Source organism: Plectrocnemia conspersa, unplaced genomic scaffold (assembly GCF_051122295.1).
Source record: "Plectrocnemia conspersa isolate PC_06_02 unplaced genomic scaffold, ASM5112229v1 ptg000009l, whole genome shotgun sequence".
Taxonomy (NCBI): Eukaryota; Metazoa; Arthropoda; class Insecta; order Trichoptera; family Polycentropodidae; genus Plectrocnemia; species Plectrocnemia conspersa.
Genome location: NW_028277173.1, coordinates 20,040,164 through 20,112,252, shown reverse-complemented (window position 1 = coordinate 20,112,252; position 72,089 = coordinate 20,040,164). Strand labels below are relative to the sequence as shown.

General features: G+C 25.9%; 3 protein-coding genes across 3 annotated transcripts; all 3 read right to left on the bottom strand.

The window, feature by feature from the left end:
* Positions 1-11,009: 11,009 nt before the first annotated feature.
* Osi14 (DUF1676 domain-containing protein Osi14) lies at positions 11,010-13,367 on the bottom strand. The gene is made up of 4 exons (XM_088193501.1): positions 12,878-13,367; positions 12,551-12,750; positions 11,870-12,078; positions 11,010-11,810 (listed from the first exon to the last, which is right to left on the bottom strand). The coding sequence occupies exons 1-4, from the start codon at positions 13,126-13,128 to the stop codon at positions 11,646-11,648; spliced, it is 825 nt and encodes a 274-aa protein (XP_088049627.1). The 5' UTR covers positions 13,129-13,367; the 3' UTR covers positions 11,010-11,645.
* Positions 13,368-30,145: 16,778 nt separating this feature from the next.
* LOC148232181 (uncharacterized) lies at positions 30,146-35,603 on the bottom strand. The gene is made up of 2 exons (XM_088193287.1): positions 35,264-35,603; positions 30,146-30,534 (listed from the first exon to the last, which is right to left on the bottom strand). Exons 1-2 carry the CDS (start codon positions 35,583-35,585, stop codon positions 30,308-30,310), a joined length of 549 nt encoding a protein of 182 aa, XP_088049413.1. The 5' UTR covers positions 35,586-35,603; the 3' UTR covers positions 30,146-30,307.
* A 9,613-nt stretch (positions 35,604-45,216) lies between these two features.
* On the bottom strand, positions 45,217-49,096 carry LOC148232180 (uncharacterized). Its single transcript, XM_088193504.1, has 3 exons — positions 48,433-49,096; positions 48,235-48,362; positions 45,217-46,127 (listed from the first exon to the last, which is right to left on the bottom strand). Exons 1-3 carry the CDS (start codon positions 48,848-48,850, stop codon positions 45,930-45,932), a joined length of 744 nt encoding a protein of 247 aa, XP_088049630.1. The 5' UTR covers positions 48,851-49,096; the 3' UTR covers positions 45,217-45,929.
* Positions 49,097-72,089: the final 22,993 nt, after the last annotated feature.

The window sequence follows — 72,089 nt, the reverse complement described above, 5'->3', positions numbered from 1 at the left end:
GTCAATCCTGAAAATTGATTAATAAGCATAGATTTTATTAATAAAAATATTAATTCTAACAACTAGAAATCTACATTTTGCAATCATGCTAAGAAAAAGAGTGCCAGTGCCTTTTTAGTTATTTATGAAAAATACATGTGCTAAATTAAAAGTGTTTTGAAATTACCAATACAAATAATACATATATTTTTAATAAAATTATGAACTGACCTCGAACCAACCAACCATATCATGTAATTTATAAATGTCTTCTATATGTGGATTAATCTCTTCTGAAATTTTATTTATTTTTAAAATTATTTTATAGCTATTAAAATATTTAAGTTGACCTCAGAAAAAAATTAATCTATTTTATTGATTTTATGCTGTTTAATATTTCTGTTATACATAAATTTTACTAAAGTTTCTCTTAATTTTAAAATATTAAAAATGATTTATCACCTGATAAAAATAAGGAAAATAATCCGGCGAATACCCCCTTGATTGATACCAAAGCCAATGCGGACACAATCATCGGCAAAAAGATGATTAATTTCAATTTCAGAGCGATGAGTAGCGGTACAATGAGCTTCTTCAATTTACTACTGCGAGCTTCTGAAATAAAAATAAAAATAAAAATAAAAATTATTTATCACAAAAAATAAGATCATGGTTCAGAAACCAGCTCAACGCTGGTTACAAAAATAAAATAAATCAATTGCGCTGATTGCACGTAGATGTCGGTGGAACTTCTTCAACAGTGAAGAACTCGTTACACTACAGATGACAGCACTTGCATCGAGTTGAGCATTTTATTTTATTTGTAACTATAATAAACGTTGTAAAAATATCCCTCATTGTTAAATTAACGTTGGTGCAAATAGTTTTTATTTTTATTTAAGTAACGGAAAAATCATATATAAAAATGACCTACTAATATATCCTATGTAAATGACGGATTCCAATAGAAGGAAACCCCGATTCGGTGAATAAAATTATAATTCGCATTCATATATTGCAAAAAAAAAAACAAGAAATTTATTTTCTACAACGGATTGTCCTAATAATCCAAATATGTGTTGATTTTCACGTTGTGTTTTATAATAAAGATGTAGTAATTTATAATTAATCGATAATATGAAACGAATTATTTTTCCTTCATTTATCAAATTTGTTTATTTTATAATATATTGCTGTCATTGTCATCAGTGATAAAATATATATTTTTTTGTAATTAGCGTGTAAGTAAATATTATTTTTATATTATAAATGCATTTAATTAATTATACATATATAGTTTTAATCAAAACCTATTATAAATACTTGATGATTAATTTATTGCGTAATAAAAAAAAAGTAATAATTCACAAGTAGTATATAATAGCATTTTTTAAATATAATATGGACGTACTACACATTTATTTTAATTTTCCGATATATTTTTAAGAATATATATATATATTTAATAACGAATTGCTAAATTATTTAAATTATTAGGTTATTAAAGTAATATTAAAATATTTTGTAATTTAAATAAAATAAAAATTATATCAACATATTTTTAGCAAATTCAAAAAAAACATTAAACATAAATTTAATTTATAATAGAATCAAAAGTATAGAAAATATCATAAATATTTATATTTCTCTTATACATAAGATTTGTATTTTTAATAGTTTTAATGTAATATAATAATTTAATTACTATTTTTATTATTTTAACTATTTTATATTTTAGGGGAGGTTTTATTATGAAAAAATTATTAATATTGTATTCTTAGTAATTGAAGTATATTTATGATAAATTACATATGATTTTAATTTTATTACAAATAATAAATTGCTGTTGGAATGAATTGGAATTAATTACTTTAGAAGTAAAAGGGATAAAAAAATCTTACATCAATTAAGAAAAGCTAAGATAATACTTTTATTCATAAAACAAACATTACGAAAATACAACTTATTGATTTACTAATCTGGCTAAAATTACTTTAAAATGTCACTTTACATTCACCATTCTGCAACATTTACTTTAAAATTATATCTTCTACAAAATAAAATTTGTCAAAAAATATTATTTTATTTCTTATTTAAACATTATGAAAATAAAACATCGATGGGCTGAAGAGTAAATTAGTAACTCCATTTTTGGTTAAAAATTACCTAACAATGTAACTTTGCTCTCAGTATTGTAATAAATTTTTTATAAACTTCTTGTACATAAAAAGCGTCTTAAGAAAATCTAATATGAAAAAAAAATTAACACAGTATTTCAATCTTTAATAAAAAAATATATCAACGTATCAAATAATATGGCAATTGAGACTAAATTGTCTAGCTCCATATGTAACTATGTCACTTTGCATTAACCATTCTGCTATAAAATTATACCTTCTATAAAATAAAAGGAATCATGAAAAATGTCTCAAGATAATAAAAAGCAGAAGATAATATTTTAATCCATAATGAAAACCTTATGAGAATACAACATATCGATAGCTTCAATAGTAAATTGGTTAACCAAAATTTTAGGTGTTATGACTTAATAATGCCACTTTTCTTTCACTATTAATATACAAAATCGTAATAAAAAGATCTATTATAAAATTTGACAACCCCATTGTCACAAAAAGTATATTTTTTTGTAAACCTGTCCGATAAGAAAGTGTATTTAGATTGATTAAATATGTATTTTACAACAGAATGTACAAATAAACCGGATTAATTTAAAATGATATTATTTTAATGAATGAACTACACGGTCTATGTATATTCCAAAAGGTCTATGTTCCTCCACATATATTGATAATACTACTTGCACGTAAATTTGTTCTTGCTTTAAGCCAGACCTTCTGATCCATCGAGCTGCTTAGCAAAATCAATCGAGCTAGTAAGCCGAGCCCACAAAGTCTAAAAGGTAAAAATAATGAATGCTGCAGTAAGAGATAGCAACGTGCTACCTAAGAAGGATGGAATAATAGCATAAACAAATATTTAGAGAATCTTTAAATAAATAGCAACCCAAAACCATCATTTAATGTAGTTGTGGATTAAGAAAGGCTATTGTAGAATAGGCAAGATTTGTAGTTTTGAGAAAGAACAGAAAAAAAATAAGAAAAATAGTGAAAAATATTTATGTTTTGAAAATCATATCGCCGGCATCGACCGACCGCTACAACAGTCATCATCAGTCCGTGAGAGCAGACTGTCTGTTGTAACGGTAAAGACGTTTTTTTATAGGCTCGTGTGGTGAGCTTGAAGAGTGGAACAAGGTGAGCCAGCAGCTCGAAACCAGTGTCAAGGCGGGGGAAACCCACTTACCCGCGAACCGAATGAAAAGACCGGTTTCACGGTTGTACTACATTCACCGGTACGTTGACACCGGTCACGACCGACAAATATTTTTACACAATTTCCTTACAGATAGTGAAGATTTTCACACCCAAAACTGTGCGCGTTTTCACACGTAAACTGTAATTGGGAGTTAATGTATATGATAAAACCCCTTTCTCCAGAATTATTAGTATTTTGAAGGTCGATAGTGAAGGAAAGAACTGTATTCAGATTAGTCAGCTAGTATTTTTCATTTTATTTTTTGTAGCGTTAAAAAAAATATATTTTTATATGTTGTGTTCTATAAAAATTATACTTGAAATGAGCTTTTTTTAAAGCTACATTTTTGTCATTGCATCAATCGTTTATGGAATATCGCAAAGGTAAACAAAATTTTAACATTTTTAAATAGCTAAACAGCTTCCATGCCCATTTAAATGGTTATAGTTTTTTTTTTAGTTGTTTTTGAGATTCATGCATTATTTTTTTAGAAAATATTAGTGAAAATAACTGCTTTTCATTTTTCTTTGGCAAGTTTAAATAATATCTGAAAAATCTAGATATTTTCAGTACATTTTAAATACAATCATTTTTTTCTGTAAAAGCAATAATGAAAGAGTATAAATATTAAAAATATTATTTGTTAGTACTTTTAAAAATATTCGTTATTAAACAATAAAAAAACACTATTATATTTTTTTAAATTAAATGAACACTAAAAGACTTTTCTTTAGCTTATATTATTTTTTGGCAATAATATTTATATGCTATCTAAAAGCGATGATTTTTACAGTACTTTTTATATATAGTTGTCGTATCTATTATTTTACTGCTTTACTTTTTATACTCTTATAGTTTATAAGAGTAGGAAAATCAAAAATTACATTTACTCGTTGCCAAACAATACAAAAACTCGCATATATTTCTAAGAATGTAATCAACTCTAGAATACTAAGTATTTTTTATTTTTAACAATAACAGTTCATGCAATTTAAAAATCCTAAATTTTGCAATAGTCTGTCATGTTTATTATTGCAGTGCATAAAACCTAATTAAAATGTTTTTTTCTTTAAAGGTACATATACACACAATACATACAAAATTATGAAAAATTTGTGACCATGGTTGGAGCATTACAGTCGAAATATAGAAAAGTAAGAATAAATCGCGATGAATCTGTAATTGCAACCGTGATTATTAATTTTTCGTAATTTTGATGATGAATCCCGAGATTCTAGTAATACAAAAATATATAAAATACATTTCGTTTTTTCTAGTTTTTTTACTAAATAAAGTTGCTAATCATCTAGATTTTAAATTATATATTTTAATATATAAATTTTACTGTGAAAATAAAATACAATACGTTATTCATACTATATAAAATTTAAAGCTGGTAAATATCTCTTATTGGTTTTATTAAAATTATAAAAAAAACATTACTTGAATTTTTAATAAAATATTTTTATACATTAGGAACTTTAGAGCAATTTAATATTAATCATTTTTACTAGTTTATCACATTACAGCCGAATTGAATTAGGATATTTAATGATGCTATTCAAAATAAAAATTATGGATAGCCTTTTTAATTAACAAAATATCTTAAAATTTTCTTCATTGAAAATAGAATTTTTAATATTACTATATCTTAATTTAATTTGTTTGATATGGTAAAAACAGGTGCTTATTTTATATCTTATAAATATTTAGCAAATTTTAAAGGTACTGGTATTAAAATATCATATTTTTAATAACAATTATTATTATAACCATGTAATAAAAAATAAAAATAAAGAATATTTTCTAGTTTTTAATTTATTTTCACTATAAAAAAAAATAAGTGTGTATTTAGAATTCTAGGATGCAAAAGAATAGCTTACATTAAAACATGCATTTAAATGTAAAAATCATATTTATCTAATTGTATAAAAAAAATCACATGTATCTTAAAATAAATGCATAAAATATGACTGAGGTTTGTAGGTTGAATATCTAAATAAAACTCGTAAGTGGGACAAAAATTGTGGGTTATAAAAAAAGTTGTACATCCACTAACAGGACATTTAATATAAATCGTAATTTACATATTAGTTTATTATTATAAAATGAACTTTTTTAGACCAATTTTTTTTTTAAAAGCAAAATAAAGCAAATAATTATATTTTATTTTTTATTTTATTATTAGGAATTAATTTAATCCTATTATTTCTCGTTGCTATACGCTCTTAACCGATACATTGTGATCGTTTTTAAAACTGGTTCTTGAACATTTCCATGAGTGCTGGTCGAGAAAGTGTTCCATTCCACGCTAGTTTGTTTTTTAACAGCGGTTCTATTTTTTAAATAAAAAATATTTTTAATAATAATTTTAAAAAAATCATCAAGCCATCATACTTTTCTATTAAAATTCTATTTTCTAAAAGTGCAGGTTTTATGGCAATATAATTTAGTTGTTGCAAATTATTGTGTATTGTTATGTATATGTTTAGCATATTATGTATTTTGTGATCATTATTTAATTAATTTTATGTTTATTTCCATATCTAAAAAATATGGTTTGCCAATCTATAATTTTATTCTGACTATAAAAAATTATGCTATTTCTGACAGTTTGATGATATAATAACTTAATATAAGTTTTCATAGATTTCATCTAATAAGATTTTAATCTGAACCGCCGCAAACAAACACCGACATGGCCTACAGGTGTTCGAATAGCATAATAATAAGGATGTGAGAGAGCCAAGCCAACTTTCTATGGCCTAGACATTCCTACGACTTTCTTCGGCAGCGAGTGAACACGTCAAACTTGTCCCAGATTCAACATCCACGTCCGTGTACCCACAAAATGGGTCAAAGTAAAAATCAACCATCACGTCCACGCTTACACACACGTATAAACATACACATAAAAAAACTTATTCATATAGAATATGTATATAAAGAAAAAATCTGGGCGTTTTTTGTAAAAAAATAAATCGTAATTATGCTTGAGGAGATGAAATCTCTGTCGACCCGGATTATACACATAGTATATTTATTCTCAGACCCTGACCGCGAAGCGTATATAAGCTGGTGGCTGCGCTTTCGGATTTCATTTCGCTAATAGATGCTATAGAAACTGCACTGGATTGCTCTGATAAAATTATATAAAGCTTATAAATATGTTTTTACAATTTTTTTAATTTTCTATTTATAATTTAAATAAAATAATATACAAATATTTAAATTTTTTGTATGCAATTATTTTAATAACGCAAAGGTCTAATTATATATAAATTTATATAGACAAATATCTTCTCTTTTTAATTTATGAACAAATTTAATATTTAAATTTAAGTTTACTATTTAGATAAATCTTAAAATTTGATATATAAATTAATTTTATTTTTGCTTATATTTCTACTATATGTTATTATCTTTATTGTCTATGTTTATTTATTATATACATTTTTATTAATGCATTTACAGTAATTAAATCAGCAAACAATAATAATAAAAAAATATTAAAACAGTAATTATTTTTCTACTAAATTGCGTACTAAAAAACTATATAAATAATCATGAAATAATATTAAACTAATTCGTCTCGTTTGTATATACAAATGATTTAAATTTTACAGTTTTCCTGTTTTAAGATATATGACTTAATATATATACTAAGATTGGGTTCCTCGATTTTTACAATAAAATAAGATATGTTTTATTATATATGCATACATACACATGTACATATATTATGTAAAAATCAATTAATTTTCAATTTGATATTAATGTCGTTTTGAAAAAAACATTTGCTCTGACAATATACCTGGAAATATAATCGCTTTAGTATTCTTAAATTATTAAATATATTGATACAATAGATAATAAATTAAATGAAATTTACGCTTTAATGACAATCTTTATATACCTTAAAAAGTGAAATTTACAAATTTGTACAAAGATGTAATGATTCTATTTTTTGCTATTAATTTACATTTGCTGCTAAAACTAATGCGTAGCTATTTTATTTATGTTTATAAGAATAAACTGATTTTTTGTAAATAAAAATTAACCTAATTTTTATCACGTGTAAATATTTTTGTGTTAATTTTTGATTTTTAAACTAATTTTGCAATTGCACGATTTGCATATTTAATATTAACGTGAGATTTTAATCAACGATTAAAATTAAATCGATCATCATTAACTTGATTTAACTAACTAAATAAGAAGGTAAATGAATACTTTAATATTATATAATTAATTGCACTAGAGTTATTAAAATTTCTAACTTCTTAATACTCTTGGTTTTTATATAAAGCAAAACATAATAGATATTTGTAAGGGAAAAATAATAATTTTTACATAAGTGAATAAACTTTATATGTAAGAATATTATAATATAGTAATAATAGCTTAATTTGTAACTATAAAATATAACTTGCAATGTTTCTTTAAGATGCTTTTGAATTTAAATAAATTAAATTAATATGATTAGAAATATATTTTATTGAAATGAAAAAATAATGATTTAAATTGTATTTCCTAATTTTACCATAACCGTATAAAATAAAATTGCTATTAAACAGCAAATTTTATTGTATTTAATGATTATCATACACATTTTATTAAATTATCTTTTAAAATTTTAGCTAATTTGCTAAGTGATGATAATGGCTTAAATATAGATTTTCCTCTGTATTAAATTTAAGCAAATCAATATTAAAATAATAAATTTTAATCATTTTAATCAAATAATAATAATGAAAAATATTTATTTATCATATTGCAAAGTTAAATTTTGTGCACACAGATGTCTATAGTTTATTGATGCTGTGCGGCGTGACTAAATAATAAAATCATTGCCAATTTTACTCACTATGCCGAGCAAACGAGAGATGGCACGATAGAGCTGTTTGAACAAATATTATCTAGAAATAATATTATAAATACCTTCATAGCTCCTCGGTGACATTCCACTGTTGGGTTGATAGACCAAATCGTGTGTGATTACATATTTTCTCAGTCTCTCCAACACGCCTTCTTCTGCTTTTCTCTCTAAATTTACGGGACCTTGATCCAAAGTCTTGATTACTTCCAATCCTCCGAATAACGGAACAGATTCTTCATTGTCTATCCTTTCAATTATAGTATCCAATTGCTTGTCCACACATTTAATATCTTTGCCACACTCCTTTTCGATATCCAGTTCTGAACATGATATGGCGCTGATGAAGCACAATACGAAAAAGGTATTGAATGCAAAGAAATGCATATTGGACGCGATCCAAGCTTTTTGATCTATCGTCCTTCAAACACGAATGTCAATTGAACTGGAACTATAAAATACACGATTATTTAACTGGTCGGAATGGGTACAAGAAAGGAAGGTATCGGAAATCGAAACCCAGGACGAGTCATACATAATTCATCGGTGGGTGCGTGATGAAAATTTTGTTTGCGTTGTTCAGCTGAGAATTTGTGGCGAAATTTGCAGCAATTAGATCAAGCCAAACGGATAACTGTATATGGTTTATATTGAAAGTATACCACTAATATTAAAATGCCTATAAACAGAGGCGTATCTAAGATACTTTATGCCCCTTTTTAAAAAATAAATTTTGAGAATATCAATACATGTTTTAAAAAATATTTAAAAAATGTTATTATTTAATTATATTTCCAAGTTATACTGATATTAAAAGTTAAAAAAATAAATTAATAATATAAATTGAAGCTTTTTTTGTATGACGTTTTTGTCGGTAATATTTTATAGTTTTATCTATGCGTGTGTTAGCATGTTAAAGTAATTATGAAAAATAATTTTAAATAAACCCTTACATAAACCTTTTTCTTTTAATTAAATCGTCATATTTAATTATAAAAACTATTTATATGTAATCAATTTAATTTTATATATATTTTCTGTAATTACTTTTCATTAAACAGTTACTATAAATGTTTGTCAAAAAATATTTAATAAGAAGAAAAAATAATATTAGACAAACATATTTTTAAAATGGTCCAGAGATTTTTGCCTCAAAAATGATTATTTCTGTTAAATAGATTTAATCAAAATAATTGTGTTTTATAAATATCATTGATGTCATATATCGTATTTTTATTATTGCATAAGAAATCATAGCATTTAATTAATTTTTATATTAAATATAACACAAAAAATCTTATAAATTTGTTATTTTTTAGTGAGTTAATTAATACACATTTGTTAATTTGTTATTATACACCTGGGAGTAAGTTAATTTTATGTATTTTTCCATACTTATTTTTGTGGCTATTTATTTATTATTATTTTATATTGAATTTAAAGTAAATTATTTTAAAAAAAATCAAGGACTCTTAACGTATTATTGTTTTGGTTTATTATACTACTTTTTTGTAATATAATAAAGCAAATATGTTTTAATAAAATTTATTTTAATACTATTATAAAATTTGGTCAATCCATTTTACATATTTTTTATATATTATTTGACTCTTCCTGATTTTTAAATAAATTCAGAGGCTCCTTATATTTTTTACAAAAATAATATAAAATATTTTTTATTACATTTATTTATTTCGTTGTTTTAAATTTATTACTATTATTTTCTATGGAAATCATTTACATTAAATCAAATATAAAAAATATTTATAAATATTTTTTTAGTTATATGTACGCATATGTAAATAGGTAATTATATGGGGTACCTCAAAACAATGAAAGATCAACTACCGTACACGTACGGCGAAAGCTCAAAGAGTTAATAAATATTTCATTCAACGAATACATAAACGTAAATTAGATTATTAATTCATTGTTAAAAATGTTGATATAAATAAATAATCAGTAACAAGTTATTAAAACGATCTGAAATATTTTTAATATATGGTTTGATATTATTTATAAATGGTCAGTAACTTTGTTTTTAGCGGCTAGTAACTTTTTGTAAAATGATATTTGCGTTTAATTAGTGACAGCAAATATAGTTTTATTAGATTTATATCATATTAATAAATTTAATGCATATGATTTCATTATACAAATATTTTACTGAGCAATTTTAAAATACATAATCTCCTACAATACATTCTCTAGTAAGATACAACATTCGGTAACATATAATTACTTATTTAATTATTTTTTTTACATATCTTATAAAAAATAAGACTTAATTATTGAACATTTATTTAAAAGACTAAAATCAAACAAAGTTACTGACAATACAGACCATATTTTATTATTTTATAAGTAAATCTTATATAGTTGAATTTTGTAACAAAAGTCTTTTTAATTGATGCATTAAAAATAAAATAAAATTAAGACATCTAAACTATTATGTATGTATTATATTACAGTATTGTTAGTTTTAAATACTGATTTAATTAAGTTTAGTGTGAGAATTCATATTAGATTTCAACGCACGTGTATTATTTTAAGCTAGTAGTATTTAGTTTAAACTATATATATATATATATTTAATACACACTTTCTTTAAGAGAATTTTGCTATCAATATTCATTAAATAGTTACCAAAAAGTGTGTCAAAACTTTGGTTGTGACGAGAGTGTTAATAATAACTAAACTCGGTCGAGTGTCGTATATATTAAATTACAAGGATCCGCCTGGATTATTCATTCAGGATACCGTTTTCAATGGTTTATTTTAAGTTGATACGGTAATTGAAAGAATTAAAACATAAAAATACTTCCAAAAAATTTATTACATATTGATCAATACATAATTAAAAAATATTTTGAACTTTCAACTTATGATTTTACGTATAAATATAAGTTCACATTATCATCATCAATATATATATATACCTGCGATGTTATAGAAATTATAAATGGCACGAACAAATAAAATGAAAATAATACTGGCACAAATAAAAAATAAAACTTTGGTCTTTTAGACTCGTAAAAAATAAAATAAAATAATAAATATAAAAATCTGGTTTAGATGAAAATTTTTCGGAAAAAACTCATAACTTATCTATTCTAACAAATAAATTATTTTTTTATGACACGCTTCTATTATATTATACATGCATTGTGAAGGGTGATTTTTCGATGTATTTAACAAAACCCGCATTTAACAACGTTACAATAAATATTAATAAATTATTATTATACTAGATACTTATTATGTATGAAAATCGTACGTTTGTAACATTATAAATAAATATAAGTCAAAGTAATCTTATATAGTGACTCAGCGGTCATCAGTCAGTCAGTTAATGACGAATTTCTTCAAAATCCATCATTGTTGTTAAGTAATGGCGTTCGTCTTTATGTTATATAATAATGTTTTTTTTCGTATATCGTTTCGTCGCGATTGTCTATTGTTTCTGGCCAGCATAAGCCATCTCTTGCGCTTCGGTTTGGATGGATCTGGCATAGGGGTATCCAGCAGCGGATGATGCAGCATTGCTCCAAGTGTTAGCAGCTCCTCCAGTGGTCCACTGACCGGTCGTGGCAGCTCCGGGGTTGGACCATCCAGAGCTCTGTAATTGAATAACACGTTATGCAATAGTTCTAATATATATTTTAGAGGCAAACTAACCTTAGTTGGGATAATTCCGCCAGCACCTCCGCTTCCGAGAAGTTTCTGGAATCCAAGGATAGAAGCGAGCACTAAAGCCAATTTGGATACGATGAGCGCTTTTGTGACCAAGAGAGCCAATCCACCTCCAAAGATTGTGAGGAAGGCCAATACTTTAACGGCAACGCCCAACAAGATCGGGCCCAACATCTTCTTCAACTTTCCACGAGCTGTAAATAACGATTAATTAAAATTTAGAAAAGAATGTCGTTTAGGGCTTCAGCCTCCTACCATTAAAAAAACAGGTTTATTTTTCTAGGGCAAAGGGCTGCTTGATATGTAAGCCGTTAAAATAATTTAAATGGTAATGCATCAAACGTTTAGTGGTAAATAAACAATAAGCCTGAGAGAAAGTCGATCGATATTACCATGCGGTTATTTGCATGAAAATTGATAAACATAAGACGCGTCGCAAAAAATTGTCGCTCTTGATGTATTGAAGAGCATTTGAGAAATTACTACCACTTTAGTCACGCTTTTCTAATTTGAGAACCGTATGTTAATGCGAGAGTGCCATAACGTACCGCGAAGATCTTTTGACACTCGGATTTGACCTTGTTTCGTTAGGATAAATTGACTTTTACTGTAGTGAAGATTTGATTTATTTTTAATATTATGTGTATTATATTATATATTATTTACCTTCGCTGAAAGCTCTGGCAGCAGATGAGAGTTCCTCAGGAGCCACTTTGACTTGGAGGCTGTGAGATTGAAGGAAGTCGAAGAAGGAATCTTTCAAAATGTCCAAGGCTCTGGCGCTTCTTTCGCGTGGTTCAGCTGGCAATTGGCTTGTGATTTCGTTTTCAGATTCCAATGATTTTCCGCTGCGGGTCGATCCATCACTATAAATTATTAATAGCTGATTATTATGCATCGCATATAATACACTAGTGAAAGTTATGATCAAACGAACATTATAAGGCGAGCCTTATTATCTCACACTGTATAACACTGTATGTATGTACATACCTGTTCAACATAATTCCGTCCACAATCTGGATATTCTTCATCCTGGAAGCCCTGTTGAGGGCCATCGCGCCTTTGATTCCCAAACACGTGGTGATATCCTCGTCACTCGTAAAACACGAACTCATCATCCTGCCCATTCTCTCCCATGTTCCCGGCTGTTCAATCTCGTTCGATTCGACACTTTGGAACTCCCCGGGAGCCGCGAGGGCCAATCCCAAAACGCACACAACGAAGAAAGCACTTTTGTACATGGTTGATAATGTGTGATGACTAAGCTGCGACCGGTCCAGGTGTTATTGGTGTAAAGAGTCAAAGGCAAATGATATGACGAGAGCTTGATCCACCCTATTTATATTTGGTTGTGTCTTTGGTCTCCACTCCTACTCGACGCCGGTGAATAATCAACAATACACATACACGCATTAGCATTTTGACGACGACGGAGAAAGAGAAGAGGGAGAAAGAAAAGAAAAAATACATGTATCCGCCTAGTGAGTAAATACACGCGTTTACTATAAAGGCAAACATGGAAAGTTATCCGACTCGTGTTAATCATATCCGTAATCAAAAAGACTGAATATATCGGACAGGCGGATTCGCCGCGTTGAAAAGTAAAATTCAACGGGTCAGGACTGGGGTCAGATTTTGAATGATATTTCGCAATGTTGCATAAAGATTCATCATAGTGTGGTATAATATTAAGATATGTTATGTTATTATTGGAACGTGAGCCGTACATTGAAAATGCATTCATTGCGTTGATATACATTACCGATAATAAGTACATTTGATTGAATTGTAATATATCAAATATTAAATTAATTTTTCTAAGAATGCTTAATAAAACGAGATGGTAGTACATCGAATTATCCCAATGTAATTTATTATTGATTAAAATCAGTAAATATAAATAATCTATAATTTTTTTTAAATCTATACATATTGAATAGGTAGTAAGCGTAAGAAAATTTGTCAAAACACACTATTGTTAAATTTGTAAGTGTATAAATTTTGTAGAATACTGAGATGAATTATCAATACAAGTAAAATTGTTAATCAAGTTTTAAACTATTTAATTACACTGTACAAAAATTATATATTAAAATTAAGGATAGTTTTAGTTGAATTTCATTGAAAAAATCCTTAATAATCATTTTTATTTTATTTATATGCTTGATTTAGCTAGATTATAATTTATAACAAATATAAATCTCCACTAATCTCCAGAATCAGTGACGATTAGTGGCATACATTTATTCTACGTAGCTCTACGTTTCTAGTTAAGTAAATAGCTTTTACCTTTATATTATGTATTTTTTTATTAATCTTTGTAAAGTAAAAAATGGTTATAAACTAGCAACTTGAATTTAAATGTATTTTTTTGTATTATAATAAACATTTTTATAAAATAAATACATACATAAAATTAACTTTTAACTTAGTTTAAGGCTTAGTTTCTTGGTTTATTTTAGCCAATTTATTTTTTGTGGCTAATTTTGCTTCTCTTATGTTATATTTTTAATCAAAAATATGCTTTAAATAAATTTTAATTTAATAAATCTATCAAAAAAAATATGTTTCAAATATAGTTTTTTATCAATAAAATAATAGCAAAACATACAAAAAATATATATAAATTTAAATATCTGTTTAGATCAATTTCATAAAAGTCATTTATCACCATTGAACTAAGTACCTTATTTTTTATAATAAGTTACGTTCATATTACATAAATTCAAAACGGGCATACGTATTTTTAATAGAATGTAGTGTAAGAAAAGTTGAAAACTCAACTGGGCAATTGCACTAATGTAAAAATTATGCAGAATTTCTAAGCTGTATTTGTAGAATTTCCATTTAAATCATATATTTAGCATTGATTTTTAAATCATTTTTTTAATCATTTCCTTGAAAGGTAAAGAATCAATTTATCTTTGTATAATTTTATATGATTTCTAAAATCCATTTAAAGACAAAGTGAAACCGAAAAGACTAGATGACGTTTCGATTTTGTTTTTGTTATGATGTGTTTTTGGAAGTGTGTATCATAAAACTTTGTATCGATGCTAAATAAAAATAAACGAAATATCTTAGTCAATAAATCTCACTATGTAATTAGTGGTTTTGTGCCATATTATTAATATGATAAGCTTATTATTTATGTACATATAAATATTCTTAAGAACTTATTATGTATAAAATTGTGTTTAAGTCAAAGTTTCTCATATATGAAATCATTTAAATGTAAAATAATTCACTATTTTCTCATATGTTTTATATTATTCAGGAACATATATATTACACAATTTATTAAAATTATCTTCACACACCCTATCCATATATAGCTACATAAATACCTAAATACCTTCCCATGTATAAATTCCAGTATTGAGAAGCGTTAGGTAAAATTTTTGGTCGATCTTATAGGCCGGTTACGCCACTTTCTATTTGAGTTCTAACATATTAAACGAAAAGCGTAGTTATCGAAATGACACAAACCATAAATTATAATACAACGTCTTAATACAATGCATCGTAATACAAATATTCAAAAAATTTTAACAACATCAAGAAGCATCATTTAATTAGACTCTCCAACCAGAAAAAACGGTGTCACCTTACCGATTCAAGAAAAAAAAAATACGCTATACAAATAGAAAGCACAACTAACATGTCATACAACTATTATTAAAATATTTGCCTACACTGATTCTGTCTTTATGTGAAAAACTGAAAACAGTAAGATGTAAGTTATGTTTTAATATTTATATGTGTATAATATAGCATTATTTGCGTATTGATTTATGAATGAATCCAAAACACCGTAACTTTCATTCCATTGAACGAGCGGAGAAAATTTAAATTTACTTTGCGAATAATGACAATGGTAAGATGCGCAAATGCTTAAATAAATTCAAAGAATGTGTGTACATATGACTCCATGTGTTAAAAACGAAAAGTAAAATTTAGGTCGAGAATTTATTATTAAGCAAATTTCATACTTTTGAGTCATTTAATATATCTTATGTACTTAGATGAATATCTAATAGTTTAATAACGTTATTTCCAAAGAAGTTTTACTCTCCATTTAATATAAAAAATAGATAATCATCATAAATGATTTTAAGCGACTATTTCGCGTAACAATTTTCTATCGTCTTGTAAACGAACAAACAAAAAGTTTCTCTATGCAAGTTCTTTATCGTCACAGTTTGAGCATACGTTAATAAAATACGTTAAAAGCGTAGAGCAAACAGATTGTTTAAAAATATTTGGTATGCGAATTTGTATTAATATATAAATTTATGTAAATTTAATATCTATACTAGTTTTTCATAAACGATAATTGTTTAAATTATAATATTAAATCATATTATTTTATATTGTTAAGTAACAAACTTTCCTTTTTAGTAGTTTATATAAATTCATAGACTTAAAAAAATAATAATCGTTTAAATATACATACTTATCTTTTACGTATGTTTAATATTTATGATATCAAAATACACTATATAAATCAGATGAGCTGGTTGCTATTTACAATCTTGAGACGTAAAATATGTTCTTCTTAAACAATTCGCTATTTAAAATAAAGTATCTCAAATAGCTAGTAATTTATTTAATGAATGTTTCGAAATACGAGCAATTTTTATTATTCAATTTTGCTTTAATAAACGAGCCATATCTTGCAATACGAACTATTCGTATTACGTCACTTTCCCCCCAACTAAGATGATTCTTCTTGTAGTAAAGACATACTCTTTGTAAAATTTGCTGTGTTGATTATCGATAATGACCTTACCTATTTTCCAGAATTAACCGATGACTTACTAAAGAAATTTGATTCCATTAAGATTTTTTCCTCTCAACACCACTCTATTACTCCAGCCCGTAGATAATCATTTAAAAATCTTTACACCAAATTACAATTTTAATAATGCTTCGAATTGACCAAAAAAACAAATTTGACCCCCAGAGAGTTTTGTAATATTATTTTTTATATCGGGGTTACCAAGAAAAAATGTGACTTATTACCTTGACGGGTTTGCTCATGAACGGGAGCTTCCAATAATACATGAGATTGTATCCTTGGGAAAGAAGATGTAACTAGAGGTGAATAAAGATGATATTCAAGAGTTGGTGGAGATAAATAGCCAGAAGTTAACCGAAGTACTAATAGTTTTCAATCGCGAGCAACAGCACTAAGCTGCAGAAAAGATCTTAAAATGGAATTAGGGATTAGAAAGACGGTGCAAAATTAAAAAAAAAGCAGCATCTAAGTATATCTGTAGCAATGGAAGCCATGAATCTATTCAATGACAATAATAACTGTTGTTACAGCATCAAATGAATGCAATATTTTTATTTCCCATAATAATGTTTCTCTAATAAAAAATATGTTTATTGTTGATTTTTTAAGATATTCTGATAATATATAGATACTATTTTACATCTGATACTATAAATTATTGAAAAAAATATCGCTATTATTTTCAATTCGTACTTTACAATACAAAAACATTTACTTAAAATAGCAATACATTTTTAAAATAAAATATGTCTATATAATATTGCATAAATTTTATTCAAAAGAAATAAATTATTTTATTAGGAAATTTAAGATTTCCAAGATTGAATATATATATTTTTACTTAAACGTATGCATACATTTTTTTTTCGTATGCATGCAAGACGAATCGTGTTCACTTTCGTTTCCGTCCAAAATCTCGTCTCTTCTTTGTTGACGCTTTCAAGGTATACAATTTCAACAGCGACATCGTGAACACCGTGTGCCAGCCGAAGTCAAAAGCAAAAGCGTCAAATCTTTGTTCTTGCAATTGTCACATTCTTGTCGGATAATTCACACTTCCTGCGGTGTACCACGAGCACCTACTTTCCATCGCACACATGGATGACAAGGGCACACATCCGGATCTCGTTTTCACACATTTAATTTTCAAGTTTAAGAACAATTTTATCAAAAAAAGATGACGATTTTATTACTAACGAAATAGAAAGCGCGATCTACTGCTATGTTTGTCCCAAAAAACACAGATTTGTACCTAGTAATATTTTTTTTAAGTATATTAATTAATTTTGAATATTATTAGAAACAAAGTTCCGTTTGCTAAGAATACCATGCATGGTAATTATTTAATTTCATGGTTGAATATCTAATCGTGCAATGTTCCATGTAATAATTAAATCTAGCGTGTAATCGGTGTAAAAAGTAATAACTTGTGAGGAGTTTTTATTAAGCAATTAAGTTTTGTGTATAATATCAAACTCTTTATTTTATAATTAATCAAAGTTACATAAACAACGAAAGATTGAGTGACTATTTGATTACTGTTTTATTATTCAATAATAATACATATATTAAACATGAAAGTCAAATTTCCAGTTAATATTTCACATTTATTATTTTACCAAAAGAGATTGAATAATTAATAAATTTAAATATTGAGAAAGGAATTAATTTAATAAAACACACATTTTTGAAACAATACGATATTAAATAATTTTAATAAATAGTATTTATTAAAATTATTTAATTTATAATAGGGTCAACTTGTAAACTACTTTTTTTAAACATTGTTACATTTTAAAAATATGTAAAAAGTATATACACTGAATGCAAAGGTTTTTTTTTTACAAAAATGTTGTATTTAAGGCTCATATTTTTTTAAATTTTAATGTTAAAATTAAAAATATTTTAATTTAAAAAAATCTAGAATTAAAGAAGAAAGCCATTAAATTATTTAATATCCACATTTCACTCTCTATCTCATTTCCTGATGATTTTATTTAAAAAATATATGTGAAATACAAATATATAATAATATGTCTTTGCAAATATGCATTATAAGTATCCAATTAAAATAAAATGTAAAATAAAATAATCCAAGTTATACAAGAGTCCACAAATGCGAGCATGACTCGGTTTAGTGTAAATCGGTCTCTTTCAGAGGCATTTCATCCTTTTAGATGGGTTCTTTGGAATCATTTTAATATTGTGTCATACATGCGAATTAATGTTAAAATATTTAAATACAAAAATCTACAAAAATGATAAGTAGTAATAATAAAATTGCGATATTGTAATTTGATGGTAAAACAGAAAATAATCTACAGTCAAATTTTAAAACGAATTTAGGGCAAGAACATGTTTTTGCTTTAAATTTAATAATTATTTAGCTTAACATATTTTTGACGTAAATTATATTTATGATTCACCAGAAAAGTGCTTCTGATATTTAAATTACTTTCTCGTTGTTCATTTTGTAACGGATAATATAAAAATAATTTATTACTTAGAAAATAGTTTTTTAGGCAATTTTTTCCTTTTTATTTTAATTTTAATTTTCTTTTTTATTAAAAAAGAAAATTAAAATTAAAAGAATATGTTTTTAATAATATAATATTTAAGTTATTTTTTGTTGTAGTTTGTTCTATAGCACCGAATTGTGCTATTCAATTAATATTAAAATTAAGGCTTATAAGAGATGAGTTGAAAACGAATTGTATAGCATCAGAATCCACTTGAAAGTATATAATGCTTTTGGCGTGGGACTGTTAAAGAACGTATAGTGAATCCAAACATGTTGTGCTGGGGACGAGAGCATTAATGAATAACGAAATCGTAGGCGTCCTTTTTCAGATATACCGAAATAACTGATGACGTCAGTGAAATTTAAACCATGCATAACGATCTAAGTGACTTACTAGTTACACTAGATCACTTAAAAAGCAAAACAATCGCCTTTTTTAAGTGTCTGCGATTAATTTATGAAACATAACTTTATGGTTATGTGCGTAAAAAACGAATCTGCATGACGTTATGACAAAAATGAATCCTGAAACATTTCGCTAAACAGAAATACATTAAAAAAATTAAAGTGTCCGTTTGGTAGTATGTGCTCGGTGTAATCCACTAGATTTTTGTGAATCCTTGCAAAGCTAATACAGCTGAGACTTATTGTCAAGAAAAACGACATCTGGTCTCAGCATTAATCGATCCAAAAGGTCCGATTCTCTTGCAGGTCAACGCGCACAATTGTTCAAACAGTCTTGTGTACGACAGGGCGTATTTAATAAAATATATTATTCTAATTAATACTCATTGGTTGAAAAAACTTGAAAGTGCTGATTCTGCAGGATGTTTTATAGACACTATAAAGTTATTCAATTTTGGAGAGGGAAAAAAATCCTGGGGCCTGTTTTCCTTGAGGAGCCCGACTATATAGCAAGAATATATTTATGAAAATGTAAAAACCGACCTCAAGTAATGAATCGAACTAATACTATCTCGATGGAAGCGTTCCCACTGCACGATTTTATTGCTTTTGACGTAGATTTTTGACTTCTGAGAAAAAATAATTGTTTTTTGCGCTCTCTTATTCGGTTTAAATGTGCTTTATTCGATTCTCACTCGTAATATTGTTATAAAAAGTCTTATTATAGACACTTGATAATCGAGGGTTTTCACCGTGAGGGCACGATTTTATTGCTTTTGACCTGGACTGGAAATTCACTACATGGCAACACTGAGCAGCAAAGAAAACATGACTTATTATCAATAAAATATTATGAGTATTTTTTTTAATATTTTTTTATTTTTATCTAATTAAAATATTTCGCATCAAATATGATTTCAGAAAATATGTCGCAACAGTGGTTAATTTATATATTTATTTTTAGCATAGTATGGGTTAACTCGTATATATTATTATTTATTCAAGAAATTAAATTACTATGTTAAATAATATATAAAATGCTATTTTTATTATGAGGCCAGGAATCATTGTTTTCCCAGGACCCGGGTTTGTTCTCGGCGGCCCTGTAATGTGTATTATATATTTAATTTATTTTTCGAGACCTGTGACCGATTAACTGCTTCACTATTTGTTTTTCAATTAGCGTTCAGATGTTAGCTGTAAACCAAATACCAAGCAACAATTGCTTTGGCGACATGTAAAATTGCCAGAAATTAACATAAAATAAAGTTCCTGACCCGTCATCGTATTCATTGTATTGTAGTCGAGATGAATTATTAATTGAGACAAATATTGTGTGTTAATGAAAGTCGGAGTGACACGAATACCGCGTACATTACTGTTGAACCGTTAACCCGATCCGATGATCTATCCCATTGTCCTAATGAGCGATTAAGGCGTAGAGATCTCGCACGCGAAAAAAATCGCGAATAATCGTTGGTGACGAGGCAGCCTCCACAATCGGTGTCAATCAACTCGACTGTCCCAGAAAATATTCGGTTTAAATAAATAAATCGTATTTCGGGTCATGCCTTATGTGTACTGTACGCAGAGATGAGAAATGCGAGAAAATGTATTTTTTTCTCGAAAAACATAAATATAAATGTAATTTGTTCGCGATTTGTTACAGTGATTTTTATGCAGATAAAAGAAAAAAGAGTACATCTTTTCTTTATAAATTCGTGTTATTAATGTATTTTATAAATCATAAAACATAATTTTAGTAAGTAGATTTACCTAAGACGTAATCTGATGTAATACCATTTCTTCCGCTTTGGCCCAGTTTCAATAATGGTTAGGTCAAGTGTATCGTTATACCGGTCAGTATATAGCGATGAAGTAACAAGTATAACAGTTTTTTGTGTACTAAAAAAACATTGTTATGCATTGTATTAATAAGCGATACTATATTTTTTTAAAAGATGCAAATTATTGCTTTAAAGCAGTACTTTTTTGTAAGAAAAAAAGTACCTGTTTTTTTAATATAATATATTCAGTACTTAACATAGATTTATAAAAAATATTTTTAATTTAATTTAAGGCAAATGTTCATAGTATATTCCAAAGTTTTTTCCAATGGCCGAATGTCATATGCTGTCGTAATTTGTCTTCAACGAAGCTCTTGTTTAATTTATCTGCGAAAACCCGCGTTCACTCGAATAAATGAAAATGGTATTCAAAGTCCGTATTAAGTTCAAAAGTTTTTCGAGAATGTATTCACGGAATTCACAAATCATTTCTCTTTCATTTAGTTGCAGTCTGAGCTTCTTATTTTCACTTCTCTAAATGTCAGTTGAGTATTTACATCTTCAGGCCAATGTTTTTTGTTCAAGTACGCAAGTCCAATAGGCCAACTGATCGTATTCTTTTCGATTGACTCTTCTAAGTTTGTATAAAATATACTTAAGTCAATGGTAGGGTCCTATCTTGAATCCTTTTCGTAAAATAAAATTGTAAGAAAGCAGCAGCAACAGCGCATTTATAATATGTTTTTTTATTTTCTCATTGTCCTTGTACAGATCCTGTAGGCTCAAACTTAATTCTGATATTTTTTAAAGAGCGTCACATATCAATCTTAGCTCCTAGATATTTTAAGTGCATTTATCATAGGATAACTTCTTCACAATGATACACAACGGATTAAAAAATATTTCACTCACACATCTAGTACATAAAATTCTTCCAATTTTCAGTGGCTCAGTAACAAGTATTTTTGCACATAGATGCAACTGACTACTATTCTTTGCCAAAGCATTGTATGTGACTTAAAGTTGAGCAATAAATGATTTGAATCTATTTATATCTAAAGTTTCCTTTACAGAATCCCCTACTGTAGTAATAGTCTGTGATAGGCACAATTAGAATATAATAGAAGAAAAACGTTCAATCAGAAATTTAGTTACTTAACTTTTACATCCTAATATCGCACGCCAGAGAAACCGAATATTTTTTTAAAATAACATTTCGTTGAAATTAGGTGCCGGAACGCCTTACCAGTTAGTTCTGAAATTAAAAAAAGCATAATTTTATAATATATAAATCGAGCTTATATCACTTAGATGTGAAGCTGTTTTTTTATATATAAATATGCTATTTTACAAACTGTATACTTTGTAAAAAATAAGGGGATGCGATATACAAAAAATGTGAAACGTTAGAGAAACGTTAAGGGTTTAATGAAATTTAAATAATGACATAACTGTGGTTAAACAGATAATTAAAAAACATAATTTGAAGATTTTGTATCATAAGGTAACAGCGATATTTAATATTAAGAACATACATACGTCAAGATAATCGCCCTTATATATGCATTAAAATATTTTTAAATACCCCTTTAGTTACGTTAAAATAACGTGTCAATAAAAAATAATTATAATTCTTTATCAATATAAGAAATTAGCATTGAAGAACATAACTTTTTAAAACTGCTCTCTAATGATGTTTTGATGTTTTTGTAAATCCATATATTTTTTTTAATTATTGTATCGTAGAACTATTTATAATTATTATATTTTAATAATAATTCTTGACTTAAGATTATTTTGTATTTTATTTGTAAGATTTATTGCTTATATTGTAAAGTAAGGAAAAAGTTTTTATTATTATTTTACTAATAATAATAAAAATAATAAATGATTATATACTTTCACAAATAAACATAAGTATGTAATACTATGCTTTCCATTATTATTGTTATGCCATTATAATAATAATACATATGTATCTATATAATTGTATTCTATTGAAATCCTTTTCGTGCGTACCTTGTATTCTGTATATACTGTAAATGTTTTTTCTTGTCTTTAAGTATATAGAAATCATCAACATATTTACGGGTTTTGAATAAATAAAGCAAATTAGTAATATTATCAATAGAAATGTACTCTTCGTATTTTTTTATCCTTAATCTTAAATACTCAATTCGTTAAGGCCTTTAATTAATAAAATGATGTCCGTAGTGATTATTATTAACGATAATTTAAAAACGTGGGAGTGACCCATGTTAGCAGTCAAGTAGGTCACAGTATTTAAGCCATATTTTACTATTTAACTTTTGGGTTTGAATATGAACATGAGCATAATTTATATTTTATTTCTAAAAAAACCTTTCATATGTTGAATAGGAAACACGTTACCTACGCACCGTCGGAAGGTCTAGGTCGGTTAATAACTTTGTAACTGATTCCAGTTACCTCATAGGCGTTTCGTAAGTAGGGTAACCAGATAATAATATGTTATGTTCTCAGAATCCCATTCAGTATTTGGGACATTCAAATTTGTAAAGATAAATCAACGACAGTACTACAAGTCTGAGATTATCATTATATGATACTTTTGAACATATAAATATAATCTAGATGAAATTATATTTAAAACTGTAAATAATTCATAAGATGACGTTTTAAATACTATAATATCTGTGTCGCTGAATTTTATATATAAAATGAAAAGTACGATAGATTAAAATATGGTTTATTATAAGTTATAGTTTATGATATAAATATAGTAATAAATAATTGAGCCTTATGTATGTCTAATTATATTAATAATAAGCTGCATATGGATTATAAGAGTCGTCTGTTTTTTCTTCTAAATATTCTGTGTGTGGAAAATTATTTATTTTATCGTGTATCGGTACTCTTACTACTTCGATTTTAGTGACGTCGTCTCTTTTCTCGCTTTTATATTGAGGTTCCAAGATTTTTTTCAGTCCCAATATAGATGCCATTATAGTAGCTACCATGCCGAGGAAAATACCTTCAAAATAAAAAATTGTTTAGAGACATCTTGCAGTATTTTTAACAATATTTACGTCGAGGTTTAAAACTTTGATATTGTAAAATATACCTTTAGCTGATAAGAAAGTGATTATTTTTAAAATCAGAGGTAAAATTATAGCCTTTGCCGTCAGTAGACCCACAAGGGCCGGCACTAGATATTTCTTCTTCCCGAAACCATGGCCGCCTTTGTGTTTGTGTCCGCACTTTTTATGGCCATGCTTTTCGTAGTGATCGTCATGGTGATCATGGTGATGATCATCGTGACCATGCCCATGGCCATGAGAGTGAGATTCGTGCTTTCGATCGACTGACACATTTCGTACTAGAACAAATCAATTGCACAATAAAACATCAATCGCCAGAGTTTAAGATTCAATTACGATATAAACAAACGCACTTGGTTCTCTTTCGATGACGACTTTATTTTTACCACTTATTGTCTTAACCGGATTACTATTGAGTCTGGTATCATTTCTTTTTATAAAATAATTAGGAATAAACTGAAAATTTTGCTCTTTAGCCGGTTCAGCAAAGTTAAAAATCCGTGTATAATTCACTGGTTGTTGCGGATATAAAACATTGTTCTCGTAATAATATGAACCGTTTATCAAAGTCGGCATATTAACACTATGTACTAACACATTTTTAAATCACCACTGACGCACTGGTTGCCTTAGTTCAAAAGCAAATGGTCTATACTAGTCAGATGCATGAGCTTTTATATCGTTTATTAATAATTGACGTCGTCGAGGTTAAAAGCGTAAAATTGACGAGTTGACTGTTTAATTAGTGACGAAAGTCATGACTTTGTGTCCTGTTGTTTATGATTGACACATAACGTTTGACATTGTTTTCCATCGAGTCGAAATAATCAGGGCAATGTATGTAAGGCGCTCGTGAATTTTACGCGAACATTATCTGTATATTATTAAAAAAGCAGTTTAGTATAATTGTTTATTTTTTTAAAGCTGTTAAATAAAATAATATTTATAATGAAAGCAAGATGATTATATATAGCCTCCATACAAACACATACATAATTATGTGTTTATATAGTGTTACCAATCGATTCAACATGAACTATTTTATATTTTCACACAGTAATTTAAAATTATACATTTTTTTAATATAATTTACTATAATAATACATCAGATATATAATGATTGCTTATTTTTACATTTTCAATCGCTAATATCGTATATTCTCAAACATAGTATATATGTTACAGTTAATGAGTACTAGCATTAACTAACAGTAAAATTGTATTTGTTAAAAAACGGATGATCTAGTAAGCGTTATTATATATGTGTCATATTACAATATTCAAAAATTATTTAAGGAAACCCAAACCTAACCTGATAAAAGTTAACTAAAAATATGTTTTGTTTCAGAAATTCAATTAGATCAAGCTAGGTTAAGTTTTAACACCAAATGAACGTTTAACAATAGTTAAAGTGAGTCACATATACATTTTAGAGCAGCATTAGCAGTACTTTATTACGTTATTTTCACAACCGAGACAATAAAAAAAAAATCAACTGAAGCAAAAATATACAACACAATAATAACTACACGTTTATTTTCTTAAATAATTACATTATTTTTTAATACGTCATGTGTATTTTTTATTTATTATATGTATAGATATTATTGTTAAATATATTATTTGTATCGTTATATTTCCAATAATTGATATTATTTATGTGTATAAAAAAAATTATTTTCGTTATTATTTATATATCTAAAAAATATATAATAGCAAAAAGTTTTCTCCGAGCGGTGGTTGAAAAGCTGGCGCAGGGGTGATGTCCGTGGAAGATCAAAATAGAGAATGATCTCGTATAGATAAGTCCCTCTCGGGATGTGAGCGCCTATGACAGTATGATGTCCGCGGGCGGCGGGCGTCTGATGGTCTCTTTGAGTGTCTTCGAGTGGCTACTTGTGACTGCCCTCTCCTCATTTGAGTCAAAAGTTGAGTATCCAAGGCTGCAAAGCTTGCTAACCAATTACAATCATGCAGAGATCATCTGGCCAAAAGATGTACTAGTTTCTTAGAACAGCGAAATGGATATACGCCTGTAGAAAGCGACGTTGGCTTGATGGGGATGGTCCAAGATCGTTTGCATGGCAACAAGAATCTTGTGGATCCGGTGATTTATTATATTCGTGACCGTTTCGCAACAAGGAAATATTCTCTCAATGACGGAAAATATTTACAGTAGAAACACTTGCGTGCTATTTTTTCTGGTTGTAACGAGGGTTTTGTGTGGGCCATCCTTTGCGCTATTGTGTTGTTTCCTTGTTGATAAATAAAAGTTTTTAGAATGAGGCCCTTTCAAATGTAGGCATCTGTGTGTGGTCGCCACAAAGTATTATTTTATATCACAAAATGATATGGATAAATTATACATTTTTTTCAGATATAAAAAGTAATGTTTGCTTTTTTTCAAAAAAGAGTTTTTAAGTAACAAACACAAAATATTTTGTCCTTAAAATTGGCTTTCTTATTTTTTGTAACCAAAAAGAACTTGAAATTGAACTTTAGTTAAAATTTTCATTACGTTACAAGTAAAAATTTGCACATATAAATCATAAATAAATACGGTTTTTACTGTAACTTTTTAATTTAAATATTAAAGATAATTTATTACTTAAAATTAAATTTTTGATATTTATCGCTGAAAAGGTCTGTTAGTGTCTTTGTATATATTTGTCCATGTGATCTAATCATCTGCAATTTGCATACGATGTGCCATGACGTATTTTACAATGTAGCAGTTCTTATTGTAGAACACGTAATTTTTTGTGTGCAAGTGGCAATTAACAGTACAATACAGTCTAGTCGCTTTTAAACAAGATAGAAGCTGATGCTTGCATAAGAGTTTGAATGTTTATTTAGTAGATTATATATCCACAATGGTAATAGTTGTATAGTTATCATGTTTTTAAGGAGGTCTGAGAAGCGGATGTTGATGTTGATGCAGTCAATTTGTCGATTTACTTAAAAAATGAATAATAAAAACCATTAGTTTTTAATTGTGGCAATATCAAATGTATTATAATATTTAACTTAAAATAAAATATCCAAAATAGTAATGCTGTACGATAAATTATTTACCAAAAAATAAAATATTTTATTCATGGAAGCTTTTATTTTTTTTACTTTATTTACCTGCGATGTATGTTATTATTTATTTGTTTGTAAAATTTTACTGTCAACATCATTATCGGCAAATTAATTAAAGATAAGCTTTATGTTGTTTATTAAAAAAATGCGTTTTATTAAATCTCAATCTAGATTATTTTGCATTTTTATTAAAACTATTTGTTGATTATTTTTTTTTAAGAAACATTTTAGCATGAGTTACATACTATTTAATTCGATTTAAATAGTTAAAATACATATTATTATTATCTTAAGCAAAATACTATTACGTATTGCCAGGCAAATGGTGAATGACACAAAACCCATAATAGTGCATGTATCTATATTTAAATTGGCAGCTTATTGATTTTTTTTGTTGATAATACCTGACAGATATTGTTGTTCTATGTTTATTAATTTTGAGATAATATGTGTCAGCTTTTTTTTTAAAAATGTATTGTGGTGTATTTATTGAATTATTAAAATATATGGCGTGGCCAATAAATCGATTGGTACAGTACTTACAAAAAAATATTTTAAGACACTGATGCTTTAGTAGGCATGATGCACATGTAGGCCACCCCCGGCTCGCGGGCCAGATTCGGCACATGGCGCATTTTGATCCGGCCCGTGGACGTGTGGAGTTTCGATTAAATTGAATTTGATAAATTACTAAACATCTAATGTGTCTGCGTTTTATCAAAGTATTTTTTTCAATATACCTAGATAAATGATATCATAGGTAGACAGTAAATTTATCAGTTCATTGCTTGCGTAAATTTTTAATTTAAATAAATGTATTTATTTTATCACATATAGCAGCTTTTAATTGCGCATAATATTTTATTTGCACTATTTTTCTTAGTAATTACTAACCAATACAATATAAAACAGAAACTTTAACCCTTTTTATTAAGTCAAATTTTTTTTTCGGTGATTTCGTATTAAGAAAATTGTAATTTGAAATATAATTTATTTTCAATGTAAATTAAAAAATGTTCTTAAGTTGAAACTTGTTGTACCAAATAAAATCATAAAATCTGTTTTGCAGTTGAAGGTTTAATAATTTGATAATTAAATAAGACCTAAATATTGTATATATTAATATAATTATTAAAGCTCAAACATTATATAAACTAATATTTTATTATTAAAAGTTTAAGGTACATACGTGCTTAATCATTATATTTGTAATGCTTTTTATTTAAATTGTTTACTTATTTAAATTTACACTTTTTATTTTAAAGTTAATAAAAACACAAACTAATTTTTAATATACAATTATCTATTGTCGAAACTTTATACTATAAAGTATTGACTATAGATCCCTATGAAGTTTATAGGGACAATAATATAATAACAGATTTCTTAAAATTAATATTATTTTCGTCAATGTATTTAAAATTCTATAATAAATACTGTAACTTTACAACTCACCTATTTTAAATTATTATTAAATATTACTATACTTACAATTTTTTGAGTTTCTTTGTTGTATTTACTATAAATAAATAGTTAGTATTTCAATATTGTTATTATGTAAAAATATACATTTGATGAGAAATACTATTTATCCACCTGGACATATTTTAAACCGATAACTATTTTAGGTTTAACTTACTTAAATATTTATTTAATGCTTGATTTGTACTGTAATTTTTATATATTATTTATTAAGAAAACATTAAAAATTTAACTATCAAGCTAATTATTTAATAAGTACTCAATTAAATACATTTTGTTGTGGTGTTATTTTTATTTTTTACTTTACCATTATTTTTATTTGAGTCCACTGATATGGAAAAATCACTAGAGTGTGTCAACAAAAATATAAACACAATGCCACAAAAAGCTTTTAATAATAAGCTTTTACGATTTACTAACAGTCGTCATTTACTAAAAACGTAATTGTTTATTTTTCACACGATTTTCTATACAAAGATTTAGTGTTGCGAATTATTTTTATAATATAATCTTAGTAACCTATTGTAGTGTCATGCCATCATCATTATTAAGACAGTCATTACCGTAAACGCTAAGAATCTCATGTTTGTAGAAAAGAAAATAATACAAATAAAAAGTAAGGCCTGAATAGCATTAAACTATCTCTAAAGACAATATTTACAAATACTATTTTACTGATAAACTACACATTGTGTGATACTGTTAATGTAGAAGTTTTTTTCAAATAAAAGTAGACAGTATTAAATATGTTTTATTAATATTTTTTAATAAACACTACAATTTTATTAGATTAATAATAAAACATCCTACACATACATACATACATATATGTACATACGTCATGTCATGGCAAATGAAAGTATTATTAAAATGATTATTATTTTAATATGTTTTAATATGAAATAAATAATACATATGTTTATATATATTTACATTATTTAATATATTAAATATACATACATATTTTATGAGGTAGTGTAATAAACTTCTTTTTTACATTTTTATTTATATGAAATACTTCAGCTAAACCTATAATAGAACGCAAAACTTTATTAACAGATACATAATGTTGAATAAAAAAATAAATAAAATCTGAAATTAATGCATTCATATCATATGGTTTATTGACTATTTTACTAATATAATAAATATTAATTTATTTATTTTAATACTTACAACCATTTTGGTTTCATTTATTGTTTCAGTCACTAGGTTAATTTTTTCACCGTTGTCTTATAAATTAACATGATAATTCATTTTTTAGTGACCACCAATCCTTAAGCCCATTGTTGCAGCAAATAAAGCGAAGAAAAATCCTGCCAATCCCGTCGATCCCGCCAAAAGGACCAATCCTCCCATCATGAGGGGAATCAGAGTAAAAAACTTCAACTTATATGCAATCAGAAGTGGTAACATGTACTTCTTGTACTTCTTCAATCTTCCTCTCGCCTCATTCACTGCGGTTTTATCCGCTTCATTGCCAACATCTGTGAAAAAAGGTTAATCGTTTTATTTTTATGCATTTGGTTCGATTACAATTGAATTATATGGTAATTGAACAATCGCGGACTAGTAACCACATAAATTATCAAGTTGAGAAGGTTTTTATTTATGTGACTGCAAATTTCGTGGTTAAAAAATCATTTGTTTTGAATCTGTGCAAATATAAAATACGGATGACAGATTTTTATATGCTAAAATCAGCTTCTTAAGTAGATTAGATCGCAAATAAAACGGTCTGGTGACTGGTAATAAAAATTTATGACCCGACTTTATACTTTTAATGTAACAAGAATATTAAAAAAGAGCCAAAGGCGATTTTTAGTTCAGAATAAAGACATAAGATATAATTTTATTACTGGTATAAATTTTCATTAAAAAAATTTAAACTTTCAAGGAAAAAATATATATATTTATTTAATTATAAAAATATAAACTTATAATTTATAATTCTGAAATAAACTTATTTTCATATTAAAGTACTAAATTTGTTTTACATATAAATGCATTATTAACTATTAATATATATTTTATTGCAATTTACAAGATGTTTAAAAAAATGTATTGTATAATTCATCAATAAATTGTCTATACAAAAATAAATTTCAGTTTTCTTTATTTTTAATCAATATATTTTTTTTTACTACATAATATTAGCTTGTACTCTTTTCAGAGCATTTTATATTTATATTTATAATTTTTTTATGCCTTGTTTCCTATAAAGATGTCTATTAAAATATTTATGTATAACGTCTTATATTAAGAATTATTAAAAAAAACTCCAAAGATATTATCTATATTCGTAAAATATGATTCAAACGTGCTGGAAAAATATATTTTAATATTTATTATTATGTACTAATTATTTTAGGCAAAATCTTAACTTTAAAAATGAAATACTTTAAGACTAAAGGTTATAAGTATTTCGTCTGAAATTTAAGAAAAGAATTAATAATTTATAATACATTACTAGCAAATTAAATTTTGTTTTAATATTTTTGCAACAAAAATAAAATTTAAAACTAAAATTAACCGCTGTTTATATAAATCACGTATTTTTAGAAAATATTTAAAAAAATTTTAATTACAAAAATTATTTAAAAATGACAATACAAACACAAATTATACTAAATTTCAAATAGTCATTATAGCAAATATACATTTTTTGCCAAAAAAATAATGAAGAGAGAAGCATAGAATATTTAAAACTGAGTTTAAAGTTTGCTTTAAATGAGAGTAACATACTAGGTATAATAGTTTCGAACACTATACTCATTTATAATACAAATAAATATGTATTTGCAGTACTTAGTTAAAAAAATATAAGTGTTGATATTTATATTATGTTTCAATAAAAATAAAAATTCAAGAACTTCAACGTATTATTTATTTGCGTATAAAGAAAGCATGATTTTTGTACAAAATTGTAAGTTTAATATTAAAAACTTTTAAAACTACACCTCTATCTGAATATGTATGTTTAAAACCATTAAATTATGTATAATAATACATCTCTTTTAAATAGTTCCATATGTTCCAATAAACATTTTTTGCTCAATGATTGAATATATGTATAATATGTTATAAACTAAACTGTTTATTAACCATTTATTTTGTGTAGTTAAGATAAAATAATTTGAGTATCTAAATTTATTTCAATAACAAATGCTTGTTTACGTAAAGATTAAATATATAAAGAATTAAATATTTGTATCCAATTGTATGTTTTCTTAAGAAAAAAACTTACTGTCAATTATCAGGTTCACTAGATAAAATAATAGTTTGCTCGTCTTTTTACGCCTAAATCTATACAAAGCAATTTATTTTTTGCGAAAATCGAAGAGCAATTTGGCGATTTGGTTTAGCTCTTGTTGTCCAATTGACATTTTATTATTTTCTTCTAATATATAACAACAAAACATAAATAAATGCATTCGTGATGCTCTGTTTGACGCGAAAATGTCTCATTTGTCGTGCAATTGAAAATGTGAAAACGCACGCGAAACACGAGCTTTTATTAAATTTCTATGGATTTTCAATAATGCGAGTGATAATACTATTAGGATAGAGAAAGCAGTTATTCGATGAAAAAATAAAAAGATAATATCACGAGAACGATTTTCCTAGACAATCATGACATTTTATTATAAGAGGTATGATCAATTGTTCGATATAATAATAAAACTTATTCTTCGAGAGAAACAGCTTTTGAGAGTTTATATATTATTTTAAAACATACAATTAATAATTATAAAACTATGATAGATCAATAACAAAAAAATAGTATGCTTCAGTGACTCCATAATATAAATTTAATTGTGTAAATGCGAACATGCCATAAGAATGTTCATTGGCCATAACGCCATTATACACTGTTACAGTATGATACGTTTATAATTTATTACGCTCACCTATTGATATAATATCGTGATAAAAATAAAATTTTATTTGCATTGTTCAAAAATATATTTTTTACGATATTTTCTCTACTTAAAATTCAATAGATCCAATTAGATACAAAATATAACACATTCAAGTGTGATGTTTATGACTTTGAGTCGTTTTCAAACAACGCTAATGGGAGCTTTTCGCACGCAATATCGTGTCACGGAATTCGAAAAGCCTCGACTGTTCAAAAAGTTTACGGTTAACTGATAATTCGACATGGTAAAGTTTAAAATTAAAATCGAAAACCGAGTTCACTTTTTATATGACTTGGAAGGCATACGCATGTAAAAAAAACATTTGAAGAGAAATTTCGCTGATGCGTACGATTTTTAATTAAATCCATGTTAATTGATTTAAAAGTTTATAAAACATACTTCTTTGACTATGGATTCTAAAAAAGAATAACACCATTAATATTATAAACAGTATATAAAAGTTCTGTTATTCAATATATTCCGATAAGATATAATAAAGTTAATTTCGTGTAGTATATATATACATATTTTTTAATATATTATATTATACGTATAAAGCAATTTTACGGTATTAAAAATATTTAAATAATGACCGTGTAATCATAATTCAATACAAAGACTGCTATTCATATTACACAATATTTCCGTTATTCATCATATAATACAATAATGATTTTATTTAGGAAGAAATTTTGATTGATGTTATCCAACGTCATTTATGTAATGCGCTCTAATATACAAACAGTTGTTTTGAACCTATGAGACTCTCCGTTCGAGATTGCTTTAAGCTTTACCTGAACCCGTACAGCAGATTCGATCAAATAAATTAAATCGAATTATTGACGGACTGAGATCGAAATCCATAACCGAATCGACAATTATACGGTTCGATTTAGTATCGAGGGCTTCACAATCATTGATTCGAAAATATGAATATTTAAAGTTATATATATGTAAATAATAAAAAAAACTATTAGAATAAAGTGTTATAAGAATTTAAATATTTGGGATAAATAAGTACAACAGTGTAAAAGAATTTTTTTTTTCACAAACAATGAGATAAAGTATAAAATAATATGATTTAAATGTAATATTTTACGTTGATGGCAAATCTTTCTATAAGGTCATGTTTTTTAAAATAAATTTTTGTTATTGAAAAACTTGACGAGATATACTGTCTATTAATTTTGCTTTGAAAAGATATTTAACAGTTGATTATGATCTATTGTGATACGTTGTATATGTCAAATTAATCTAAAGATGAGTTTTAGGGTGTTAATAATATTGATTTATAAAGTAAAAAAGGGATTATTTTTATATGTATTTTTAATCGTCCATGTCATATTTTTACGGTTATGTACGATACGTAGCTATATATATTACAACTCTAGGATTTTACTTGTAAATATCGTTTTTACATACGGATTTATTATTCCGGTTTATGTTGCATGTTTTTAATTGGCAAAATATGTAGTTTTAGTAATTTGACAAAGGATTTACGTAACAAAGCTTTTTTGGATTTCACTCTAAAAACAAATAGACGTTTTATGTATATAAACCAATACATTATATAGAAAATATCTATTGACAACTTAAAAATTTGTATGTAATTTTATTATACATTTAAAGTAAGTGATCTTTATTTTTCATAAAGCTGAAACCTTGCTGTACAATGATTTTTTTATATTTTTGTTGCAAATTTTATTTAGTAATAATTATATAATCGGAGGGGGTGTTAATGGAAGGGGATTTGAATAGCGTTTTTTAATATCACGTGTTGTATATTTTTGTAAGCGATTATTTTATTAAATGACAGTACTGCAGTAGTGTGATTTAATCGATTATAGATCATTTTTATGTCAAAAATATTGTTGTACAATAAAATCTATAATAAACATATATAAATAATATTACTTAAAATATTAATTTAACTATCTTGTATATAAAAAATATTATGATAAAAATATATTCTAAAAGAGCCATTTTAAATAAATCGAGTCAGCTTAAAAATAGTGTAAGTAAGCTCTTAATTGGATTTAATTGCTATAATTGATTTATTGAAGCATAATCATGCTAATAAAAACATAAGCTATAAAAATTAATTTAATTCACTTCCTCTCATTATCTCTGCAAGTGTGAATAAAAACGGTTAAACTAGAGCGTTTATAAGTATTTGGAGCGTAATAAAAATCGACCGTGTCAATTAATGCCCATCGGTTGACCTGATCGTTGAACCATCGATTTGTGCGCAATCGATTTAATCTGATTAAAAAATATATAATTAAATAAATACCTAATATCCTTCTCGTTATCCTTGAAGAATCACTTGAATCACTCTTTTCATATTTAAAATTGTTTAAATGTTGAGTGTAGAACGTGTTGTTGTAAGTAGTTATCCTATCGTTGATCGGAATCGTTCGCGGTTGATAAGTATCCTTAGTTCCATTCCTCCCCATGATGAACTTTTGCAGAAGCTGCGAGTCTATATAAGGTCTTGATGTTGTCGGTGCAATGTAACTTTTCGCCTTGAAACTCCAGTCTTCCGCCTTGGCCATGTTGATGACAAGGACCAGCAGGATATTGAGCAAAGCCGGCTTGGGTTTACGTCGCATCATCGTCGTATGGTTGCGCAACAAGTGACGACTTCTCTTTCTATTGGCGACGAAGGCATGAGCGCGTCATTTCACCGAAGCGATCGAAACGAAACTGGAAGATAAATGAGCGTTGATATTGTTTTTATACATCGATGGCGCCGTCGGTTGAAATCGAGCGTGGATATGCCGAAAGTTCCCGTATCCACATGTGTATCGACCCTTTGCCGATGGTACCGATATTTGAGACTGGTTGTTACACTCCACTAAGTGCTATTTCGTTTTCTTAGGTCCTCATTACGTTTTCACCTGTATGTTTTTCGTTATAGATTGCGGGTGATTTAGCTGCTTGAATTGTATGTTATTTGGACCGCTGGGGAGGCGGAACGGCCATCGGTGCATAATGCAAAATGTTATGTACGAAACAGTCCAGGCTGGCCAAGTGGTCGTTCAGATTTCATGCTTGGATGCAGCGATCTGTCACAATTTTCTGCCAAAGGTGAGCGTTTACAAGAAACTTCTTGGTGGTGTACTAAATATAGTCGCGCCATCTTTCACAGTGAAAACTCATCATTGACGCTTGCTTTTTCTGCTGCAGTTTAGAGATAACATCGTCCATTAATAGATACTTTCATTTTTTAATAATCTATTCTTCTACATGTAACATTAAATGCCATTGAAGTTTATGTCATATATATATACCGTTATTTCTTCAGTTTCTATCAATTTTGTCAAATCATAACAATTTAAAAAAAACTGTTAAACATACAATCAATACATATACAATACTCATACTTAAATGAGTAAAATTAGCTCATATTATATTATATATTACAAACCTAGCTCTATGTTAATTATTAGGCTTAATATGTATTCACAATATTAAAAAACTATTAAAATTAGGTGAAACATAAAATATATAAAAATAAATATATCAGATTTTTATATATTATATTAAAAAAATATTAGAACGGCTCATATTGATTTTTCTCCAGGATAAGCTTAAGATATTAATATTTTTATTTTATTTGTATTCAACTGAATTAACTTTTATAGAACGCTAATTTTAATAATATAATTGATTTTACAAACATAACATTAGAAATAATATATGTTAGTGATTTATAACCATTTTCCTGTTTACAATTTTGTTAATAGCTACAATTTAATAAAAAATAAATATATATATAAAACGTTACAATTTAAATAAAAAAAAAATTAAAAAACTTTTTACAATTTCAGTGCGAGAAAAAAGAATAGATTCAGTGATAAATTAGGTACATTTAGATGAAGATATTGAATCAATAATGTATTATTAAGCTTTTAAAGCAATGTGTGTTCATTGCCTAATATTTAAATTTAAATTTAAGGTTAATTTTATCGTAATTTCCGATTTACAAGATGAGTAGTATAGTATAAACGCGAAATCTTTTTTAGTATTTTCTGATATGAAAATATTTTAGTTTAGTATAAAATTGTTGCTTAAATTAATTTTTACCTTTATTTTAAATGACTTGCAATTAATAAAAGGTAATTTTATTGGTGTTAAGATGCTTTATAGCTTTTTCTCGGTCTAAGGGCCGCTTTAGCAGCAAGCAAAATGAAAAATAATCAATGAATCTACATTGCTCAGAATCAAATTATCAGTCAAATATTTACGAATACATTTGCTAGTTAAGCGATTTTAATGAAATCAAAATTGTCAGTGTGATTTTCGTTATTCAATTACAGTATTTTGTAGGAAAATCACAATTTAGGTTTCATTGTGTGTTATTTTTGTACCTAAAAGATTTTTACAATTTTACTTTACTTGTAAAAAAATGTTCTTTATATTAGGTAAAAATTCATGCTATATTTTAGCAATTATAATTAATAAATAGTAACCATGTTATTAAGAAATTCACTGACATAGAGTTCACCGACAACAATTCACCGATCGGTAAATTTGCCGAATATAAAGTTGATAACTGATTATTACAATTGATAACTGATTATTTATTTATTAAAAACCACGTACTTTCTTAGTTTATTATTTCCTTCAAATACATATATTTTTTTTAATTTCCGTAACTAATAAAGCAATTTCAATGAAATTTAAATGAAGGGATAAAATATGGGTTTAAGACGTTTCATCGCCAGCAGTTTATCGTCGGTCGGTTGATTTTTTTATCAACGCCTTAACCCTTTGAGTAGTGAGTTGTAATTTTTACACATTTGTTAATTTATTAGTATATATTTTATTTTATTATTTTTAAATATTTATTTCTGTTGTTATTTATTTATTATTATTAATATATGTTGCATTTAAAGTAAATTATAAAAAAAAATCCGTGATTGTTTGAGCAAATTTCATTTATCAAATTTTTTGACAAAATGTATCCTTTAAATTTCATGATATTGCCATGTACATAAAAGTGATTCTTACTTTCTGATAATAAAATAGATATTGCTATACATATATATAGGTAGTTGTATAAAATAAACGTATGTGATAAATTTGTTAATATGTTAATGTAGTAATAAAATAATAATATTGACGATGAGGTACAAAGTAAAACATGTGTGTATAATTCTTGTACAAAAAAACTACATAATACTTGAAAACATTATATAGATAAAAGCAAATCATAGAAAATTACAACAAATTTAAATTATTTATTTTATTTAAAGTTGGAGATCTCCAATTTGTTTACTATAAAGCCAAATTGTACCGTCCTTTTATTATTTCTTGTTTTTTTTTTGTTTAGACAAATCTAATAGTTCAATGTTGTTAATGCGGAAAATATATTTATTTCTTTTTTCTAAAAGTATTTAAGCAACAATTTTTTACGTAAACGACAAAAAAATATTTTTAAGGCTCTATGTAACTGTTATTTTTTTTTATTGTGCACGTTTTTAATTTAAATATAATATATTTGTGTATTCCATATGTTCCATATGTAGCAATCAATTTTTTTTAAATTACTTTCATATCATTATTTAAAAATAAGTTATTATATCTTAATGATGTTTTAAATACATACAATTTATATTAATAGTTAAAATTCGAAATCTCAAAATATAAATGATCACGTAGATACTTAGGTTAACCTGTAATCTGCTTGTAATAATATTAAATGTTGCAATTTAAAATACCTGTTCACAATAATATAACCATTATCGAAAGTTTTAAAAAGTAAAATGTATCCTGTTTAGAAAAAAAAACTTCATTTCTTTAATTATCAAGCTAATATGACTATCCGGCTAATTATTTAATATGCTTTATAAATCGCTGATAAACGCTAAAAGTGATATGTGTTACATGTTCTTGTCACTTTTATATTAGTAATTTATCACGAGAGTGGTATAATTAGCAAAGTCAGATTCACTATCGGATGATGTTATTCATACACATTTCTGTGTTAGTGAAATTTAATGCAGAAATAAGTACCATATGTGATTCCAGTCATTAAGCAATTTGCAGGTTAATTAACAGTTGACATAAATGTATCAATCTGAGTTTTTATTTTTAAGATTCATTTTATTTTTTACTAGTGCAGTTATTGAAATTAATGCAAAAATAGATAAATATAAAATATATTTAAAATAAATATTTTATTTACATGGTATGGAATAACACTAATAAGTAATATGTACATCAAAACATACTTGAAATATCATGTAGTAAAGAAATATATTTTACAAGAACAAAATAATCTACTAATTTTAAAAATCGTTAATTACAACAAAAACAAATATAACAGAAATATGATAAGTTTTAATTTCTAATTTAAAAGATCGAAAATATTTTAGGCCAGTAACTTTTATTTGTTATTATTTTACTTTATCATGGTTCATGAAAATGCAGTAAAGTATGCTACAATATTAATTTTTTCTGATGTATTTTTCATAAAATTAATTTAGTAAAGAGTAGGTTCTTAGCAAAATTATTGCAGTCTCACTAATGCACCTAATGTCCAATTCTAACTACATTTTGCAAAATAGCCAATCGTTTTTATTTTATTTAAATGTTAGTTAAAAAATCACGTGCACTGGAATTTAATGGATCTTTAATTCGTTAAAAATGATTGATATTAAGATTTATTAAAAAAAATTAAAATGAAGTAATAAGCAGTGACAAGTGTTTTAAGAAAAATGAATACATTGAGAGAAAGTAAGGTCAAAAACAATAGAAAAAAATTTTCGCCTCCGTGTTTACTTTTTTTAGCATAGTTTTAGTTTTTTATAAGATATTTTTTTATAATCGATTAACAAGATTCATATTACTTTCTTGCAGAAAGATATTAAGAGCACTAATATTTTTAAAATATCACAAATATGCTACTTTTAGCAAAATTAATTTAAAAAAAAGTCAGTATACTTATAGTCTTTTTAAGAAAAATATAAATTTTCTATTGCAGTTCAAACGTATAATATGAAACAATACTAGTAGAGAGCTATCGCAAGGTACTGTAGTACAATAAAGTCGTTTGCTCGAATCCCAATATAGTTTAATATAATTTCCTTATTTAGTTTTTTATATTGTTTTCATAAAAGTTTATTATATTTACTAAGTATTATTTCTTGTACTTTATAATACAACTATACAATAGTAAATAATTCTGAAGTATATTATATGTGTATGTTACAGTGAATGTGTATTACCAGTTAAAATATATGTTTACTGGAATTTCAAATAAATCATTATGGAATACATTTTTACCATCACAAATATATTTCTGCTAGTGAAAATATAATTTATTTGACAGGTGCTAGTATTCTTATATGTTGCTTTAAGCTGTCATTTTGTAAAAAAAGTTACACACTGTTAGTGTTGAAAAAGCTTTTCTACACTGTAACAGTAAACAATAAACTGAACCAATTAACTTTTATTAAGTCAAGTTATGTTTTGTTAATTTGTTTAAGCTAGGTTTGGTTCTAAAAAATATGGATCTTTGTATATTTTTTTTTAGAATGGGTTAAAACATTTATTATGCTACTTTGCATATTTACTTTTAACAATCAGCTGAAAAACATATAAATTAAGTTGACATAACAAGTCTAATAAATATTAATAATGTTAGTTATTATAGCAGAATATATATCGAATATTTAAAAAATGTGAAAATATAATGTTTTATTAAATTTGGCAACATGTCAAAACGTTAACCAGACAAAATTTACACACGACGTTAACATTATGTTGTGTTAACATTTTGTCGGAGAGCGTTATGTCACGTTAATGTTCAGTCGGTAACATTATGTCGGTTAATATTTTATTTGTTAGCGTTTTGTCGTGACAACGTTAAATTCTTGAGAAATGGTACAATTAAAAATAAAATAATTTGACGCGAAAATTGTATATAAATAAACAAATTTTTAATTTATTTCTTTATTTTTAAATTTAGCCTAAATTACAAAAAGGTTAAAAGTTGTATTTTTCCATTTAGCAGTAAAACCAAGACAATGTCTTACTTTTGACCATATTTATTTAATAAAAAAATTTTAATTAGATATGTATTATTGTTAAAAGAAACTTCTTTGTTGAAACCCATTTTATAGTAAGAATACTTACTGTATAAGTTCTACGATTACAATTTTTACTATTTCAAGTCAATTACCATCATAAAAATTTGACATTTAAAGAAATAGTTAAAGATAAAGCAAAGCAAATATTTTATTTTATTACTTTTAAATGTAAGTTATACTAAAACTGTAAGTATATTTACCGAAAACGTATTTAAATATCTAAAGGCTGATTGTATTTAACTCTTGACATAGATTTACTAAGCTAAGATCAAAATATTTTTATATTATATTTAATCTTGTTCATAGATTTCTATCATTTTACGTCAATGTAAAAATACTGTAGTAAATGACTAGGTCAATTGTCCAGTAAAAAATAATTTAAATTAAAATGTTGTTATTGAATTACATTAAGGTGTTAAAGCATAATTGAAATTGAAAGTTTTAATTAACTTGAATACTTAATGTAAATATTTAATTAAATTGAAATTATGAAGGTATTGAGGTGCTACGTTTTAATCAATTCAAAGGTATTCGCGGTTATTACATTTACTTTGCGAAATCGCTTTATAACAAGAATAAAACTGTTTGCGGTTTTCTGTCACAGTATAAAAGAGAAAATAAACTAAAATGGTATTGTAAATAATATTTCATTAGCAAAAGTAAAACGTTCACGTACTATATGTATGCATGTGGGTTTTTTGCATACCACATTTTATATTATTTTATTTTAGTTTAGTTTGTCACCGACAAAAAGAATTCATGGTGCCGTGGTTTAGTATGTCGATCTGAAATGTTTGTGTATATAATTTTTCCATTAACGGTAACAAATTATCTGTAATCGAAGCCTCATTATTTCGCAATTTACAGAATTCAGTACACATTTGTATTATGGATTGTTATTCGGTTGTTTTGCTTTTGAATTCGCCGGTGGTAAAACTTTAGTTAAACACGCTTCTTTATGGCTGTATTTTTTTATATTGGATTGTACTATGTTCGATGGTGTGAAAATAAATGTTTAAAATATTGAAATAAGTTTTCATTTTTTATCTTCACCGATTTATATTGAAAGCGGCCTTGATTTCACTTGTACTATGATTTTATCATAAACTTTTGATGGTAAGGTTTATAATAATTCAATTTTAGATTGCTCGATTAGTTTAATAGTAAACTTCTAATTTATATATTAAAGCTTTTGGAACAAGTGTGTATATTGGCAATATCAACAAATGACATGAGTAGCCAAATTACTGACGATTAATCGTGACCGTTAAGATTTTTTTGGTGTCAAAATTTAATTTCGATTTATGGTTTCAAAAAAAGTATACCACTTTCTTCGCGCTAATGTCATATGAGAATATTAAGAAATTATAACCGATATATTATCACGGGCTTAAAAAAATTTCATTAAACATTATAATAATACTAAATTGAACCAGTTGTGATGATACGCTTAAAAAGTTTTATAGAGATCTTATATTGTTTTTTTAATGGTAAATAATTCTATTAATTGTATGATTTTTTCTGTGCAAAAATTAATTTAAAAAAATTTGAAACACATATTTATACATATTTTTAATTTGTGTTTTAATGTGTTTTTCAAATGCCGTTAAAATTAATACTAAAATATTACTAAAAAACTTTTTCATTTATTAAAAAAGACGTTTATATCCAAGTTAAATAAAATACTATTATAATGCCAATTTTTTAATATTTTATTTTATATACATTTTAAAATGCAATTTAATTTTAATGTAATATATGTATACACAATCATAACGTAGATGATGTTTTAAAGAACTGAAAGCAGTTTTGATTTAATAATTATCTTTTAACACTATAATGTAAGAATTAAAACTTTCTATACATCCGGTCATGAATTGAAATTTGCGGTTGTAATTTTTTAATAATACTTTGTTGATATTTTAAAAAAAAGTGTGGTCTATTATGATTTAATAACATAATTAATAATTTTATAAAGTGATTGTACGCGGTAAATATTGCAATTATTATTTATTTTATTTAAAAAAATAGTATTAAATTATTTATTTTTTATAAATTCCAAGAAAAAATGATTGCTATATAATTTGGATAAAAAATAAAAAATTGAAATAACTTTTACGCAGCCGCAATGGATGGCGTATTATTTACTGTATATTATAAAAAAATATATATTTAATTTAAAAAAATAATACTAAAATAAATATGTATGTGTAATATATTTTTTATTTTTTTTATAATTACTAGTTCATAATAAAACATATAAGTTGCCATTCAATGTTTTGTATATTGATTAAGGGTATTTTTTTTTGTTTTTTTAAATTGTTATTGTAATTATCTTACTATTTTTTACTCTACTTATTTATAAATAAAAAAAAAGTTTTCATTTGGTGATTATTATGATTAAAATTTTATTTTATTATTTTCATAATATGTTTGTTATTATTAAAAAAATAAATTGTATTTTTTTTAAAATGTAGTTTTGTGGTTGATATGATAAAAATATAATAATTTAATAAATTAAATTTAGACTATTGTGATCTAACAAGCAACCCCAATGCGTCACTATATTATGACAATACACAAAAAATACAATTCAAGTTAAATAAAAAAATGATATTCTGTAAGAAATAAAAAAAGTATAAAAAGATAAAAATAAATAATTCGAACTGGACCAGCAAAAATAATTTTGCTTTGGAAAAACATCTCAAAATAATGTCTGTAGTTTTGGGACTTATAGTTTTAGAATTTAATTGTTATTTTTAAAAGCAAAAAAATAATGTAAACAATGGTTTCACACATGTAAAATAGTAGTACTACAGTCTTAGTGTGTATTTTTGTTAACATTGTTATTTAGCACACAAACAGATGTGGAACGTTTATATACTTCTGAAAACTAGATTTTTGCAAGAATAATAAAATAAAATATAAATTATACACCAATGATTCGAAGATGCCGAAGAGTTTGGATTTATTTTCCCCATCCTTTTTATTTTCACTCGTTTTTATAGCATTTTGTTATATATATGATTAAATAAAAAAATAACCCTTGAAACCATTTCTTTAAAAAGTTCATTTTAAATTATTTAAATCATTAATTTTATCTACTAGTGCAAGCATGTAAATTTGATGTTCTTTTTATTAAATAAAAATAAATATTTTTTCTTTTTTTTAAGACAAAAACTATATATATAAATATATTGCTCAAAAAACCCGTAGGACTTTAGTGTATAGTCATTTTGAGGAATGGATGAAGGTCAAGGAGCCTATGGCAACAGCCCTAGGCATATTTTAAAATTGCTATAAAATTGGTTTTGTGTAAAATATATTCAAAAGTTATAAAAACCGTTGTTGGTTTGTATACACTAAAATAAATATTATCCATTGGTTATATTAGACTTTTACAATATTATATTATTAATGACATTTTTTGTACTTGGTAAAGAGAGAGTAAGTGTAAGTTCAATTTTGTAAAAATATTTACTATTTTTTTTTATTTTATAACCTAGAAATATTCTAAAATAATAATAGATAATTTTAATATATAAATTTAATTAAATATTATAAAACCACATACTGTTATGTAGTATTATTTTAAACCAAAAACAAGTCTGATAACTTTATTTTCTGTGTCACTAGAATAATCTAGATTCTTTGAATAAATTACAAGTTTTTATAAAGGTATTAGTAAAATATGTTATTATTATGATTGATTTGACATACCAATAGTATATTGACCCTCAATTTGAGAATATTTAAGGCTCAAAAATAATAAATAGATTTGTTATGAACAAATTTTATATTAAGCATTCGTAGATATTAGATTCTTTCAACATTCGTCCTTGTTCAGATCTATTTATTGTGAATATCCGATCAAATTGAACTTTATAAAAAAAGGATTTTTTATTTGAGCTTGACTCTTGTGTTATATTATCTTATTGCCAACATTAAACAATATATCAACATGCTGTATGGTTATTGTTTATTTTCTTTTTGTATTAAGGATAGATGCAATTTATGTGTAGTGATTTCCGGTTCTCTTTTTATGTCGTTCTATGTATAATTGATTTTGATTATTTACCATGTATAATGCTTATATATAATATTTATACCTAACGGGTGTAAAAATAAATATTAAAACCAAAGTATATATCATAAAACACAGTTTTATTATATTATTAACGACTTCAAGTTGTATAAAATGCAAGTAACAATTTAGCCTCATAAAAATAACAATAGTGTTTCACCGTAGAGAAAGAAAATTATATTGATTACCCGTTCTATTCCGTTCATTCTTTATATTTCACATCAGTGTTACTTAATTTTTTGATATATATAAAACGAGCGAAATTTGGGTAATTTACAATATGTTGCACCGATTAATGATAATATACAATCAAATAAAAATATGAAAAATAAAATAATAAGAGGTAGGTAATCATTTCTTACAACTTAAAAAAACATAAATATAAAACAAAAAAAATAATAAAAATAATGACAAGACTCAATTGTATAATAAATAATTAATAAAGAAAAAAACAACTTAAATCAGTCAACATAACAAAAAAAATTGTACTGTCACAAAATAATAAAAAAAAACATAAAGACAATGGCGCATTAAAACTACCTAATTAATAATAAATAATGGAATCACATTCGATTTTATAACTAATACTGTATATAAATGCTTTATTCTAATTCATATTATTTAATAGCATCTTCGTATATAATTTATGGATTTTTTTTATATACATGAAATAAATAAATAAATTAATTGTCAAATGTCGATGGTCAAATCTAGGTAACGATAAATCAGATTTCGAGCATTGAAAGTTTTACTAATATTTAAGTATTTGCTAATATTTAAGATGGACGATAAGAGTTGTAGGCCAATTTTTGGGCAGGTTGATTTTGAGTCGTCGGAACTGTAATGGATCTTCTGTCCCATCCACCACTTGATCCTCCCCCTCCTCCGCTGGACCAGCCATGAGATTCGTGACCTCCACTCTTCTGAGACATGATCTTTTTCAGAGCAATGATACCAGAGAGTAGAAGAGCGATCTGCAAAAAAGAAAACATAATATTTATAATTTAAATAAATATAAACTATGCCAAGATATTGTATACGGTCCACTTTAAACCCTTCGACTCTCACGCAATTTTCATTGTTTCCGCAAACTAAACGATCTTTTGTACATATAAATTTCCCGTTAAAATTCTCACAAACGACAGGTTTTAGTAATTAATATAGAATAAAAAAAAAAATATTTAATCGTTTTAGAGTTGCGCCATAAGACTTTAACTAGTATAAACTATTTATTAACTAAATGTAATATTTTGCGAGATTGCCCGCGTTGTTCTTATTGTGTTAGTAGGGTAACTGTTAAGATAATTTTTGACAATGTTGATTAATGCTTTTATTATTGAAGTCTATTTTAATATTAGTGATTGATGAACGAATCGTGACGAACTAATCGTAAAATCAATGCATCATTTGTGATAATCATAAACATACATATATGTATGTCATATATTGTACAAAGAATCTCACTTTTCATTATAAATATTTTGTCTTAGGAATAGTTGCATTGTGTAATTCATTACCATATAAGTTAAACAAGAGACTACTTATTTACAAGACTAATAAATAGAAACGTGTTTCTTTTTGTAATATTTTTTTAAGTCACTCAAGAGGTCAGAAGTTTTCCGTTATTTTTTAACTCTAGTTTTGGGCGTTGTTGTATTGCTAATAAATTGATCAGTCATTAGAGAGTCAACATGTGTCATGTTCATATCTGTTACGTTATTTAACCCTGTTACACGAACGTAACCGGTTATTATTTTAATTATATACGGTTGCCAAACATTTTTTCCAGTTGAATAATATCTAGTTCAAATTCAGATGCGCAAGTTTTTTTATTTATGTTTTTATCATCGATTGAACTTGAACAACTTATACGGTAACGTGTCCTAGTCGAGGATTTTTTTTAGATCAAAAAAAATACATTACGGTTTATTTCACATGATGGCATAAGTTATTGTGATAGATTAACATCGAATTTGAAGTGTGTATGCAGTGAATTTAGGTTGCGGTCATATAAAAAAAATATATAATAGTTAAAAGGAAATTACGATGCGTTTTTATGAGTAGACCAATACGCAGAGTGAAATTTAACTAGATAATGGTTCAGTGTTTGAATAGACAAAATTATATATACATACCTTCATTACGGTCAAAACAAGTAATTGTAAAATGTTATATTTAATACTAAACGCTTATTTTTTTCTAAAATAAATTTTTGTTGAATGTACTGTAATAATAAATATCTTTTTTTTGTATTTTATATAAGTTATATATTTTGATTTTTTCCTAGTATTTTTCTTATAAATGTAATACAACTATATATTTACTTTCATTTTTTTAAACTATTTTATATAGTATATTTTTATGTATTTCTAATGATTTTTGTGTAATTAAATATTCTAGTGATTATTTTAGTTGCAAGCAATTTGTATCTAAATATCTATGGCTAAACACTTTTAACATTTTGCTATTTATATAATTTAAAACGTATCTTTTATATATTGCTATCTAAATAAAAGATAAAAAATAATAAAGATTACAAAAAGAAAATATTTCTGTAAGACATAAATAAATTCTATAAGAATTTGATTGATTTGAGATATGACATGTAATATGCATTTTTGAGTGACAGATATAATAAACCTGTATTTATTATTCAGTCTTTTTTTCACCTAAAATACAAACACAAATAAATAATGGATATATTTTTAATATTTTGATCCTATTGCACTACTTTATAATTATTATATAATTTAAATTTAAATTTTTAATATATTAATATATTGATTATCATCATCTATCTTTTTTTTATACTTCTTTATATACAAAAAATATTTTATTTAAAATGTTATTTAGGTGTTTTGCTATTTTTTTATATTATATTAGAGAAAACAGAAGCTTATGTAGTCATAATAAAAAATATACGAAAACTTAATTTCATTTAAAAGAATTTTAATTATAAAGATGCTTTTCTAAATAAACATATAAATTTGTTTTTATAAGTTTGTGCATATTTATATTTTTATAATTATACTCTAAAAATTATTTTGTATAAAAAGCATATAATAGAAATATTGATCATACCTTTGATACGATGAGAGCTTTTCCTGCTAAAAGGTACAATCCAGCAATAGCCACAGGAACCATGGCTGCCATCTTCATCATGACTCCCATCATCATCATTCCCATCATTTTCTTCATTTTACCGCGACCTTGACCAAAAAAATGAGGTTAAAAAAAATAATTTAAATTCAATATATAAGTCGCGTCTTGTGCCGTTACCTTCTTCGATGCTGCGTCCCAATTCCTGCGAGTCGAGCTTTGGAAAGTTCACGTGCAAGGTTCTCGAGTTGAAGAAAGCTACGATCCTGTCCATCAACATAATGGAAAGCGTTTCGTCTTGAGCTTCGGCTGTCCTTGGCAACGAGTTTTCAAGTTCATTTTCGGTCACAGCCTTGATGTTCCATTCAGCAGATTTGACCACAAAAATGCCTTCGCCTAAGGGTATTTTATCCAATTTGGAAGCTCTGTCTAAGAATGTAATTGCTTTTTTCTTCAAACAAGGCGTGAATCCTCCCTGAGACTTGTTGCACTCGTCGTATATCCTTACAGCTACTTTTATTCCAGTGGATGTGAAGTCATCTCCCTGTCCCGATACAGTAATAGCCAAGAAGGCGAGACACGCAATTTTCACCAACATTATCGATTAAGCACTAGTCAAGCCGAGTGAAATGACAACGAAAGACTGACAGCTTTTTCTTTTGTGGTGGAGGATGATCACTGGAGCGCGACCGATTGAAGACTGACGGTCCATAACCGTTTTAGGGCATATTTATACTTGGCTACATTTCGCCGGGTGAATTAAAATTATGTAGCCATTATCGTGAGAGAGAATGAAGCGCATTATCTGTGTGCACGTTGTACGTATTCACATACACGACCCGATGAAACAAAAAGAGATAGGATGATGAATGAAAGAGCAAGGAAGAACTTGGCACGAGGTCTCCGGGCTATTCGCATACTGTGAATTCCCTTCTTGCGTATACTATATAGGTACTAGTTAATAATACCTACCTAGAAACCGGTAGTTATTATGAATATTTTTTATGTACTGAAATATTTTAAATATGTGTACTAGTGTTTTATATAGGTTAATAGTCATGAATAATTAACGAAAGCGCGAACGCAGATGATCTGATTAGAGTTTTTTTTGTATTATAAGAATGTGCTTATAATATTGATGATGACATATCTGGGTGGTATTTTTTATATTGAAAAGCGTTTGTTGTGTCCAATTTTTTTATTTACCTGAATCTGCATATCCTGCAAACATTTTATTGTTAGATGTACCACAACAAATATAATATATCTTGAATGCTGATGTCTCATTAAATATACAAAAAAAATATATCTTAAAAGCTAATTATTTAAATACACTTAAGTATATCAAGGTCATATATACATAACTATTGAAATATGTATGACAAAGGTAAATATTTAAGTTAAAATTTATTCGTAGTTAATTAAACGCTAATGTTCAATTATTTATTGTGATAACTAAAGATGAACTGGTAAAAAAATATACTTAATTTATTTAATACTATACCCTGAAGATGCAACATTAATATGTATTCATGTACATATAGGAAACTTAACTAAATATTATTTTTTTTTAAAACGTATACCCATAGTCTTATGTGTAAATTATTTAACTTTATAATTGCTTTGACTATTGAGTTAATTTATACATTTGATAATTTGTCGTGAGTCAATTTTACGTATTTTTCCAAAATTATTCCTCTTGTTATTTACTAATTATTATTATATATTTTTTTGCTTTAATTTATTTTACTACATTTTGTATAGGTATATTAAAATAAAATATTTAAATACTTTTCTATAATTATATATTAATTATTTATTTTACATATTTTTATATATTATTCGGCATTTGTGCATTTTTTTTATATAAATTTAGAGGCTCTCAATATTGTTAATAAAATGAATATAATATATTTTAAGTTATGTTTATTTACTCTAAACTTTTCAATTTATTGATATTATTTTTTAAAAGAATCATTTACACTAGATTAAATTTAAAAAAACTTTAATGTTTTTTATTTATTATTTTTTCAGTTATATATGTAAATATATAACTATCTGGGGTACCTCAAAACAGCGAATGATCGACTGCCGTACATGTACGGCGATACCGTTAAATAATTAATTTTAAAAACATTTTAATTTTCATTACTTAAATAAAAGTTTCAAAATTAAAATATTCAAGATTTATGGAAAATATTTTAAATTTTGTATTATAAACTTTATTTTAATCATTTTTACAGTGACAATAAATAATGCTTAATTATAACTACTAGCAATTTTATAGATTTTCACAGAATTTTTATCCGAATAGTGGGAGCATTATTAAATGTTTATAAAAAAATATTTGATGAACACTATTTACTCCATAAATGCTTATGCAATCATTCTCAAATATAATTAGCATTTGGTTTGTCATTGATTAGGCATACAAAAAAAAAATATTAGAAAGGGTAATATTTATATTATTTTATATAATATTTATTCATACCAACTTATCTTGAAAGTACTGTTAATTTTGGTACTGGCTTTTTTATAAAAATTACGATTAAAGCATATTATAAATATGTAGATCATTCCTTATCCGTATTTAATATACTTTTACGTAAGTGAAATTTAACACAGGTTTGAAATGATCACCTTTAATGTTTTACAACTAAAGAGTTCTGACATAAATAATTATTGTCGGTTCATTAGTTTCTTCGTTGATCACTGACCGTGTCAAATTTTCTTAAGCTAGTAACTGCTAGTCGCTTTCTGTTAATCTGCCATAAATGAATAACATAAAACATGCAGTTATTAAACAATTAAATTAATTTTAAGTCTATTCGAAACTAGATTTTAATACCAGAAATTAATATAATTTTCAACCTAAAATTCGAATCGATTGTTATATTTTACATAAAGCTTTTTTAAAACGGAAATTTTATGAGAATAATGTTTCTGAGCGAACATTACTTACGACGTGTGTGAAGCGTGACACGTGAGATTAAACTTAACCTTAATTCATTTTTTGAGGTTTGAGACTTTTTTACATTTAGTCAAAAATTGCAAAAAAAATAATGCACGTTAATTTATGTATGAAAAAATAACAGCAATTCATAAAACACACACTTTATAATGTATTGTTAATAAATTTTGCATATACATATATTATATATATATAATATTTGGTTATTGAAAATAATTACTTTTGGACATAATTCTATAATTATTATTGTTCTAAAAACTGCAATGATATTTTTTCACAAGAGAGAAGAATCTATTTTAGTCGAGAGATTGTAAAGAAAAGTTTGCAATTCGATTCATCAAATTTAATTTTGTTTAAAAACCGCAAATTGATTGACACGTTTCACAGACACATACGAATATATTATGCTCATCTTTCGGATCATAATAAAACTCATAAAGTTTAATGGATATCGAAATTGAATATATGTAATTAAACCATGATAAAAATAGTATACTTTCTACACATTTCGTTAATGATTTTGGCATGTTTTTTGAATTTAAATTAAATTATTCTATATCTATATACTTTTAATAATTCAGTTGGTCCCACTAGTGTATTACATAAAATAGTGTTTTTATTAGTTTTATATTTTAAGCAGATCAATATTTTATTTGTGTTAGATAATTATATAACATTTTAACATTAGAAACTAACACATAAATGACTATATATCACTTAAAAGTAAGCTCAAAAATATTTAAATATATGCTTATTTTAAAAAAAATTCAATGCAATACCATTTTTAAGAATTTTACTTAAACTAAAAAGTCGAAAAAATCGACTTTAACCATACAAAAAAACTTTTTTTCAAATCAGCTTTTTTCACAAAGAAAAAGTGTCTATTCTGATTTTAATTTGTCTTATATTTTTCAATAAGTTTGTTTTCTAAATATTGTCTTGTCTTGAAACATTTTTTAAATAGAAATATACCTAAATTTTTATTTTAGTGTTAATAATGATTATGTTTAGGAGAATATATTAGGTTTGCGCTGAAGATTATAAATAATATTTTTTTTCAGTATTTAAAATAGATTTGGTAAAAAATGTGTTTTTTTTCACAAATAATATATCAAGTGTTGTAATTATTAAAAAAAATGATATAACCTACTTAATTATTTTAATACCTACTTGAAATGTGATATAAAAACGCATACATAAACTAATAATTTTAAATTAGTTTGTAATTTTAAATTACACATAAATATTGTAGAAGAAAGGCAAATCCATTTAGTTGTATCCATGTATTATGGATTACGGAAACATATTATCATAAGCGATGAAAGTGCTTTTTTTTAAACCCAACTTAAAACTAGACGCCCAAAAAATATAGTACGCATCGTTTGGTCTAAAACACTTTCCCATTTTCACACGCAAGATTTTCCTTTAGCCTTAAGAAGTAATCGGCCGATTTAAAACCACGATTGCACGCACGCTTTGAACCCACTAATTTTAGTTTAATAGATGCTCCTCAGTGACACGAAGTATACAACATAGAAACGAGGGTCTTACAGATAGTTATATATCTATCAAAAAAACTTTTAAAATTAATAGTATAAAACCATCAAAGTATATAATATAAAAAAATAGAGACGACAGTGTTAGATTATATTTTTATTATAATAAAGGTACAATTAATGGGAAATTAAGACGTTGATTCATATCTCATTCTCATTCAAAAGAACAATTCGTTAAAAATGCTTTGCTCCATAATATATGGCCTAAATTCGTTTAAAATAATACCTAAAATATTGCCCGTGCGAACTATTCGAGTGACCATCCTTTGTTTCCGTCACGTATCGCACAGCACACATCAAATAATTGATAAAGTACCGGGAGGTACACTATAAGATTTTATTCGTATAGTTTTTTTTTCTCACCGCAGCAACACGGAAATGATGATCTTTCTCTGTGCCACATAGACGGTAAGTTCTTTCTTCCGAAAAGCCTACATATATTTTGCAGTAAACTTTAAACTGACCCTAGACAACTCTGGTAAAAGTAATCAATGCTCTTTGATTGAAACAATCAAATTAATATGCATGTGTATGTTCACTCACGATTTAATTTAAATATATGTATATTTTTAAGGAAATGTATTGTTCCTCTATGTTTTTATTGATGTAAAATTACACGTACGTTTTCATATATTTTATTACACGTCAATGACTGGTACTAATATACGATATTTTGTTGTAGTAAGACGCTAGTAGAATAAATGCAGTAAAATAACCACAATAGGTGAACTAAATAACTAATATTATTAAACACAATGGGAGAAAAAATACAACACACACGCATAATTATTGCTCAAAAAGGAAATTTACTTTCCATGGTTTAACTGAGGACAATACTGAGTACAAGACTTATAAAAAGTAGAAAATCATGTTTTAAAATATATATGCGAGAGATTTATCTATTAAATACTTTTAAGCCATGTTAAAATTGCTTTGTAATACTTTTAAAAAATTCCTTTATTTATTTTCAAAGCTTTATAAATTTTGTCAACCTATAAATAAGTTTCATGGTTTTAATATCATATAAGTTTTTCACTGATCCTTATTTTTATAATTTAACATACTCGATTTATAAACGAATATTTCAAAAATAACCTCACAAAATTAATTGATAAAACGCCTAATAAAACAACTGTTTACTAAAGTTTCTTAAATGATTTTATTAGTAACAGAAAATGATCTGATCAATGATCTAACAGCAAAAAAAATATTAAAAAATATATACTACGTTATAAAGCAGAGAATATATATATAAGAGCATCAAAACTCTTTTACGATAGGCTCTGGTGTCATGGAATTTGCAGTTTAATAAGTATAGAATTTTTGGGGCAACTCATTCGTTTTTAGCTTGCTTGCATCATGAGATATAGAGCTTTGAATTTATCTGTCAGATACAAGACGTTATATTGCATACCATAGTGTAAGACTAAATTTTGTGAAATTGTAATTCTAAGCAGATCTGGCATAATATTAAACATATCTGAAAAATAAAATATTTATAACTATATAATAACCCATATTACAGTTTTTAATGCACTGGTTTTATTTTTCTAAAAAACTTTAAATAAATTAAATCTGTAGCAATTTCACATGGTGCGTAAACCTAATTAAACACCCGTGTTATTATTTATAAAAAATATATATAAATTAATTAAGAAGATCTATTTTTAAATTAATATATTATATTTGAGTATTCTGCTGTACTTTGTTTAAAAAAAAATTTCATTAAACTGTAATTTTATTTAAGTATTCTAAGAACTGCTATTATGTATTTTAACGTATGAAGTATTTATCTTCACAGAGCATAGTTACTTTAAAAATAGGTTAACTATTTTTATGTATAGTAGGTTACCAAAAAATTATAACAATAGTAAAGTAAAAATACTGTGGCTTCAATATTTTATCTTAAAGGCATTGACATCTAACTAGAAGACACTCGGAAAAATATTTGTATCATACCCTAGCTTAGTAAGGCTAATCTAAATTAAATTTTTACTTAGTTACTCTTTATGACATTTTAAATATAAACAATATTTCATCTACCCTGAGCTATAAATACAATTTGTAGTAAATTTTTCTCAGCTTCACATTAAAATACTGTGTAAAATTTAGTAACCTTTATTTATCACTGATGCTTTAGCAGTAATGAAGCTTATATTTGTGTAATATTTATGAAAAAATATTTTTACAATAAATGATAAAAAATGAATTCCAAAAAAATAACAGTTTTATTTTAATTAAATTTAGTTTACAGAATGTCATGTTATTACGAAAGATTTATAATACATAATAAAGAATATCTGATATGTTATAATTAAAAATGTTAAAATTAAAAAAAAACTACTCATTCCGATCTAATAATACAAGTATTTTTGACAATTCGTTTAAGTTTACGATTTTATTCAGAATAAAAACTTTGGTTTTGTGTTGTAAATTATTTTAAGGTTCATCTTTAACTTGAGGTATTTAAATTATATTTTTTTTAATACATATAAGATATTTTCTAAGATGCTCGATTTAAATTTATCAACACAATATTTATACATAAGACTAGAAAAATCTATGTGAATCTTACTTATGATGATGCATTAGATTTATAATTATCTAATAATCATTAATTTCGATTTTCCAAACATGATACAAACTGAAAAACATTAGGGTCCATCTGGAATTAGAACCCATGATATAAAGTTTTTAGATTTTTAAAAAGGGTGTAGTGTTTTTTTTTCTATAATTTTATTTTGAATTACTTAAAGAAAAGCATCTCTTTCTGTTACATCACACTTAGCTATTTGTAAATAAAAGAGTATAGATGTTTTGTAAACACTATTCGAGAAATTGAAAGTGAATCAAGCTAAATTGTCGTTGTGTAACACTTGTTGGTTTGCTACATTTTTCAAGTCATCCTTTTGTATTCTGCACTTGCCAAAAAATAAAGACGTTCGACCGCTTTTTTACATCGCCATCATCATGGACGGTATGATGCCAAAGAGAACGATAAATTCTTTAGCAAATGCAGCAAAATAAGTGTGTCCAATATTAAGGTCGCATTTTGCTTTCGAAAACTTGCAAAGCGGCCGCGGATGTACCCCGACACTGATTTTGTGAAAATTGATATTGGAAAGAATTGATAATACGCGGCACTTACAGAATAAAATATTACAACAAAAAAACATTCATTTTCTTCACCCACTTTCAACAGGCAATTGTAAAAATTCGGATTATTCTCTCGTATTTACATTTACAATTATTGTAGAGAGACTGAAAAAAAATAATCAGTGAATCAGGTGGAAGTAGATTGGATTGACGTCGTGATACTGTATTAAAGATACAATAATAGATAAGAAAAAGTATATGAGCTATCGCAAGTCAACGATGAATAAATATGAGTTCTCTTTAAACTTGCTATATAGAGAGGATAGCTTTCTTGACTGCATCGTGACATTTGACGAAAATGGAAACTCTATTATAATGTCGAAGGAAAGTGACAAATAATAGCAATTAAATATGCAACAGTAGCTAGACTAACATTTAATTATTGTAAATATTTAATTTACACTTCAAATAATCAAAACTATATTTTTTATATTACTTTCATATTGATTATTATTACGAACCAGAATTTATAAACATTGTCTGCAAATACTGAACTACAAAAAAAAATATTTAAGTATCGACAGTTATGAATGACTCTTTGTCAATAATTCCTCATGTATGAATCCAATGGAATTGAAAAAAGTGATTAGTCATTTGCCTAAATTCCGATGCTATCATGAACAGATATGTATAAGTGTAAGTCATTGCTCTTAAAATAAATGAGCCTATAGGTCATTCAATTTTTTATGAGACCTTATTATTCTCATAATAGTGACAAAATTCAAACTGGCTAATTTTAAACTTATTTTTTATTAAAATCCACATATAACCAAAAATTTAATACCTAGAAATCATAGAAATTTTAGCGGGGATCATTGATCTTTAAACTGGGTTTTACTAACTTATGTATATCGTTAACAAAACTCAAATACTTATATCACTATCTACAGCAGATGTTAATATTTTACACATCATTTTGGCTTTCTTTTGGTTCGTTTTGGCTGTATTGTTTCTTGTTTTATACTGCATGATTTATGTAAATTATATATTTAAGCGATCTCATTATTTTCTATGAAACAATATCTGCTACTTTAACTTCCTGAGTATACTTGACCCCAATTTGCTTCAAAGCTGTGAGTTTGTAATAAATATTAAATTTAATGAATAAAAAAGACACTTGTATTAAATTTTATTTTTTTATGAATGAATATTAATAAAAATTTTCATAGAAAAATTAAAATAAAGTACTTACTTATATTACTTTATTTAAATCCAGTGACATAGAGCTTTTACGAAAAATCTAATATCTTTATAGACAGAGTTTTAAATTTACTACAGCTTAGTATATTTATTATAAAATTAAATCTACATCGTTCAGCTTATTTTATAATCTCACAGATTTATAAATCAATAATTTTCGGTAAAATATCTAAAATCTTTTTTACGTAACTGTTAAAAAAGTCACCCATCACATGCTCACACTTCTCAGCACCTTGATTTTTGTGTTACTCATTTTATGTCGTAGTATTATCATATTATTATATCAATTAATTTAATATTTAATATACATATATTATTACAATTTCAAGTGTATTTTTTAATATATTTTTTAGTTTGCTGTTTAAAACTAATTAAACAAACATACAATTTATTATTTATTTAATTATTATTATAAATTATATAAAACATTCATGATAAACATTTGTGCTATTTCTAATATTAAAAAAGACAGGACCACTTTTTAAAAAGCTTTTGATACAGTATGTTACGATAGTGTGAGTCTACTCAGCAAATATCTGAAATTGATGTTTAAAATATAAGAATTAAAATAATAAACTCTAACAAACGTAAGCTTTCAATTGGAATCTCGTAGGTCAGTTTTCTTGGACCGTTCATCATAAATCTATACACTATTTTTATTAAAAAAATACTGACGATACAATTCTATAACTATTGTAGTTAAGTTCATCTATTAAAATTAAAAAAATACCGCATAAAAAAAATCAAGCAAAGGATAGGTATCGTATTTTTTATAATACAAGCTTAAATTTACTGAACATACTACAAGGCTTAGGTCTTAAGAGCCTTGCTTCTATTGCGACCTAAGAACCAATATTTAACAGATAAACGCCTTATCAATAAAAATGTTAAAGCATATAAACAACTGACTAATCAATATTGTCGTGAGCTTGTCTTCTGTGTAGAAATGAGGGTAATAATTTTTTTTTTAATTTTAGTAATCAAAAATAATAAAAAGTACTTATTTTTAAACTTACCTTAAAACAAATATATTTAATTTCAGTTGAATAAAACTGTCATAATAACACAAGAGCAACCCAAATACTTTTAACCAATAATAACCAAAAATAAATTTATTAAATACAATACATATTTTATTTCTTTAGAGGTGTAAATTAAAATTTTAGTAGATCTTATTTCTCAGACAATAAGTTGACATACATACATATATGATATGTATGTATATTAATACATACATCTTAAACTAATGTATTGTCTGCTGTTTCTCCATCTGAATACTATCAAATATTTTTATATTTTTACTTAATTGAATATTTATTGTTATTTCGTCTTAAAATTTTTAAAAATCTTTCACTTGACTATAAAATACTTATAAACCAGTAATTTGTAATAAATTATATACAATAGTTAATATTCTAATGGAATCTTTAATTTTATAAAAAAAACGATTAAAACTTTTGCGAGACAGCTAGACTGGCACAATCCCATTATACATAGTATGTCTAAAAATAATGAGACAGCTAGTGTAGAATAACCAGCAATTTTTAAACACAAAACAATTAAATAATTTAATTAAGCCATTGTTAATTAATCGTATACATTATAACACGATCATAAATCAAACTAGAAGCTCATTAGAGCCATTACCAATTAACCTTTGTTACTCTTGTTAGTAGCAATATTTGTTTTTTAACATCTACAATCATTATAATTAGTTTCAGCACGAATTGAATAAAATTATACATTAGCGATTATAATAAATTCAATTAAATTACAAATGCAATCTGCTTAGATTTAAAAGTTATAAGAATTGCAGACCAGTGCTCCAACACAAAGATAATAATCCCACAATGAGGCGGAGGTGTGTGTGATTAATTGCTAGATTCGACGCTTGACCTGGTACCTCACTATGCTATATTTAGTAGCAAAACACCATGCACCATTGAAAATATTCCCATGCGTACCTTTGTCTGTAACGAGTGTGTGGTCCCATTTGAGACAGGTGCTCATTAAGAATGGACGCGATTCCTGCATTAGAATACGGATGTATTGTTTGTGTGAATTCATATAATACTTACGTATTATATGTAACAAATGTGATATCGAAAGTATGAGGATAAAATATAAGGATACAAATTTTATAACATTACTTTTGCGTTTATTGCTTAGGTTATATACTTTAGTATCTATGACCGTCCTGTTTGAACAGCATTGATATATACATTATGAGGTACCTGGGGTTGCTTTATTTATTAGAATATTATGCCATTTTTAAGTTACATTAATTAAAAGACGATCATACAATGTGTGCAAGAAAATATGATATATAAGAGATACATTCGTACCGTAGCGCTGCGACTAAAAATCTGTTGTGAATGTGACTGCTTGGCTGTACCAAATCTAACGATCGAAATGGAAGCAACTGCTTTGAACATTAAAGGTGTCGTCTATGTCTGAGTTTCACTGGATGCTATTACATGTTCATACTCTTATGTATTTAAATTAGTAAGTAAAACGTAGGACATGTGATACTTAAAAAGTTGAAGTATTAGTCAATTGTCTATTGTAGCGTTACGGCTTATGAACGATCCCCTGATTCTTGTCTTTTGAAGCAATTTAAATTGTTAGTAAATTTAATTTTTTATCTGATAATATCTAATAAAAATATTTTAACTGCTAGAAATATTATCTAGTCTTCTTTTATAACAATATAATTTGTAAGTATATTTTACTTTAAGAACGATAATGCTGGCAAGAGAGTTAGTTTTTATTCGTGGCAATGCTAAAGAACAAGAAAGTGATGTAAATGCGAGGAAAAGAAGAATTGTCGTTAATCAACAAAAAAAAAAGAGAAAGGACATTCGTTTTTATTGATAAACTTCTTCGTAAAATGAAAGACAAACAAAAAATAACAAGCATTGAGCTTTATCAACATCTTTTAATTATTTTATGTAAGAACTACTAATAAATATACTATAAAAAGCTCTGCGTACTTATGTTAAAAAAATAATGAAAAGGCTTTATAAAACATCAAAACAACAATGGTTTTACAACTAATATTAGAAATGAGCGGAAAACGCTTATTTGCTTATTAACAATGTAGACTTTCAAAAGACATGAATTACTACCAAAGCTCATTATACCCCTTTTTACATAAGATTAGAAACTCTAATGACATCGCATCATATGAGCATGGTTTTTAATTAGAATTTTAAATTAATAGTGTCATTAAACGGCCTTCAAACCAACGTTCTAAAATATATTATATTAAATGATTTATTTTGACTCTAATTTAATTGACTCCTAATTTGTATATTTTTCTTCTTTTCTTTCAAGCTTTTTCCTCAAAGGCTCATTTTATAGTATGTATCACTCGATCACATTACTAATTACTGACAATCAACGGTGACTACGGTACATACTCTCATACACGAATCATTTATCACTAATCGAATCATTGACAACAACAAAGATTCTTGTTCTTTGTGCAGCGACTACTTGATTAAATATCAAAACTTGTTAATTTAAAACATTACAGACATTTTGGGTACAATATATGTTTTGGACAATTAAATATTTATTAATTTTATGTATTTAACTGCAACATAACAGGCTCTAACCCAATGCATTATAACGGGATAAACATAGTGAGCAACTGTAAAGTGAATATTGAGACATCAAACTAAAATTTAGTCAGTAAATTAGTATCATATATTCTATATTAAACTCTAGTATTATAGCTTATATGTAAATATATGCTACTATGCATTACTTATTTTGATTTTTTTTTATCATGATATTTATTTGCTAGATTAGGAAAACCCAATCTATTACGATATATCATAATTATCAATAAATATTGGTAAATATTTTTGTTCTCCCAGACAGGATATAAATTAAAAATTTGGTAAATATGGGATTTGAATCCAGTTTTAAACCACTGGTTTATCACGCTAGTAAAATGTTTAAAAAAATAGTTATTTATTTTTTTATAAGTTAAAAGGTGCTGAAATTAAAATAAAAGTCTAAAAATTGCTGATCTGACTTTCGATTTAAAAAACATCTCTGAAGAATATATTAGTTAGCTTATCTGAATTGAAAGCAAAAAAAGTTTTTTATATCATTTTTAATAAAACTATGTTAATTTCACAAATCTGTACCAAAGTCTTAACATATCACTGTAAATCTTGTCATCTAGCAAACATTTATATAATCATTCTTTCGTTTAGACCAAAAAAGAGAAAAAAATTGAAACTTTGTATACCCGCCATATTTTAAATATATTATTATATGAAAAGCTTATGTAATGTAGTCTATGTAAGTCAAAATTAAAACCACGTTACCATTTTATCTGTATTAATCGTTCAATACATAGAGAAAATTGGGTAAACACTTACTTTTTCATTATTATTGAATACCGTACGCTGCGTTTAGTCTTAATCTTTCAAATTGCTCATATTTATACCATTAAATATATAAAGTACTTTTTTATTCATCAATTGCGTTTAAATAAAACGATTTAGGACTTTAGAGAGTGATGTTTGAAAATTTTCCGTTATAATAACCGGAAAAATTAACAATGAAAATTGAGCAAGCCAAATTCGAGATTTTGACGATTAGGGTATTGTCTTGGGCATTATCGCGTGCCTAAAACGTGTCGTTCTAAATGCATTATAAAATCTAGGTTTTGCACAAACGTAGATAGGAAAAGATACATACCTTATACCTATTTTGATCTAGTATGAAATGTATGTTTTTGAGCGTTGTTAAAAATACTACTGCGGTCGTGCATTGCATGATTGTCAAATGACACGAAGATACTAGTTAGAGTGTGGTTCCCTAGTATTGTTTCCATCGTTATTGTCGAACCGACATTGTACCCTAGAACCAGAAAGCGAACACAATGGTAAAGTTCAATATGTCGCAACACTGAAAATTTATGAAGAGTTCACATCCGTGATCCAGATCATGTCGTGAATGCGTTAACGATTCATAAATCGCTATCAAAGTCACATGTGATCAAGCCTTATAAAATAAATAGTAAAATGAAAGCATATTTTCTCTAAGGGCTTATAAAAAAATATAAATAATCTCAACTGTAGAATATAATATCAAATTAAAATAAATACATATTTATTATTGTCTTGAATTTATATGTATATATAAATTTAAAAAATATATTATAACAAAATTTATTTTAATAAAATTTCTTTACACGATCAAAGATGGCAATAAAAATTTTTTAGTGTATTTTTATGTGCTCAATATTTAAGCATTCTACATTATATATTACTTAATATGAAACATAAACAAAGAATAATTTATCGTAATAAATAATTGATACAAAATCAAGTTATTGTACGCTTTGTCAGAACCCAAATAAAGCATTACACAAAATTGTCAACACTAATATATTGCAGATTCTTATCTTTACAAATTTAATTGAAAGTAACATTAGTACCACAAGTAAGCTCGTGGGAATTTTTAAATTATTGCCCTACTTGTCTTACAATACCAAAAATGTCACTGGGTTAACTCAGCTTCAATGAGAGTATTATCTTAATCGTGTTACGTTATTAGGTCGTTATTGTGTTACTTTTTGTGAGAAATTACGTGGAAATTTTAACAATAGATTGATTACACTGTACAGATTTGCACATAAAGAAATTCTAACGGAAAATATTCAGATTGTAATTTATAGAGTAAATAACGGTAGATAATTATTTTTGGGGATTCTGCAGTAAGGTCCACAATATATATATAAAAATATTTTTATTTATTTATAATTTTAACAAATAAAATATTGTAGAATTATATAAAATATGTACATGTTATTTTTTAAAAAAATATAGGTGGATCTATTTTTTTTATTTGAAATAAGAAGTATTTTGGTTCGAATCTGAGATTTATTTATTTTTTAAAACAATAAATTTAAAATAAATTAATAAATAATATTGTATGAGATATTATTTTTTATTTTTATGTATAATTTCAAAATATGTAATATATTTCGCTAAATTATAAATTTATTAAAAATGGTAAATGTTAAAATATATTTTATTTTGTATATAATATTTTTTATTTATAATTTTATTTATGGTACACATATCAAATATTTATATTTTTGTAAATGAATATATAATTTTTACAACCACATAAGTTGTTATTAAAATATGTTCGACAGTATTGAAATAATTCGAGAGTTCAATTATTAATTTACTATTATTTTTAAGCAAAATAGAATTTTAATAGTAAAGTATTTTAATATTTATTATTTAAAAAAAACACATGACTTCTAATAATTTTGCACTAAAAACATGAGCTTAAAAATGTTAAAGCTTAATTACTAAAGAATAATTTACGATAAATAATATATTTCTGTGTGATCATTACTTATAATAAATTAGTGCATTATTTTTTACTAACACAAATATTTTTGTTTTAATAATAAAAAATACTTTTATATTATTGTTGAAATAATTTAGTTATAAACATGATAAAGTTAATATTATTAAATACATATTTTAAATGCTTAATATTTCCAAATACTATATATAATGAATCGTTAAAGTAGAGAAAATTTCCCACATGGTATATGCGTAAAAATACCCTCTCATGTGTAAAAATTTACTAATAGACCTAATTATATATCGTAATATATGTATATGTAATTTATTATAATTTTTAAATACTCATTTACATATATATTCAAAACAGGAAATACTTTTATTATCAATAAAAATATCGTATTAAATAATAAGCTTTATTTTCATTGCCGGTATTGCAACAACAGCGTCGGTGTCCGAGTAAAGAATGCTTTTCTACTTGAACTTGTGCTCTTTTATAGGCGAAGAATACCTGACCGCTTTTTCACCAGGTGCAATGGCATGAGAATTTACAATACTATATTTTATATACAGCGGTTGAACAAATTTAATATAAACTTATGGATAATATACACATTAATGCAAATTATTTTATATTATTAAAAAAACATTTACAGATAATTTTAATTATTTAATTTTTTTTAATAATACAAATATATGTAAAAAAAAAACAATTATTGAAGAATAATTTTCAATTCAGAGTAAAATTGTTAAGCAATGACTGACATTTGAACAAAATGATATTGACTTACGTTTTTATTATTTTCAAATACAAATATATTACTGATTTTCAGTAGTATTAGTAGGAATTCAATTAATTTATTTCTGATCGTTTATAAACCAGGGACCATTCATATAATTTAACTGTGATGAAAATAACATTTTTATGTAAGGTTAGTTTTATTACATTTGAAGATCTGTTGTGATTAAGCAATTCGAATTATTATTGTTTTTAATTTCCCAAAAAATTGTTACTCTCATTTTCACTTCTCGATATTTGAGATAATCTTGATCCGTATTGAGTTTATTTTATTTATTAAATAGTTTTTTTATCGTGTTACCAGCAGATTACTAAAAAAAGACAACACATGCCGACACTCACTGTCCATACGTCGCAACTCAAACAGCTATTTAACCTCGAACAAGAACAATTTCCTTCTATGAGATCAACAAAACCAGCATTTGTAAAATTTATTCCATCAGCCGCTTCATGGAACGCCCCTGTTGGCGCCACACCAACACTAATAATCAATCCAGGCAGCCTGAGGAGCTTTTTCAGACATCATGTCAACTACAAAGCTACGTAAGATATTGCTCCTTCAAGAGATCAGAGTCAAAGTTGAAAACTGTGCTAGCAAAATGGAGAATGCCTTGATGATGGTCGAATATCTTGACGTGCTCAACTATTTGACGTAGAATTCATGCGGATTTCAAATTAAAACTGGAGAACTGGAACTACGGATCAGTGAGTCCAAATTAATATTGTCGTAGTTTAACCACACGTCAACGTTTTAATACCAAACTTTGTCTGCCTCCGGAGAGACCAACTCTCAAGGCCAGGCAAAGGGGTCGCGATATTTGTCGTTTAATAAAATAATAAATTAAACAAGCGCGCATAACAGAAAACACGACTAATCTCGAAATCATTGCGATAGAAATTAAACACGATAATAAATAATGATAATTGTCGCAAAATATAATTCTCCCGGTGATGGCTTGTTCTGAGGCGATCTTGATGCTGTGTTTAGTCTTGGAAAATCTGTAATTTAACTGGACATTTCAACGCGAGACACACACTGGGATACACTCCGGTGCGAATCGATCCGGTAAATTAATCTTTCATTATTTACACGACACGGACACTACTGTATATTTTCCAAAATCCCTGACGCATTATCCTACCAAACACACGACACCGTCAATTCTAGATATTACGTTGGTCAAGGATTTTAAACATTCACTGCAACCAGGCTCTGTCTTTGGATCACCTTTCAGTGTTCTTTACGCTGGACGGTGAGGTGCAAATAGTGTCTGAGGTAATTTTTGATTATGCAAAGGCTAATTGAAAGCGATTCAGGAGCATAGTAGAATCTCGGATATTAAGTAGGAAACAAAATTATATCGCAAATGGCGCTAAAATTATTGACGATAATATTCATTATTTAACATCCGTGATCAAGCATGCCAAAATATCATCAATTCCGTTGCGTAAAAATATTTGTGAAAACATAGAACTTACTTAAGAAATAATTAAATTTAATAAAATTAAAAAAATTAAAATTACATTGACCAAAAAACCAAAACTAAAGTGGACCGGGCCATTATGGTTACAAGAAGAACTCAAAAAGATGAAAAATCCATTATCAGAAAATCTTAGTTTGTTAAACGATTATCAAAAAGGAAAGCTCCAGGTATAGATATAATAAATAGTATCTTGGTTGAAAACCTTTTTGCTGTATGCTTTAAGGAAAATATTTAATTCATGGTTATCTTTTGGTTATTTTCCAATTATATGGAAAACGGAAAAAATTCATTCGATAAAAAAAACTTGGCGAAGCAAATAACAAACAAATTCACTATCGCCCGATCAGTTTACTGCTGTCATTTACCATATTATTTAAAAAATCATATTATCTCGATTAAAGGAATCTCTTAATAGCAAACTCATTCACTAGCAATTTGATTTCCGCGAACATCATTTGCGGAATCAAATTGTTTTCAAATTGGATTCATATATTATACTTAACATAATAACAGAGCACATAACTGCCGATTATAATATGAAAAAAAGTTCTGACCCTTATTGCTAGATATAGAAAAGGTATTTGATAAAGTATGGCATGACGGATTAATGTATAAACTTTTAAAATACAGAACTCCCTATTATGTTATGAAAATTTTACGGTCTTACTTGGAGAATCGAAACTATGTTGTTTTGCTAAATAATACATTTTCGATACCGCGTAAAATATCAGCTAGTGTACTTTATATGTATATTCCAATTAAAATAAATACTAGACTATCAATGTACGCTGATTACACTGCAGTCTTAACTTTAATAATTCTTATGCTCTTAAACCTATTACAGTTAAAGTACAAAAATCTCTCAAAATCCTAAAAAAATATATAATGAAATGGAGAATTTTAATTAATGAAAACAAAACAGAAGCAATAGAATTTACCAAACGTAGACAACCCTTGCCTGCACCCATTAAAAGTGTGAGCGTTAAATACATACATTTGTTTACACTTGGACTCCAGACATAAATTCAACAACCATATAACTGAACTTCGGTCAAAAGAGCTTGACGCCATTGCAGCTCTAAAATCAATATTTAATAGAAAAAACTAATTATAAAAAAAAAATTATTAAATGTCTGAAAACAATCAATCAGACCTGTTTTAACGCTTTTTTACGCATGTCCAGTTAAGAATAATGCGAGTAATACTAATTTTTATAAAGTTCAAGTTATTCAAAATTAAGCCATAATAATAATATATTATACACCGTTTTATACTAATCTTAAAAAACTCCACAGCAGATATATAATTCTTACCGTTAAAGAACAATGTTATTATCAAACTGAAAAATATTACAAAAGTATCTCGCGAGACTTTACAAACCCAATAATCTCAAGAATTGGTGATTACGACAAAATAAGACTTAAATTTAAACTTATACAAAACTGAAACGACACATATTCCTAATTTAAATTCACGTCATCCTTTCGCCAGTATTTTCAAAACTTTTAGTAAAAAAATAATAAAAATATTGATTGTCTTAATTTATATTTTTACTAAAAAATAATAAGTTTTTAACTATTTTTTTATATTTATTTATTACGTACATATGTAAACCGCTGGAAATATATTCCGACAAGCTTCTTTCATTCATGCACGTCTACGTGCAATAACCGAGAGGTCATTACATGTCTATTTCATACGAACTATGTTGGTGACTCAGTCTTGCCAATTGACTTACAATCATTCATCTCGTTCACTCGAAAATATCTCACGGATTGATTCCAGTGCGGATCGTGAACAATTCCAAATATTGATTAGCGCCGCGAAATTCATGTCAATCGCACAAGCGAAAGTAAAAACTATGTGTGAAATTTAATTTGCGAAAAATAAATGTTACTTTATCATTACAAAGAATAATACGCATACGCATGGTTGTAATAAATATAATATAATAAATGCAAAATTGGTGAAATCTTTAAACGCTTGTAGCAATTTAGAATTTCTTTCTTGATTTTAATGTTCTAATTGCAGTATATTATAATTATTACTTTTTAATTTTATTGCAGAAAGCTTGTTTAAAACATGATATTATCTATTGTAAATGATAATATGATACCTATTTAAATTTAATCAGATAATAAAAAAATCAACGTTGAAATAAAAATATATGTGTCTTTTTAAAGCCTGATGTAATAAATTGCACACTATAGTGTTTAAAAAGTTATAACAATTCAAGTTGCTTGTTATAGAGTTAGTAACATCTAAAAAACTGATTTTATAGTACATCCTTAATTGCTGCAAATTTGCAGTAGTAAAGTATACAAAAACAATAAATTTTTAGTGGACTTTGGTCATCATTACCATTGAATCGTAAAATTGTTTTAAACTTACTATTATTTACAAATTTAGTTGATCTTGTGACTTACTAAAGACAATTCTTTATTATTATAAGATTAAAAAAATGTTTGCTTCTATTACATTTTACATTTATCTAAAAATTTGGAATTTTTTAAAATTATATTTAAAAAAATAAATTTTTGATAATAAGCCTAGTACATATTTAATTATTAATAATTTATGAATTTTAGCATTCTTTTCACATCAATGACATATCTTATCTGCTCAAAAACCACTCATTCTAAAAAGTTAGATTTTAATGCAGTTAAACATTCGTTATTATTATCAACACAAAAATGATTATAGGCTCGATCAGTATTTCATCTATTTTATAATTTTAATAGTTATTTAGTCATTATCAACTTTATATTTTATCTTGTGCAAAATCAGCGATTGCTCTTTTTTGTAATACACTATTTTTAACTATTTTTTTAGAAACACTACTGATTTTATATATAGCAATAGTAAACGAAAAGACTTAATGTATCTAAATTTATCAATTATTATTGTTTGTAAAAGGGTTTTTAGAATCAAAACTTAGTAACTCTTACAACGTTTATAAAACCAGCTGCCATAAACATATTTATGTTGCATAGACTCAAGTGTTAAATCAGTTGGATATAAAAAAAAGGTACTAACTAACTGAATTATTTATTCTACATCTCTTATCATATTTTAAATTATCTTTGAAACAATTTATCTATTTATTTTTGAGCTGAAAATATTGATGTTTTTAATAACAGATCGTTCCTATTTTATCCAAATTATTTGTATGCCTAAAAACAAAGGTAACTGGTTTTCTTTATTAATTCAGACTCTAGTTGGAGACCTAAATATAATATAATCCTCAAAAAATGTAGTAATATGATTAAGGTTGTAGATTACATTGGATAGCTAAGTGGCAAACACGCATGAACTTTTGGTAAAATTATTAATTGGTAGTTGTGGGTTGCAAAACTCTATTAATTTACTGGAGATACTTGTTTATGTGCATATTATTAAAACTAATTTAAATAGTCATTTATATCATATTTTTATATAGGTTTTAAGTTAAACGCAATACAATATATATAAATTGGGAAAATCATAATTTTTTCATGAAAAATTAGCATTCCAAAACTACTGAACCATTTTACATGAATATAACAAACAATGAAAGTTGACAAGTAATTCAAAAGTGTTATTTTACGAAAGTTATAATTTTGTTGTTAGATATTTGACTTGAAATAAACCGTAATTTTTAAAACCGATGAAATCTTAAATTTTATCAATCAAAATGAATGTAGAAAATATAATTTATTTGTATACTTTTAAGATTAGTTTTCACTTCAAGTTGAAAGCATATTTTATTGCTTGTAAATTTGGTTTAATGGGCTTTTTAAAATATAAAGGTGTTATCACAATATTTTATAAAATCATTTATTAAACCTTTAATAGTAACATATGTATATCTTAAATATATCTTCAAAATCAATCAAATATTTAAGTTGATTATTTATTAATAGATATACGGATGTTGAATAGACTCGTGAGTTTAGTTGGTCCTTAATTGACATATTATAAATATTCTGGCAATTTTATGGACTATAGTGTTAATTATCTTAATTATTAATATAAGCGAGGACCAAAGATGTGTGATTTATTAAGTTATAGGAAGATATTTTATTTTTTTAACAGTCATGAATTTATATTAGTAAATAAAATTTTAATCAAAGGTGAACAATGAGTATTTTATTTTAAAGTAAAAGGATTATAGTACGTCGATGCTTAGTACATGTCTTTTATTTAGTAACAATTTATTGTTTAAGTATTTAATAGTATAATTTGTACTCATTGAATATCAGAAGACATAGTTTTGTACCTATTACATTTAATCATTTCAGTCATTTCCTAATATCATTGTGCTAGTTATTGTCAAATTTAATGTTTTTTTTTTTATAAAAATGACATTTAAATATACATGATTTTTTTAAACGCTAGTATGTTTTTTCATGATGTGCTTTAAAATATATAAGTCATTTATTACAATATTTTTAAAATTGAACGCAACATAAGCGTACCTAATGTGTTGTATAAAACATATAATAAATTATTAATAATTCAATTACTTAGATATTAAATGTTTATTGCAAATTTATGCGTAGAAATAATATATAAAAAATACGATATATAATAATTTAATATAGTACTGAAACATTATAATTAGTAGAACGTTGCAAAGATAATTTTATTGTACTTATCAGTTATTTAAATTAATTATAAATAAAATATTGTCTACACTTTTATAAAAAATACTTTATTTATTTATTCAAAAATATTTTCATATTTTTTTTATTGAAATATTCATTAAGATTGCACACATTATCATTAAAGTAGTTAATTTGTTCACTCAGTTATTCAATGACTTGTCACTGAAAAAAATATGTGCTTCGTTTCGCACGTCATCTCGACACACGACACAAATGGTTAATTAGAAACTTTTTTTCATAATTGCGTTCGATCACTTTCTTTTTATAAAAGCGTAAAAATTACAATAATAATTACAATAACTAAGTTGAAAAAAATTTCCAATAGATGATTGCACACATTTGCAAACGTGGACTTAATTGCTAATATCGAACAGTTTCTCCGCAAACTACAGGTCAAGTTGAAAGTTGACCAACCTAAAAATCAAAATCTAAGTTACCCAAAGACACTGTTTTATGGCACGTTAATCAATCAAGCTAATATATTTAAATGTATTCTCGCATTACAAGTCGGAAGCGCGTGCCTTGTTATCTTACAAAGCGTAACCAGCTATGTATATATACATACTATATGTATATATGTATGCACTTATACATAGATACATGCGTACACTGACTTGGGATTTAGTTTTGCTACTAATCCACTAACATGTATATTAATGAAATTTCATTAAAGCTGTTGGATACACGTCGTTGCTATCATAATTAGTTAGAGATTTTTTAATAATTGTAAAATTTTTTGTTCAATTTTTTTCGCAGGAAACGTATTTGCAGCTTTAAATTGTAATTGTATTTCATTACACGAAGAGAGGTTTATGGTATGCAATATTATGCGGTTTCTTTTAATTAGAAAGAGCATACGTATATGATGTTTTAAATAAATAATTCAAATGATAACTAAAGCTTTCAATTATATATAAGTATATTTAAGTGAAAAATTCCATATAACGCGTCACGCGTAGTCGTAAAAATGATTAAATCTAACACATCAATTATATTATAGTCAATCTCAATCAATTTTCGCTAATAAAATTGGCGATAAGAAGCCTTATTTTTTAAGATTTTTATATTCGATTATAATTTATTTATTTTATTCTATTTTCATATATAAAAAATCATCTATAACAAAATTACTTTAATTTAAGAATTATTATTTTTCAAATAGTAAGCAACTAGAAACAAATATATTGCAATCAATTTTTTAATACGTTTACTACTACCGTAAGTCGACTAGTACCTGTAAATTTAACTGCAATATGAAAAATAAACTCGATTTGCTATTAAACTCAAAAAAACTCGATTTGATTTTATTTTTTATGAAATGATCAGATTATTAATAAAATGGGTGGTTCAGAAGTATGCAATTTAAAGTTCAGTAATAGTGTTATTACATGATTAAATAACTTGTTAGTAACTGTTAAAAGATATGGTCAGTAACATTATTAAAATATGACTAGACAATAAATACATATAGTCACTAACTTTTTATTAAATTATCAGCAAAGTTTTGACTGCTGCTTTTAATCAAATGTAACTACAAAACTATAAGAGTAACTTTTTATTAAATTTACACTATTTTACTTTTATTATTTAAAGGATTTTATATAAAATTAATAAACAAATATTTTATTGTCGATTCAACACGAACAGCTTTATAATGAATAAAACAGCTCTCTGATTT

Bases quoted from the DNA above. Each gene is read 5' to 3' on its own strand.
- LOC148232181 (XM_088193287.1), bottom strand. From the start codon at position 35,585: ATGATGCGACGTAAACCCAAGCCGGCTTTGCTCAATATCCTGCTGGTC. The intron at 30,535-35,263 runs GTATTTATTTAA...CTTTTTTCACAG, and splicing joins GATAACGAGAAGGATATTAG to ATGTTGGCAATGAAGCGGAT.
- LOC148232180 (XM_088193504.1), bottom strand. From the start codon at position 48,850: ATGTTGGTGAAAATTGCGTGTCTCGCCTTCTTGGCTATTACTGTATCG. The intron at 48,363-48,432 runs GTAACGGCACAA...TTTTTGGTCAAG, and splicing joins GGGACGCAGCATCGAAGAAG to GTCGCGGTAAAATGAAGAAA. The intron at 46,128-48,234 runs GTATGATCAATA...TCTTTTTTGCAG, and splicing joins AAGCTCTCATCGTATCAAAG to ATCGCTCTTCTACTCTCTGG.
- Osi14 (XM_088193501.1), bottom strand. From the start codon at position 13,128: ATGTACAAAAGTGCTTTCTTCGTTGTGTGCGTTTTGGGATTGGCCCTC. The intron at 12,079-12,550 runs GTAAATAATATA...CGTTATTTACAG, and splicing joins TGCCAGAGCTTTCAGCGAAG to CTCGTGGAAAGTTGAAGAAG. The intron at 11,811-11,869 runs GTTAGTTTGCCT...ATTCAATTACAG, and splicing joins GCGGAATTATCCCAACTAAG to AGCTCTGGATGGTCCAACCC.